A 64,422-nucleotide genomic window follows, 5' to 3' on the forward strand; every position below is an offset into this window, starting at 1 on the left:
AAAGTTTAACCTAGTAAAGACAAATGGCTAAAATTATATTATTTAACATTGAAATGTTGCAATAAAATTTCTTTTAAAATAATACAGAAAGAGAGGCATTCAAATAACATTGTATGCTTTTCAATTTTTGTGCTTCTAAATCACTGAGTGTGTACTCAAGTCACAAGTTGTTATTGTTTATTATTTATTCCCTTTTAATTACATTATTTAATGAAAAACTGTGCATAAACAGTTTTTTACATCACAATATATGTTATAACAAAAACAATATTCAAAAGATGTGACCAAGTATATAGCCAATGTTTTCTATTTCTGGCATAATGATAGTACTTTCACTACAGATTGTTTTATAGTTTAAAATATTAAGAGATATGCAAGCTAATGTCTCCAGATCTGCAGTTTTGACTCTGTTCTAATTTATACAGAAATAAACACAGAAAAAAAGAACAAACAGTGCAATCCACTTGTCTCAGTGCTTATCTGGATAAGCATAAGGAGACTGCATTTTTAATAGATAATTTGAATACATGTCACATTGACCTTGACCTTTGACTTAACAGACTGAGCATACATTTCATAACTGCAGTTTTTGACCTTAAAAATCTTAATGAAAATATCATCAAAGGTCACAGTGACCCGTCACCATGTCCTTTTGAGCCAAAATGAGTATTATGGCAGTTAAAACTAATTATAGTTATATCTGTCACATACAAAGTTTGAAATTTCTCAATAAATGCAGATTTAATGGCTAGTTTTTTTGTTTGGTTAATTAGTCACAAGTCCCAGTGACTTTGACCTTTTTTGAAATTGGGGTAGGGGGCGGTGTAGGTTGAACTCATAAAGGTATGTTTCAATGTTATAGATTTGTAAGTATTGGAAGTTTATGTCATTAATTAAAATTAACAACACCAACAGGTCAGTCATGGGAATAGCATTTCTTTTTCTTCCATGAAAAGAAATCATTTATTTCGGTCCTGCCCATTCAGTACCGTACTGTCCCGTCCCATCTCAGGAAAGGTAGAGATATTAAACTGAACCTTGGAACGTGGCAATATCACAACGCAACCGTCTGTGTTTAATTTCATAACTCTGTATATACGGAATGGCTCTCCTGTCCTTGAAAATGACCTAAGATTTTGATTACAAGATCAAGTGATCCTGGTTTTAATTTCATGACTATTTTACTAAAATGTAATGGTACACAAAGAAAAGAAAAAAATACTGATTTGCATAGAAACAATCCTATTATAGGATAAAGTAACGAATAACAAAACAAATACTAAAATAATCACGTTATTTAAAAAATAGTACAGATTGTTTCAAAACAGGTGCAAAACATATTGAACAAAACAATCATAGCTTTAATTACCATACTGAAAATATAAATAAGAAAAAAAACATGGTCTTTTTACACGATATAATGGAATAAACTTAGTCAAAATACCGCAACGATATCTGTTCCGTTTTAATATATACAAGTTTACTACTGTATTCGAGGTCATTTATCCGAAGACTACGGGTCGATAATTGCACAATACGTATGTTTTTTTTTCTCATGTTTTTCTATATTTAAATCCCACGCCATTTCTGGTATTATTTGGTAATTAAGAAATAACATTTCGTTTTTACGAATTAATATTTCGTTATTACGAATAAATATTACTTAATTACGAAATAACATTGCGTAAAAACGAATTAATATTTCTAAAAAACGAATTAATATTTCGTAAAAACGAATTAAATGTTTCGTAAAAACTAATTAATTTTTCGTAAAAACGAATTAATATTTCGTAATAACGAATTAATATCTCGTAATTACGAAATAATATTTCGTAAAAACGAATTACGAATTAAATGCCGGGAAAAAAGTGTCGAAAATGTCACCTTAGGAGCTCCGTACAGTTGTAACTAAATACTAATAAACATTTTGTACTTTCGGAGCTATTTATAGGTATCTGATCTAATACGTATTAACAGTGTTTTGTTTGTTTACATTTTTCTATATAAATCCGTTGATTAAAACATAACGTTTCCTTTCACGGGCTGATCAACAACCCATTTACACGTAATTGAAAAGAAATATATAAGATTTGATTGACTAAGAGAAGTATATGATAGATTTTTGTTTGGAAAATCACAGATATTAACAAAGTAAGTTTTTTATTAAATTTTATTCTAGTTTCGTATGTACGTTACGCGTTATCTATATATCTCTGTATAACAAAATATTTAAGAAAGGACAACAAACTCCATAATTTCAATATTGTTGGTACCACTTTCAATGGCTTGTGCATATTAAATGAATATTCTTAATTACAAAATTTTCTTTCGTTGCCATTTTCACTTAAAACAGTTTCGAGAGAAATAATATTTTGTTACATCACTCTCCTGGAACCTCACTTTTCCATTTAAACTTTTATAAGCATCTTGTTTGTTTTACGCCAATTTAACATATTTTTTTTTATCACATCTCTGGGGACGGTCCACCTAGTTGGCTTTCCTGGTGAACTATCTAGTAAGTTAATACTAACATCTCTGTAAATGGCGACTATTAATCCATCAAAGTTTAACGAATGTTATGCTTTTTATCCCTTTTAATCTATATGTAAATCAATGTATATTTTGTCTATATGTATGATTATGCTATTCGATGTTACGAAAGTATCAATCTTTCACAAGCGTTTTGCGACGCATAATATCCTAAAACGCAAATCTTATGAAAAGCGCTATTGATCGTTGGTATAGACTTTTGAAATTTAGGCCAACAAAGTTATTTAAGCATCTTGTTTGTTTTACGCCAATTTAACATATTTTTTTTTATCACATCTCTGGGGACGGTCCACCTAGTTGGCTTTCCTGGTGAACTATCTAGTAAGTTAATACTAACATCTCTGTAAATGGCGACTATTAATCCATCAAAGTTTAACGAATGTTACGCTTTTTATCCCTTTTAATCTATATGTAAATCAATGTATATTTTGTCTATATGTATGATTATGCTATTCGATGTTACGAAAGTATCAATCTTTCACAAGCGTTTTGCGACGCATAATATCCTAAAACGCAAATCTTATGAAAAGCGCTATTGATCGTTGGTATAGACTTTTGAAATTTAGGCCAACAAAGTTATTTAATATAACTTATTGTACCGACACATTTGATATAGCTTCATTTTTGGCAAGACTACAGAAAAAAATAATCATTACCTCCTTTAGCACGGTTTGCAATTGACAATGCGCACGATTGTTTTTTTATTTGAACAGTGTGTACATGTTAATTTATAGTTTTTTTTTCATATATTCAAATATAGATTATTATATGACAAATCTTATAAATTTATATATAACATGATAAACAATTTCACTTGAAGGTTATTGTATCATGAGTATCATTACAAACTATATGGTTCAAAACATTTCAGGGGCCGTATACACAACTGCTCTTAAGTTATTTCTTAAGTTAAAACATAAGTTGAAATAAATCTTACCTACGGATTTTTTTTATCTTCAGCTAAAGTCATATTCAGAAACTGACTTAAGCTAATTTAAGCCAAGGTTTTTTCTTAAGTTTAAGAAATATCTTTAGCAGTACATATTTCACTTGAATTGACTTGCAAAGATCATGGATTTAAATTTGTAGAAATAAATCTATGAAGCTTAAAGTTTAACCTAGTACAGACAAATGGCTAAAATTTTATTATTTAACATTGAAATGTTGCAATAAAACTTCTTTTAAAATAATACAGAAAGAGAGGCATTCAAATAATATTGTATGCTTTTCAATTTTTGTGCTTCTAAATCACTGAGTGTGTACTCAAGTCACAAGTTGTTATTGTTTATTGTTCATTCCCTTTTAACTACATTATTTAATGAAAAACTGTGCATAAACAGTTTTTTACATCACAATATATGTTAGAACAAAAAAAATATTCAAACGATGTGACCAAGTATATAGCCAATGTTTTCTATTTCTGGCATAATGATAGTACTTTCACTACAGATTGTTTTATAGTTTAAAATATTAAGAGATATACAAGCTAATGTCTCCAGATCTGCAGTTTTGACTCTGTTCTAATTTATACAGAAAAAACACAGAAAAAAAAAGAACAAACAGTGCAATCCACTTGTCTCAGTGCTTATCTGGATAAGCATAAGTAAACTGCATTTTTAATAGATAATTTGAATACATGTCACATTGACCTTGACCTTTGACTTAACAGACTGAGTACTCATTTCATACTGCAGTTTTTGACCTTAAAAATCTTAATGAAAATATCAACAAAGGTCACAGTGACCCGTCACCATGTCCTTTTGAGCCAAAATGAGTATTATGGCGGTTATAACTAATCATGGTTATATCTGTCACATACAAAGTTTGAAATTTCTCAATAAATGCAGATTGAATGGCTAGTTTTTTTGTTTGGTTAATTTGTCACAAGTCCCAGTGACTTTGACCTTTTGAAAATTGGGGTAGGGGGCGGTGCAGGTTGAACTCATAAAGGTATGTTTTGATGTTATAGATTTGTCAGTATTGGAAGTTTATGTCATTAATTAAAATTAAAAACACCAACAGGTCAGTCATGAGAATAGCATTTCTTTTTCTTCCATGAAAAGAAGTCATTTATTTCGGTCCTGTCCATTCAGTACCGTACTGTCCCGTCCCATCTCAGGAAAGGTAGAGATATCAAACTGAACACTGGAACGTAGCAATATCACAAATCAACCGTCTGTGTTTAGTTTCATAACTCTGTATATACGGAATGGCTCTCCTATCCTTGAAAATGACCTAAGATTTTGATTACAAGATTAAGTGATCCTGGTTTTAATTTCATGACTATTTTACTAAAATGTAATGGTACGCAAACAAAAAGAAAAATACCGATTTGCATAGAAACAATCCTATTATAGGATAAAGTAACGAATAACAAAACAAATACTAAAATAATTACGTTATTTAAAAAATAGTACAGATTGTTTCAAAACAGGTGCAAAACATATTGAACAAAACAATCATAGCTTTAATTATCATACTGAAAATATAAATAAGAAAAAACATGGTCTTTTTACACGATATAATGGAATAAACTTAGTCAAAATACCGCAACGATATCTGTTCTGTTTTAATATATACAAGTTTACTACTGTATTCGAGGTCATTTATCCGAAGACTGGCGGTACGGGTCGATAATTGCACAATACGTATGTTTTTTGTTTTTTTTTTCTCGTGTTTTTGTATATTTAAATCCAACGCCATTTCTGCTATTTATAATCAATCAATTTACAAGTCATTGAAAAGAACTATAAAGGACTGTGACTGTCCTTTTTGGAAGGACGTTAAATCGCAATATAAACAAAATAACGGATGTCCAAATAATATATCTATTGACGATTTTTATATGCATTTTAATAATTTATATGGAACGCAACCTGTGTCAGATTATAACTTGAATGATCAACAAGAACAGATTGTCCAAAATGATTGTTTAGATGCGTTATTCACTATCTCGGAATTGAAATATGCTGTTTACAGTCAAAATAATTCAAAAAGTCCGGGTGAAGATCACTTGATAGCCGAAGTATTTAAACACTCTTTTGATATTATTTCCCCTTTCTTACTTCAATTATATAACAAATTATTCACCGAAGGTATCTTCCCTGAAACTTGAAAACAAGGCATTATAGTTCCGATTTTCAAAGGCGGAACAGCTGAAGCAAAAAACTTTCGAGGAATCACATTGAATAATATTTTATCTAAAATTTATTCTAAAATGCTAATAACTAGACTTACTAAATGGGCAGACGAAAAGTCAATATTAATAGATAACCAATATGGTTTTCAAAAATCAAAATCAACCCATGATTGTGTATTCATTCTTCATGCTATTATATTGAAAACATTATCAATGAAAAAGAAACTATATGTAGCATTTTTAGACTGGGAAAAAATGTTTGATCGAATAGATCGAGTAATGTTGTGGCAAAAATTAATTACTGCAAACGTAAGCACTAAACTTATGACAGCTTTTAAATCCATGTACTTAGTTGTAAAATCAGTAATTCGATATGAATCTAAGAATTCAGATCCCATAACATCCTTTATTGGAGTAAAGCAGGGAGACCCAGCTAGTAGCATACTCTGTCTTTTTTTCCTAAATGATATTGTAGAAAATATAAATAGTAACTTAAATGGTATTTTAAGTATTGATGACGTAAAAATATTTTTATTATTGTTCGCTGACGACGGTGCATTATTTGCTTATGACCCTCAATCTTTACAGTCAATGTTAAATGATGTACAAACTTACTGTAATACATGGAGACTTCGATTGAACGTCAGTAAGACAAAAATAATGATATTTGAAAACGGTCGTCATACATCATATGATTTTTATATATGTAACTCGCGTATTGACATCGTTCAGTCATTTAAATATCTTGGTGTTCATTTGTTTAAAAACGGGAATTGGAATCGCACGCAACAGAGAATCGCTCAACATGCTCAGTTTTCACTTCACAATTTATTTATTGTTTACAACCAATTAGAACTACCTGTATCCCAAAAAATATATCTTTTTGATTCTCTTGTAATGTCTACTCTTAATTACTGTGCGGAGGTATGGGGTCATCACGCTGGACCAGATATTGAGATTGTACATACGAAATTTTGTAGGAAAGTTCTATGCGTAAAACGCTCAACAAACGTAGATGCTCTATACGGCGAATTAGGGAGGACACCAATGAATGTGTATCGAAAAATTATATTGATAAAATACTGGGTTAAACTAATTACTTTGGATAATCAATCACTACTATTTAAAACTTATTATATGTTAATGAGGGATGCTGAATTAGGAAATACATATAATGGTAATAATTGGGCTAGTCAGATTAAAGAAATACTTTATAATCACGGTTTAATGTACTTATGGCAAAATCAATTTAACATTCAAATTAACGTAAATATGATTAAACAACGGATATTGGATGTGTATTATCAACAGTGGTACTCATCAATAAATAACTCTCCTCGTCTCGAAACATATTGTTTATTCAAACATGAATGTAAATTAGAAAGTTATCTCGACTTTATTCAGGAAACAAAGTTCAGAATATATTTAACGAAATTTCGTACATCCTCACATGATTTGGCAATAGAACGCGGACGCTACATAAATATTCCTAGGACGGAGAGAATCTGATGTTCGTGAAGTTGGCAGCCTAGCAGCCTAGCAGCCCAGCAGCCTGAAGTTAGCAGCCTAGCAGCCTAGCAGCCTAGCAGCTTGGCAGCCTAGCAGCCTGGCGGCCTAGCAGCCTAAAGAAAACTAAGAATAGTACAAACATGAAATCGTCGGATATGAATCGGAAGCACATACTTAGACCATTGCACGTCGTATTTCAGTATCGCGATCTTTATTTTTTTAAATATTGAACTTTGTTTTTGTTTTATTTTGACGCTTCGAAATTTGTGAAGTTAGCAGCCAAGCAGCCTAGCAGCCTAAAGAAAACTAAGGAAAATACAAACATGTAAACCGTCGGAAATTAGTCGGTAGCACATACATAGACCATTCCACGTCTTTTTTCAGAATCGCGAACTTTATCTTTTAAAATATTGAACTTTGTTTGGGTTTTTTTTTTGGTTTTTTTTTGACACTTCGAAATTTGTGAAGTCAGCAGCCTAGCAGCCAAGCAGCCTGGCAGCCTAGCAGCCTAAAGAAAACTAAGGACAATACAAACATGTTAACCGTCGGAAATGAGTCGGTAGCACATACATAGACTATTCCACGTCTTTTTTCAGTATCGCGAACTTTATTTTTTTTTAATATTGAACTTTGTTTTTTTTTACTCTTTGAAATTTGTGAAGTTAGCAGCCTAGCAGCCTGGCAGCCTAGCAACCTAAAGAAAACTAAGGATAATACAAACAAAATGAGTCGGTAGCTCCTACTTAGACCATTCCACGTTTTATTTCAGTATTGCGATCTTTACTTTTTTAAATATTGAATTTTATTTTATTTTTCATTCTGACGCATCGAAATTTGCGGGATTAAACATGTTTTCGAATAACGCAGGAAGTAGTCTTAATCTTAACATTTTCGCGGCTAATAATGTCGCTGTCTATGGACAAAAAGCGACGTCATGTGACTTATTTATGATATGCTATTTTGTATGTATATGTTTATAATGAAGTTGACGATGTTCAACGCATATTTATTTTAGGTCTGTAAAGATAAATCGGTTGAAATGTAAAGAGATAAACAATGCATATGTTTAAACGAACACATTAATGAACATAAAGATTATCTGAACTTAAGGACAATACCCATTTGATCAATAGCCGCGATACTGAAAAAAGACGTGGAATAGTCTAAGTATGTGCTACCGACTCATTTCCGACGGTTCATGTTTGTATTATCCTTTGTTTTCTTTAGGCTGATAGGCTGCTAGGCTGCTAGGCTGTCATGCTGCTAGGCTGCTAGGCTGCTAGGCTGCTAACTTCACAAATTTCGAAATTTCAAAAAAAAAGTTCAATATTTAAAAAAATAAAGTTCGCAATTCTAAAATAAGACGTGGAATAGTCTAAGTATGTGCTACCGACTAATTTCCGACGGTTTTCATGTTTGTATTATCTTTTGTTTTCTTTAGGCTGCCAGGCTGCTAGGCTGCTAGGCTGCTTACTTCACAAATTTCGAAGTGTCAAAAAAAACAAAAACAAAAAAAAACAAAAAACAAAAAAAAAACAGAAAAAAAAAACAAAGTTCAATATTTAAAAAAATAAAGTTCGTGATACTGACAAAAGACGTGGAATAGTCTTAGTACATGTGCTACCGACTCATTTCCGTTTTATTTCAGTATCGCGATCTTTTATTTTTTTGAATATTGAATTTTATTTTATTTTTCATTCTGACTATTTCGGACGGTTTTCATTTTTGTATTATCCTTTGTTTTCTTTAGGCTGCTAGGCTGCCAGGCTAAACTTTTGTTATACTTTTTTCTATAAACATAGGTAAAACCCATACATTTCCATTGTATTTTATATATTTTGTTTGCTATAAATATGTCACATGTTTTATGCAATAAATATATTGAATTGAATAAATTAAGATATTATAGCGTATATGATATTTTTTGTTTGTAAATTCACCGATATAAACCAAATAAGTTTATTTCATTTTATTTATTTATTACCTGTTTCGCATGTACGTTACGCAGTATCTATAAATGTTTTATAACAAAATATTTAAGAAAGGACAACTAACTCCATAATAAAAATAATTATGGTACCGCTTTCGATTGATTATGCATATTTAAATGAAATTTCTTAAATATAAAGTTTATTTCTTCTATTTTCACTTAAACACCGGTTCGAGAATCAATTAGAATTTGTTTCATAACTACTATGGAACCTCGCCTTTCCATAATTGTAATGACAATTTTAAATTATTTTGATAAGCATCTTGTTTGTTTGCATTTCTGGTTTTACGTAAATTTTAACATATTATTTTGGTATGAAAATGAATATGTCTCAATCATATAGGATGATTTGTGCAATGTCGTATTTTCGCTCTGCGGAGCGTCAATGAAAACACAAAAATAAGAAAAAGTGAGCATTTTGTCGAACTTTTGCTCCGCGGGGCACAATTCGAAAACACGATCACTCGACATATCAAAGGCGAAGTTACGACACATTTTAGCTTCGTGTCCTTCGACTTTATATTATAACAATATCAATAATAAACCCTACTTTTTTATTTTATCTATATCATGTATATGATTTAAGGACACATATAACAACTAAGAACAAGAGCTCTGCAAATTTGTTTGACCCATTGACAAAATTTCACCAAAAAATCATAAAGAATTTTTAGCTCGACTTTTTTCGAAGATCATATTTTTTTTTTAAATTTCATGATTCATTCTAAACCACATCAACCCTTTAAACAAGACCTACAAGTATTACATAACAAACCTTGACCTTCATTCAATAATGGGCTTGACATTCAAACTTAAACTAAACAGTATTTTTGGATAAACAGACCTTGTTCTTCACTCATAAATGACCTTGACCTTGATAGTTAAATTATTGATTTTTCCCCGCTGTAACTGTTCTTTGTTATTAATAAATTGGTTTACCTACCTACCTACCTATACCTACCCACCTACCCACTTACCTACCTTTCTATCACAAGCACAAATAATAATACCATTGCTGATTTACAACAGTTGTACTGATGTCATGATATGAAATGTGCCATTCAGAAAAATAACTTTTTTTTCTTTTTCATTTTATTTCAAACGCATATAAGAAGCTATGTTATTGATTGTATGATTGATAATGCTTAAATGATGATGGTATGGTGATGCTAAGCTGAAGTTTTTTGATTTAGATGATGATGATAATATTTGTTATGGTAATGAAGTACATCAGCAGAAGTACATTGATTGTGACGATGATGATTAAGCTATATGTGGCCATGGAATTCAAAGTGTAATAATGCTGAAATATTTTATTCTTAATTAAAGGGACCTTGAAGTTATCTTTAGCGTGCCAGTTCAAGCTTGAAATAAATAAATAATGATGAGAACCTATCCTCGGTTGATATATTTCATACAATCCTGCGATGCTTTTGATTTTTTTCAAGTGACTTATATTATAATAATTTCAAGGATAAAAAAGAGAATATTAAATCTGAATATCTTTACATGTACTTATATCTTATGTACTTATATGTAATGTGAGCATCGATGAAGATAGCAGACAATATTTTTTTTTGTTCAGATTTACATGTATAAGGTTAAATTCTATACACCATGTAATATCTCAATTTGTTAGTTAATAAGAAAATAGTTGAGTACAAGGATTCAGTTGTCAGAAACATAAAACAGCCAATTCCAAACCTCCATGCCCAAGTAGACACCCTTTTTTTCGTCCGGGAAAAGAATAAAAAAGATTCTGCAAATGATAAAATTATCAAATTATTTTTGAACACATTACAAAACCAACAAAACTAACAGTAACACATTTTTAAGATAATCAGCGGAAACCATGTGGTCTACCGACGGACAGACCGACGGACCGACAAACATTTTGAATTCTGTTCCAAATTTGACAATTTGGGAATTACACAAAGACAGGTTGCAAGGTTTGGCTAAAATAGCTACAATGGTAGCTTTACTGAACCTTTATTTATAAGAACTAAGACCTAAGTTCTTAGATATAAGTCTTAAAATCTAACATCTAAGTTTAAATTGTTACCTTCTCACTCGAAACGGCCTCAATGGGCTTCCGTTTATAGCGTGCAATAAGGCATTGTGTACTTTCAAATAGTGTTGAACGATAGGTTCTGTTGAATTTTTCAATTATATAAGATGCTAATATATCCTCACCTGAACCCCCATTTCTTTCTTTAAAACATTAAAAATGTCTTTTGCTATTTTATCTCTGTCTAATGATAACTAAATGTCTATAAATAGTGCATTTTCTTTTCTGGACTTTACAACCAGAACATTTATATTGTCAACTATTATTTTGTTGAACTCTTATGTATTTTATTGAAACCTTAGTGAATAAAGATATTTGAATTTGATATAGAAATATCTTATGTTTTTTTTTATAAGAATCATTTCAAGAAAAATAAAGTAGAACTTTTTTATGTAGTAATAATAAATCCACCTTTTTGCAACAATTATGAAAAGGTTTTTACATCAGACGTAGTCGCAAAGGGGTTTTTCTTGGCAATCTTGGCAACAAAGCTATAGAGGCATGTTTTTGTTTGTTCAAATCTATTTAATGTTGTTTTTTTAACTTCTTTACCGTCAACAAGCCTAGAATTTTCTATAATTAACTTCAACTACATTTCTATGTAGTGCGATGATCTTTTGTTGCCCTACGTAGATTGTGCATGCGCATGAAAATGCTACATCCAATCGAATATTCAAACCAACGTACCGAGTTGTTAAAAGGTCCAAAGAGTCTACAAATATCAAAAACAAACAATAAATTCCTACTCTCACAGAACACTATTCAAGATTTAAATTTTAAAATGGAGTGATATACAGAGTCCCTAAAGAACGCAAAAAACGACATAATTGAAAATGTTGCAGGCACGGTTTAATTGAGTGTTTGTGTTGACGTTAATAGAAAGTACAAGTAACCGTCCACGCCCTAACAAATTTTTATGCGAGTTTGTTTCCAGATTTTTAGTTAAAGCAAGATGATTTGATTACTTTCAGCAATGTTCATATTAAAAAAAAATATTATTCTTTTTATCTAATTTTGTTACATAGTTTGGACAATCGTGATTTTATATTTTTTCATTACCAACATTGCACGATGGTACGATGGTGAAAACGCGATGGTACGACGGCACGATGATGAAAACACGATGGTACGATGGTGAAAACACGATAGTACGATCGCAATGTCGCGATGGTACGATGGTGAAATCGCGATTTTATATCGCGTTTTCGCCATCGTACGATCTCGTTTTCACCATAGTACCATCGCGCCATCGTGTTTTCACCATCGTGCCATCGCGTTTTCACCATCGTACCATAGCGCTTTCACTGTCGTGCCATCGTGTTTTCACCATCGTACCATCGTGCATTCACCATAGTACCATCGCGTTTTCACTATTGTACCATCGCGTTTTCACCATCGTACAATCGCGCTTTCACCATCGTACCATCACGTTTTCACCATCGTGCCATCGCGTTTTCATCATCGTACAATCGCAATTTCACCATCGTGCCACTGTTTTTTCACAATCTTACCATCGCGTCATCGTGTTTTCATCATCGTACCATCGCGTTTTTACCATCGTGCCATGGCGTTTTCACCATCGTGCCATTGCAATTTCATCATCGCACTTTAGCGTTTTCATCATCATACCATCGCGTTTTCACCATCGTATCATCGTGCCATCGCGTTTTCACCATCGTGACATCGTGCATCGAGGGTACAAACTTAATAAAAAAATCACGAATGTCCAAACGGAACACCGTACATATGTGTGCAAATAAGTATGCTTTCGGAAACCTGTACATTTACCATCGTGTCATTGCGCTTTCACCGTTGCGCCATCGTGTTTTCATCATCGTGCCATCACGTTTTCACCATAGTACCATCGCGCTTTCACTGCTGTGCCATCGTGTTTTCACCATCGTACCATCGTGTTTTCACTATCGTACCATCGTGCATTCACCAAAGTACCATCGCGTTTTCACTATTGTACCATCGCGTTTTCACCATCGTACAATCGCGCTTTCACCATCGTAACCATCACGTTTTCACCATCGTGCCATCGCGTTTTCATCATCGTACAATCGCGATTTCATCATCGTACCATTGCTTTTTCACAATCTTACCATCGCGTCATCGTGTTTTCATCATCGTACCATCGCGTTTTTACCATCGTGCCATGGCGTTTTCACCATCGTGCCATTGCAATTTCATCATCGCACTTTAGCGTTTTCATCATCATACCATCGCGTTTTCACCATCGTATCATCGTGCCATCGCGTTTTCACCATCGTGACATCGTGCATCGAGGGTACAGACTTAATAAAAAAATCACGAATGTCCAAACGGAACACCGTACATATGTGTGCAAATAAGTATGCTTTCGGAAACCTGTACATTTACCATCGTGTCATTGCGCTTTCACCGTTGCGCCATCGTGTTTTCATCATCGTGCCATCACGTTTTCACCATAGTACCATCGCGCTTTCACTGCTGTGCCATCGTGTTTTCACCATCGTACCATCGTGTTTTCACTATCGTACCATCGTGCATTCACCAAAGTACCATCGCGTTTTCACTATTGTACCATCGCGTCTTCACCATCGTACCATCGCGCCTTCACCATCGTACCATCACGTTTTCACCATCGTGCCATCGCGTTTTCACCATCGTACAATCGCGATTTCACCATCGTACCATTGCTTTTTCACCATCGTACCATCGCGCCATCGTGTTTTCATCATCGTACATCGCGTTTTCACCATAGTGCCATCGCGTTTTCAGCATCGTGTCATCGCCCTTTCACCGTCGCGCCATCGTGTTTTCACCATCGTACCATCGTGCATTCACCATAGTACCATCGCGTTTTCACTATTGTACCATCGCGTCTTCACCATCATACCATCGCGCTTTCACCATCGTGCCATCACGTTTTCACCATCGTGCCATCGCGTTTTCACCAGCGTACAATTGCGATTTCACCATCGTACCATTGCTTTTTCACCATCGTACCATCGCGACATCGTGTTTTCATCATCGTACCATCGCGTTTTTACCATCGTGCCATGGCGTTTTCACCATCGTGCCATCGCGTTTTAACCATCGTGCCATTGCGATTTCACCATCGCACTATAGCGTTTTCATCATCATACCATCGCGTTTTCACCATTGTATCATCGTGCCATCGCGTTTTCACCATCGTGACATCGTGCATCGAGGGTACAGACTAAATAAAAAATCACGAATGTCCAAACGGAACACCGTACATATGTGTGCAAATAAGTATGCTTTCGGAAACCTGTACATTTTACTTCAAATATTTGTATAGACAGATACATGTATGTCATGAGAAGACTGTGTAAGAGGCAACTTAAATAGAAATCGTTAATTACTGTTAAATACTCTAGGTTGATCAACTGCTAAGATATGTTACCACAATATTCGCAGAAAAACAAGAAAAAGCAGAACAAAATAAAATATTCTTATTTCCATTGATTTCGAATATATTCTTTTATATGCATTCAAAATAAAGCTTTGTTAATATTGGTTTGACAGTTCTGTAGAACTTGTTTTTATCTACTAAAAAGAATGAAATTCAGTTACTCTCTCGTTATTTCTTTTGATTCTGTAATATAGTACTCAGTTCAGTCTCTATTTTAGAAGTTCAATTACAAAGAAATATATAGCATTTAACATATCTTATTATAAGGTGTTTTCATTCCAGGTTTTATGAGGGTAAAAAGTCTGTTTGGCAATGGCAGCAAAATTAATTAAGGAACACAACACCAATGTTTTACAGAGCCTCGAAAAAGGAGATATGGTGGAGATCAAAAGGAGTTTTTCATACTCACACTGGGCGGTGTATGTAGGTATTGAATTATGTCTTTCCTTTTATCTTTTTTGTAAAGTTTCATTTGTTTTTTGGAGCTGAAAATTAGCGCTGAATACATGTCTTTGTCCAAAATGTCTTACCAAAACTGATACAATAATATTCACCTTATTGAATTTATTGTACAACCAGGCCACCAGCAAAAACACAAATAACAAACATTATTCATATTACCATCATGTGAGGGTAAAACATAGTATGTATATGTATTGTCCGCTATTACAAAAAACAATTACAAAATTTAAGACATAGACCAGAATAAATTAAATTAAATTTAGATTTAGATTATTTTCTTCTATACTCAAATAAGAAAATAGCATGTTTTATGTTTGTTTTCAGACAAAGGTTTGAAATGCAAAGCGGCAAAGAGGTGATGTTTGCAGTATCTTTTTTCTTGAGGTCACAACATAATTATTATCTTTAGGCTTTACATATAATATTAAGGCTACAACCTATTGTTTTAAAGCCTTAAGATATAATCGTGTAACCACAACTTATCATCTTGTGGCCACAACTTATTATCTTGTGGCCTAGACTTATTTTCTTGTTGCCTCCTCTTATTATTAATTTGCTGCCTTAAGATATTGTCTTGTGGCCTAAAGACATTATCCTTAGGCCATATCTGATTACCTTGAGGCATCAATATATTACATTGCGGCCACGACTTATCATCTTGTTTTTTTTTCTCGACTTATTATGTTGTGATGTAGAGGCAACGTTTCAGTATATTGTGGCCGCAAATTATTATCCCCATGTCAATACTTATTTTAACCAATAAATATTTCGTTTCATCTTCAGCGGACGCATCAACGTAAACAAAGTTATATATATATAAATATATTATTTTTTCTTTATACCAAATTTTTATCAAAATAAATTATAATAGTCATAAAATAAACATGGCAAAGACATAAAGGTATGTATGGCAGGTTTGTCTTAGACTTTATTAAGAGAAAAATATTTTGATTTTCCTTTTAAGAACACAAAATGATGGAAACAGTTATTGCGTATGTTCAATGACAACGTAAACAGTTGTGATTTAATGGTATATTCAGCGAAGCATGGCAGTTATGGTTTACATATTTGCGGTCGTTTGTTTGAAATTATGTATTCATGTAAGATATCAGATCAGATGTATAATCTGCTTAAAAATCATTATTATCATTGAATTTAAATTAATCACACGCACACGCACACACACACACACACACACACACACACACACACACGCGCGCGCGCGTGTATTGTTGTTCATAAATATTGTCGTCCGATATCAATATATCATTGGTATGCCTTGCACTGAATCCATAAGAGCTGTTTAATATTATGTTTTTTTTCCATTTCAGGTGACGAAAAGGTCATTAACTTGACAGGGGATGACAATAATTGGTCTTCTGCATTTAACACCGTTGTCAAATTGGAAGACTTTTGGAAAGTTGTAGATGGCTGCAAATGCTATCAACGTTATTCCAAAAATAAGAAAATGAGGTAGGCTTTCGACCTTTAGTAGAATTTATTATAATTGATTTATGATACCAAATCATGGTTGCGTGACTGCAAAAAAAACAGATAATTACTTTGAAATTTAATGATAACGGAAGACAGTCTTGACAAAGTGCAGTCATCTGACCTCTTCCTCTATCAATAAAGCTGGCAAGTTGACATGTGAATTAAAGATGCCGATGTTACTAAAATTTAGTATAACCTGAAAATGCTTAAGCATGGACTTTCTTAATATAACACAATAATTACTATACACTTAACACCTTCATAGCGTATTAAAGAATTACACAGAATAAATTCATTCATTAAAAAAAAGAAAGGACCAATTCGATTTTACGAAAAAAAAGATAATAACAAAATAAAAAGCCCCTTATTCCATTCTGTTAAACATCATGAGGTACATTTGGTACATCCAGTAATTATTTGGTTGCAAAGTAGCTTGTAGGGTTAAAAGGCAGTTTGTAGGGTAGAAAAAGAATATGATCAAAGGAACAAAACAATAATGTCTATACCCTAAGTGAGTCCATAGACTCACAGTTATAACAGGTTTTTTAATATTTGGCCTCTAATTATGTGCTTTTAAAACACAGGTTAATACTGATAGAGATATGACTTTCATTCAGAAAATGTTTTATGAAATTATAAATATTGGTGTCAGTAGAGTAATTTTGAAGGATTACTGTAATTGTGTTGATATTTGAAACGTTGATTTTCTATAACAAAGTTGATATGATTAATTTTTTTAGTCATAATGGAATTAAATCAATTCATTTATCTTTAATTATTAATGTGTTTCCTCAGTAAAAGTTTCTTCTTTATTTCATTTCATTTGTTTCATTTTAAAGGACCGTATGTTCCATTTTAAAGACTTTGACGGAATTTATGTTTCTGTGTATTTATCGTACATTTTTCAAACATGTCGCTTAAACTTTAAAAAAAACGAACTATCCCTATACTAGTGAGAATTTATTACACTTCCTATGCATTTGGATAAATCTTAAATTAGCAAATTCTTAACGCTACTTGTATTTTTGGCGGACGATAGATTTTGCTTTAATATTTACTAACATCTGTTGTTTTTTTTTCTATTTATAATTATACTGAATGCATGAAACACTCATTTAAATATTCGATCCCACGTTGGTTTTTTATGGTGGCAGAGAGGTGCTTATGTGTATTTTTACTTATATCGTGCGCACGAGAGACAATGTTGTAATGAGCACGAGATAAATAAAAGCACATGTACATGTCACCTCTATGCCGCCGTAGTTCTGTCTGTATTGATTATGAGAATTAGTATTGAGATTATGACAAATGTTTTAAAATGTCAGACCAGAAAATCCTATTATTTAAGAATAAGAGTATAGACTTTACCAAAATGTTAAACCTGTAGTTTACGCTATTTCGTATAATCCCGTATACATGTAATCAGTATGTTATTGACAGGTTAATAGCTCTAAATGAAACTAACCATGGGAAAATTTAGAAAATGGGGTTTAAGACACATATTTGTTTGTCAATAATTTGTGCCCCGCCATCTTGGCCATTTACGGATTGATTAAGTAACAACTTTGCATAAATCGAGGGGTCAACGCAAAACTAGTCTATGTGGCATTTTTTCATAAAAAGTCTTTTTTACAGATTCGGAAAAGTCCTCATATTATGTTAATTTTTTTCTTTTCTTGTGCATAATTATGGACATAAAATTTATTTGCCATACTATTCTATCTGAAAAGGCTATATTTGTTCAATGCGAAACTAGTCTGTCTGCAAAAAATTGCACATAGACTAGTTTCGCATAAATATTCACAAATTATATCAAATTTTCTATACAATTGCATTCTTTATAGTAGTTAAATTTATAAACCATTCAAAAAAATCAAAACAACCATTAAAAACTGTTCGTAGTTAGTAATGGCTTGCTTGAACTATTTTTAAATATTTTTTTAAAATTTTGTTTGATGCAGGTATTATTTTTAAATTTTTGTATTTATTAGTTTGATTATTCTATTGATTTTAAATAAAAAGATTTCAAAGGCAAACTTCAAACTAGTGGAAAAAACTTTGGAAGCAACACATTAATTTATTTAGCTATGTTTTTTGAAGACTCAGTCAGTCAGTCCACATACCGGAAACCAACAATCAGTAATATCCAATACTTTTTGTAAATGACCAACTACGTATCTTATCCACATGATTTCTATGTAACTTATAAGCAAAAAGAGAAAAATGAACATTTAGACTTAATATCTGAGATTTATCAGTCCCACAGAAATTTCACCTAGCCTGAGAAAAGAACGTTTTTTACACCCCTCCATAACAAATCCAATGCTTAACTGAAATTGCCTTTTGATTTATATTCAATATATTTCTCATCTGATTAACCTTGAAATAACTAGACATGTGTGCATAGGACATAACTGTCCCCCATATTCCACTGTTTTGTCAGTGTAAAGATGTCTGACATGACAGCGGGACAGCATAACGAACAAGGGCATATCAGAATGGCCCATTCCTGCCGAACCCAGACTGCCCGGTTTACAGTCAAACAACTTACTAGGATATAGTTTGAGTGTCATACAAATATTACCTAACTAAGGAAATTCGAAATATTTGGTCGCAAAAGAAAATTGACAAACAATATAAAACTAGTAAATTGCCTGTATTTATGCACTCTACTAGGAACCAGAACTTTGTGTGGAACCATTTAAATGCAGAACTACTCTGATTGGTCAATGACTCGTAGCCAATCAGAGCTCATTAGGGATTTCATAACTATCCTTAAAATAGATTATGTTTTATGGAAAAAATTTGCAACGGTATCAATTGACCATGATTATAAAAATAATAATGTTTTGCAAATTATTTGTAACAATAAAAGTATTAACTAATATCAACTTAACTTATTTACAAACATATATAAATCATGCAAATGCTAAATGAACAATATGTATCTCACTAAGTTTAAAGGCAAGTGTTATTGAAAGAAGAACCATTCTCTATACATTGTATATAAAGATCGAGTCTTATGCCATGCTATGTTACTGTGTTACTATCAATATGTCCTTCAATGTTACTCAATTCAATTATAATCAACATTAAACTAGTGCATGATAAGAATGAAATGTCTATAAAACAATACATGTTCAATATGATTAAACTTTAAAATAAACTTAAATCTTAAAACTTAAGTTTAAACCCAAAATATTTATTAAAAATATATATGTGAAGATGATACATGTTGTACTTCTTGAGTAATATTATACATCATTATGTAATGATTATGTAGCTGTTGTAAGTGGAATCCAACTTACCAACATATATATTTTTCATTATATAAAACTACTTTTTTGTTTAAACAATATAATTCTGTAACATGAAGCTTGAAATATTGTACACAATAGCATGAATTGTTAACTGATATTATTTTATATGATTTTTGTTATGTTTTATATCAACAAGTAATTTGTTTTTATTTTTCTTCATCAATGCAGCCACTTTGTGGAATTAAATTGGGAAGCCGTCAATTTTATGGTTTTTAATGGTAATCATTTAAGGATTATAAATTTGTTATACTGTTGTTTATTTTATAAAAAGAAAACATTTTGTAACTGACATTTGATACATATGGGTTTTTTAGTTTAGTTAATTCAGTATGGTATTTTATTTGTTGTTAATTGTATAGGTGAATATTTTGTACCATTTTAAACCTGTTTCATCTGCCATTTTTCTATAATTAGTAATGGATAGCTTACTATGGGAAAATTAACTTACATTAAGATATTCATGTTGTCATCTTAGTGCGGTAAAAGGTTAAGTCCTTCTAAATTATAAGTTCCTTTAACGTCTAAGAACTATGGTGGTTAACAATGTATATTTGAATATACTTCTTTCTATCATTAATCAAAAATGCACACGTAAAGAAATATTGTGGATAAAACACATTTATCTCCTTCAGTCAAATTTTCCAAATTTCAGCTAAACTAAACTTAACTATTATGTACGTATATTGTGAATGACAAAATAAGCGTTATTATTTTTGTTATGATTTTCGGATGTCTGAAGTAACTATTTAAACATAGGATATCGTTTGTCAAGCATGATAAGTATTCATTAGTAATTAATTATTGGTAAAACATGTTGTTTTCTTTTTATATGCCCAAAAGGGCATATTATGTTATACCCCCTGGCGTCTGTCTGTCTGTCCGTCCGTCTGTTAGCAATTTGGTTTCCGGAGAATAACTAAAATTCTATCTGGCCTACAAACTTCATAGGATGATTGTCGATATTGGGTAGAAGACCCCTATTGATTTTGAGGTCAAAAGGTCAAAGTCACTATTACCTAAAAACTGAAAACTGTTTCCGCCCGTAAACAATTTTCCGTCCGTTAGCAATTTGGTTTCCGGAGCATAACTTAAGTTTCATTTGACCCACAATGTTCAAACTTCATAGGATGATTGACCATATTAGGTAGAAGACCCCTGTTGATTTTGAGATCACTAGGTCAAAGGTCAAAGTCACTATTACTTTAAAACTGAAAACAATTTATGTGCGTTAGCAATTTGGGTTCCGGAGCATAACTTAAGTTCCATTTGGCCCACAATGTTCAAACTTCATAGGATGATGGTCCGTATTAGGTAGAAGACCCCTATTGATTTTGGAGTCAAAAGGTCAAAGGTCAAGGTCACTTTTACCTAAAAACTGAAAACAGTTTCCGTCCATAAGCGATTTTCCGTCCGTTAGCAATTTGGTTTCCGGAGCATACCTTAAGTTTCATTTGACCCACAATGTTCAAACTTCATAGGATGATTGTCCATATTGAGTAGAAGACCCCTATTGATTTTGGGATCACAACGTTAAAGGTCAAGGTCACTATTACCTTGATACTGAAAACAGTTTCCGGAACATAACTTAAGTTCCATTTGGCCCACAATATTAAAACTTCATAGGATGATTGTCCATATTGGGTAGAAGACCCCTATTGATTTTGGGGTCACCTGGTCAAAGGTCAAGGTCACTATTAGCTTAATACTGAAAACAGTTTCCGAAGCATGTGTATGTGTGTTTCTTCTTTATAGATTATATAGTGAATGTCTTTTCTCTAAACTTTCAAACTTACTTAAGGGCTACGGACTTTCAATGACGTTTAGCAACTAAGATAAATAATTGGACAAAAGTTATAAAATCTTCTTCTCAAGAACCACAGTGCTTAGAGCTTTGTGATTGTACATGCAGCATTACCTAGGTTTACTAAATCACAGCCCCTGTGGTCACAATTGACTATTAAAAAAATCATCTTCAGGACTGGTCTATAGCTAGTGCTTTGGTATTAGGTATTGTCTTGTAAAACTCAAAGACTGTTTAAAACATGGACCCTGGGGCCAAACAGTCCTCATATTTTCTGCTCATTGTGCATGTATATGATGAGATACCTCTATTTTATAAGGGAACTTTTGCTTTTACATTTTGCATGTAGCACTACCTAGTACAAAGTTTGTTCAGATCAAAACCTTGAGAGTCAAGTTTGCAATGCCCTGATGTTAAAAGGACAAAGTAATAAACCTTTTTGTCTTGATAATAAAGATATAGCCTTCATAACACAACATATGATACATCTGAACAACGTTTTTCATTTTATGATGATATTTGACTTTGGACCCAATATGAACGTTGTAGTCAAAGGGCAAATTTATTCATACTTAAAAATGATGTACATGTACTTGGTTATGAAGGCCTGATATTCATTTGACATGCTTTATAGGAGCCTGGCTTATATTCAGTATTGACCATTACTGGTCAATGTTTAAATGTTTAAGTCTTCATAACTTATTTGTTTATACAATGAAATTTGTATTTTGTTTATAGATACATATGATAACCAATTATTTTGTTTCACATGCTGAAATATTTGTGTTGAGTTCTATGATAACACACACTAACAAGCCAATGATTCTAAGTAATGGCATTTATTTTCGTTAGCAGTCTTGTTATCATTATTTAATGACTTCTCTGTTATACACAGATAAATGTTGTAGTCGTTGTTTTATGACATTAATATTAAGGTTGTGGTGTTTATTTTATTACAGTTTCCTCTATTTATTTTATAATAGTTTGCTCTATTTTTAAATGTGTTGTTAATTTTATTTTGAATGGATGGAATGGGTTGTTTTATGCATTAAACCAATGTAGTGGTGCTATTTTGCTTTCTTTTTATACCCCTGAACCAATTTCAACATAAATATTGTTATACATCTGACCATCCATCTGTTAGTCATTTCGTATCTTTTAAATTAAAACTACTTGGCAGCAATGTTAACCATAATGGGAGCACCTCATGCCAATGTCACACTTTGTCATTTTGTATGAATTTCAAAATTTTGAAAGAAAGAACTTGATACATTTGCTCAGAAATATGACTCATAATCAGCCGATATACAAAACACAGGTTTGGGTTTCCCGAGATCGAAATTGCCCCCAACCCTAGGAGTACTTGATTTATAGAGACATGCACAGGAGAATACATTTAAGTATAAATGTATGAAAATTCAGTGTCTAGAGTTCAGATATTAAGCATAATGCATTGCCTCATTGACCTTTACAAAACTGTAATGAAACATGCCAATGGGTGTTCCAGAAGTCACTTGGTGTGTGTAGACATGGTATGAATCACATTTGCATTTGAGTGAAACTTCAATGCCCAGAACTTATAAATTTGGCATGTAACCTCATTACACATGATCCTCAAGTCAAAGTTAGCCCTGCCCTGAGACTCACTTTCTTTATGTAGACTTATGTTTAGGAAAACACACATCTTATCTTTGTGTAGACAGCTACTTTATCCAGTGTTTCTATGTTTGACACAAAGCATTGCCTAGTTGACGTCCATAAAAGTTCTATGAAATGAATCATCCACCTAGGTTAAAAATGCCCCCACTTGGAGTTCGGGATTGACCAGAGTAGTTGTACACTTGTGTAGATTTAAAATGTAAAAAGTTACTTGTGCGTTTTCCTTTCCCGTAAAATACGACACTTTTAAAGTGTCACTCTTGTGAAATTGACTTAAGATTTAACTTACACGATCAAGTGATCATGTTTTTTTTACACGATCAAGTGATCATGGTTTTAATTTCATTAATTATATCAAATTTACTGGAACGAAAATTAATGGTACACAAACAAATAGTTAAAAATTTGCTTAGAGACAACCATATTCTACGATCAAATAACAAAACAAATACAAAAAAAATCACGTTATTTAAAAAAAAAATTAGTATAGATTGTTCCAAAACATATTAAAACAAAACATAAAAAAACAATCATTGCTTTTACTATGCTGAAAATACAAATAAGAAAAAAACATAGACAGGAATTCAGAAAAAAATTAAACCGTAGTCTACCTTATTACGCTGTAACGCGTTGTACAACTGTTTCATAGATAATCACATCTTACTGCCTACATCTTACATAGTTTGAAGATTAACTAATGCATTGTGTGCATTGACCCTATACTCTGCATGCGATTGGCAGGTTAATAAAACCAAACAATATATGTCGTGGTTGAAAAGTGACAATAAATAGTTTTGGATAGGTTTATCAAAAGCAAAAACGAGTTAAAACAGCTGGCAAATTCATCCTATTTTTAATGAAAGCTCTAAAAAAAGTATTTAAAATTTTAAATGTGAAATATTGTGAAGTGAACAATTTTTTTTACAAAATTAGCTTGCAATCCACATAAATTACCAAAAAGGAGATCAAAATAAGCAAAAATAGCCCTAGGACCTTGCACTGTGTTAGTAAAACAGTAAGAGATATGGTGGTAAACACTGACATTACTGCAAAATTCAGTCCTTAATCATAACATGAAAATTATCATTTGTATATGTACTTGAATTTAAAACATTTTTTTTCTTTTCTACATTTTTATCAAGTTTAATTTTCTTGAATATTTTGGTTCATCTGGAGGCATGCCGCTTTTAGAGCCAATACCTTTATTAAAAAATAGTGGGCCTGATATTTATCTGGCTCGACTAAACCGACATAACAAGGGATGCATGCTGGTGAATTCAAAATTTATTTTTAGCTTGAGTATATGTAGAGCAGTGCTACTCACTCATGCATTGGCATCTGTACTATTCAGTTTTAGTGCAGCAATATAATTTTACTGTGATATTTCCTTTTTTTAACTTTTAACTTCAAATATTTTATATGTTCCTTATCATCACTCAGTCACATAATATGGGACCCAAGTTATTTTTCTCACTAAATATTGTAAACGGGGAACAGTCTTTCGGTTCGATATCACAGGACCGTTTGTGTAAATTAAACACAAGAAATGATAATAAAGGCAAATGTAAGTTTTATGAATTGTATTAAATATTTAAGTCATCATATTTCATAATTAACATACATATAAATAAATAAGGTAGGAGAAATAAAAGAAAATCGGAAAACTTCCGAGAAATGAAAACAACGGCTTACCGCAATGGTGGTCAGAGCGCTTCTGGTCTTTTATGACGTCAAACATTCACGCCCAAGTGTTCGTTCAAGTTTGACGTCATAAAGTGACGTCATAAACGTGTTAATTTACAGGACACTTGTTAATAACAATTAACATACAGAATGGGATAAATTTAAGTTGGCAAAAAGTGCCAAATGATTCCAAATACTTATTGTTCAGAAGCGTAATAATATTGCCTAACTTTAAACAAGAAAAGTGATCGTATAGTGTTTCAAAAGTGATTGTATAGTGTTTCAAAAGTGATTGTAAAGTATCAGTACTAGCATAATGGAATTTAAGATATCAGAAAATAAATAGAAATATAGTACTTATATAAAGTAAATTTGGTCATCTATTACACCCCCCCACCTTAGATTAATGTACATTGGTCAAAATGACCAAATAATGTGTAAGTTAAATAAATAACAGTTATGCAACACACCTCATTAGAGACTGCCTAACAATTAACAATAAATCCAAGTACACAAATAAAATTCAACAAGCATACAAGTTAACATTCATAAAATATTGCAGCTTAATACATTAACGTTTCACGACATCTAAAACGTCTATATTAACAACATCTCATATATACAAGATTAATTAAAATTTAAGTTAAGTAAATGTTCGAGTTCTTGCCTGTAGTTTAAATCACTTTGGGTTTATTAAATAATTTACTCTTCACAAAAGAGGAACAGTTCCATGTGACGCGATAAACAAATGTTTATATATAAAGTTTTAAGCCGTCTTTTTCTCTGTGGGCAGGGGTTTACTTAAGGTTTTGTCTTTCACTTGCCAAAATGGCAAGTAACTTTGAAGATCTACTTGCCCCCAGGAAAAGCAGGTTGCCCGATCCTAAATGTGAAGATTGTTAATAATCAAAGCAGAAATTATGGGTGAAAATAAGATTTATTGCAGAGCCTATCAACATATGCCTCATATAGAATGGATTTTATGATTGAATAGAAAATCAAGTCATCAACTATTTTATTTTGACAAAAACCCTAAAAAACTACAACAATAAGTTTTACTCAGGTAGATTAACAAATCATTCAATTAATTTAATTGTAAAATAGTCATAAATTCTCTATATGCTTTTTTTGCTAATTCACAACGGTCTTTATAGTCTAAACTTTTTTCAAACAGACTTTCATCATATTCATTATCATAAAAGTCACAGTCACTATTATATAGTAACTTTCTTCTACTTCTTCATCCATAACTATATCAATATTTGATTCTGTCTGAGTGGCTTTAGAAGAGAACACTGGAATAGGTGTGTCACTACCAACTTTCTTCTCTTGCTTCTCATAAATTTGAAAATTTGATTCATTGTTGTTCATATCAGAATTATTGTTAACTTCTTTGGTGCGATCAGATTCACCCTCTATTAAATCAGAACTTTTATTATCAACTTTGTTTTTTTATACTTATAATTTGTTTATCAGGTACATCTAGTTCTTCAGAAACACTACTATTCTCAAAGAATATTGATTCTTGTTCACATGTCAGATTGTCAACAACTGAACTCATCTGCTCTTCATTTTCACTTTCTAAGGTCACAACCATAAGTCCATCTTATTCCTCAGTGGCCGTTATAACACCTGATTTGACCGCTTCTCCAGTTCTGTCCTCTAGCTGTAAAGGATATAATTTGCTTTTGTTTCTTGTCTTGGCCTACGCAATACTGCTGCATTCCACAGATGAACTGCTTCAGTTGGATCATATTCATTTTCTGGCGCAGTCTCAAGAACTACCATCAGCTGGTTACTAAGGTTTGTGTCCAGTAGTTTATTTCTGGAGGCTGATTTTGTGTTTTTAAGGTAACTGAAAAAAAAAACACACACAAAAAAGACTATTAATAAAATTACATTTTAAACAGGTGACTTCAATCAAAGAATTATATCTATGATCCTATGGCATATACAGTTCTTTATGGTAAATTCAATTGCTTATTTCTATTTGTACAATGATGTAATGCAAAAATGAAAACTTACCTGAAACCTCTTTCAGCGTCTGCCGATGATGCTGGTATGGTATGAACTAAGTCTACAAGAGCTAGAACATTAGGACAACATTTTCCAAGTTTGGAGTTGACATCTACCCATGTTATGTTGTTTATTGGGCTTGTGAACCTACAAAAGCAAAAAATATCTAGAATTAAACACGCTCTTTCAAACCCTTTGTATGTCAATTTAAATTTCGATTTGCTTAAAAACTCTTTCTCATGATAATACAGTGCTAAATAAATGATTTGTTATTTATACAGTGCATATTATATATAAAAGATTTGTTATTGAATGTCATAGTATAAATTCACCAAATTAAATATGTACTAGGCTCATTTTAATAGTTAAAACATTTGATGCTGAATCTAACCAATTATATGTAATTCAAACTGAATATGTCTAATTTTAATACGAGAACACACAAAATGTGTATTGAAAAGCTGCATTACATTTTACGGGTCAAGATAAGTAGGTTATTTCTTTAAAAAACTGACAGTTTTTTTAACGATACTATGTATTCATACTGTATTTACCAATGGTGTGAAGAGTTAAAAACTTAACACATGTGTTCTGTGTAATATCTTTAAAAAGCCCTGTGTAGGAATTTACCATTTTTTAATATGAAATTTGAATCTTTAAGTACCTTGCTGGCATAAGCTGCTTTAATTTTGTACATTCATGTGCAATCTGATTAACATCTACACCACCATCTTCCAAAGCTGTACTAAAATGGTCAACAAGCTGATCTACTTCATCATCACCATAGTCTGAAAGAATAAAACACAAGTACTTAGTAGTAAATTTTAAAGTATAAGTAATGACTTAAAGTAAACTAAACCAGCCTGCCTAATCTCAGCAATATGATTAACAAATTTTATTTGCATACTTACAACTTTAAAAATACTTTAACACTTATTATCAGTTTTACAAATTCAAGCATTTACAAATATAAACTCAGCTGCAAACTTGTTAATCAAATATATTTTTTGTTGGAAATAAATGAAGTTTATTGTCAACACATATCTTTGATAGACTTAAATCATTCAATCTACTTCTAGATTTAGGGATTTCCTACCTATAAGATCTTTAGCATCACTAGGAAACAAGGATAGGTTAAATGTAGATACTGAGGCTAATATTCCTGGGTTGTCTGTGAATCGACGATGGAGAGATTCTACAATTGATGTCAGCAATTTGTGTCGAGCAGAAATAAAAGACCTATCATCTCCTGTAAGATCACAAGGTAGTAATTCCATAGCTTGTCGAAGTTTCAAACCATTTCTGAAAAAAATTCACATTAAAATAGTTTTTTAATCAATCTATTTTCAGTATAAACATGGCAATGAATTGCATGATAAATGACAGTATTAATTTTATAGATCAACAGTCTTTGTAAGTGAGATTTATCTTAAGTATCATGTTTACCTTTTTTTCATTTTTTCAAGACTAACTACAGCCATCTCAATTTCTGTTAACACCTCGGAAACACATGCTGCTTGTGACTGGAACATCTTGCTGACGGAAGAAAGTACTTCCAGTACATCAAGAAGGAAATGAAGCATCAACCATACAGATTTCGTCTTTGCGCAAGCATAGAAACCCTTTGCCTTGTTTCCCTTTTCTGTTCTACTCACAGATACATCTCTGTTCTGCAGCTAGAATAAAAAATAAATGTTGATGTAATTCTTATTATTAAGAATTATTAAAATATTACGTGTGAAACTGTTTATTTAATGTGTATGAAGTTTTTATATTTTAATTATTTGTACATTTAAGCCACTTTATGTAATTAAATGTTCATCACACACACACAATTTTTTTTTTAAATTATGTGGTATTTATATGCAAATCTTGTATCTTAATTAATAAAGCAATGAAAAAATTAATACTTTTGTATGATTTCAAATAAAGTTTGCTTAACTGTCTTTAGATTAATCTTTAATAAATTAATGATTGAATGCAAAATATAAAGTCACATAAAATTTTTATATGCACCTGTCCTAGATGGGTGACAAACATGTCATATCCCTTGAGAAGGTTCTCAACAGCTATTTTTAAATGACCAACCCATCTATTGCCGGAAACTCTAGTTGGATAAACCGTCTTTTTTCCAACTGCTTTGCTTGATTCTTTCAGTCCCGATCTTGAAACATTACTATTGCGATAGAAGTAGTATAAGTTTGTAAGAAACAACTCAACTTTGTTATACAAAGGGATTTGTGTTTTTATAGAGTCTTTAAATGAAAGTTCTAACTTATGACCATTACAGTGCACACCCACAATGAAAGGTCTGTTGACTGCTTCCCTCAAGCGCTGCACTGCTCCAGTTTTTGCTCCTAACATGGTGCTAGCACCATCGGTGCCAGTACCAACTAACTTGTCTTTATAGTTTACACTTTAATTTTTAAGTCCATTCTGCATCACCCCTAGACACATTTTTTATCAAAGAGAAATAGACCTCAACCTTTCCTTTATTACAAGTTCTAACATACACAATTTCTGCTTCCTGGTATGATGCATCAGTAGAGCCATCTGAAATGACCGATATAAATTTACTTTCAACAATATTTTTTCTAATTCTCTCCCGTGCTGCTTCTGCAATGTAACCCATGAATTCAGTAGCAGACCTGTTACTAAGGTAAGTTGTACCAATGTCTAAATTGTGAGCTTTGTTCAAATGACAAAGCTCAACATAGTCGGTGAATGGTCTACACTTTTTTGACAAATAATGAACGTTTCTGAATTTTATTTTCAACTGAGATATAGTTTTTTCATTCAATTTTGATAGTGCTTTAACTGCTTCCGAATTTTCCGGATCAAGTTTACTTTTTTCTTTTTTACATTCATACAATGAGAATTTGAGTCCTCGTGCGCTTTAATGGAATCTTTTCGAAAGAAATTTGTGCCTGTCACAAACGAACCGACTGTTTCAAATTTGTTACAAATTTTGCATCGCATTGTGCACGGCTTATAGTCATAAACCAACCATTCAAATTCCTTTAACCATGTTGCTTGGAACTTTCTCTGTCGTGCATCTTGTTCATATTTTCTTTTTCGTTCAATTTCTGATTGTTTCTTTGACGAGGGTATTTCTTTAATTGTTGTAGGTTTTTGAAAAATTGCAAAAAACTTTCGGCGTCTGACATTCATTGTTGTCCGCCATTTTGGAAGGAACGCCGATTGGAAAAAGTTTGACATAGTTTCATTGGTTGATAGCAGCCCAACTACCAATCAGAAACAGTTTAACATACGCGTGTTTGTCTATTAAACGAACGCAAAGAAAAGTATTATCGGAAAAGGATATCAGCGAAAAGATGGCACTACGAAAATTCACTTGCCCGCCGGGCAATTTGCTTTCAAATTTCACTTGCCCGCGGCGATTTCTACCCGACACGGGCAAGCGGCCGTCCACTTAAGAAAACCCCTGTGTGGGTGTGTTTGTCTTTCTTTTATCTTGTTCCGAACGTGGTATAGTATGGAAGACTTCCAAAGTTAAACAATTCGCAAGTGTACCAGATAAGAATTGGCAGGATTACGCTCTAAAACACATGAAATATTGTTTAGACATTTGGAGAAGAATACCAATAACAATTATAAACATGCTGGAATTGACGATTATATCCAAGAAGTAACCAGACACCTTGAAATGAATGAAATTTAATTATACATATATGCAAAAAAACGTTATCCAGTGCAGTGTGAAACAACTTTCTTCTGTTAATCTGGTCCTGGTATTTGGACAATTACATACAAAGCTACGGTAACCATGTCAACTCTAAAATAGGCAAACATTATGTAAGTTTCTAATAATTAGATTGTAACCACATCTCCTTAAAAGAGAGTAACATAAACATTAAAACAATTAACGTTGTTACAATCAATTAATGAATAATCAATTTATTTTAAATTTAAATTACATGTACACTTTCAAATAAAAGATCTTTACTGTACTAAATGTAACTTTCTGTATAATGATCAAAGCAAATAGCAAAAATTCATCGAGGCCCGAGCATAGAACTATTTATTTTTAATAATCCATTTGATAATATGTAAATATACAAATAGAAGTTATGTAGTTTATTTACACAAAATAAATAAACTATATACATTACAATTGACTGCAGTGTTCCAACCTGATAATGAAAATAAACAACATGGTATGGTAACACATAAAATACAGTTGTTAAAAGAACAACTTGTTTTACTTGTTTGACTGATTCTTTTTTTTCATCCAGTGCTTTAAGTTTTAATTTATCTTCTTCTGATAAAGATTCCAGTTTGTGCATTGCTTTCCCAAGGGGGCACTGTACTCAACAATAACATCAGTACAAAACGAAGTGAAATTATAGAGCCCTTCAAGTGTATCGGGGATAGCAGGTGCAGACAAAACTGGATATGTTGGTTCGACATGATCAAATGTACATGTGGGACTAGCAGGACCTGATGACTCTTGTAACTTATCAGACGTCAAATTGAGCGAAGTCGTAGGATTACAGACAGATACGGACTCCATGGGTTAATTAGAAGTATCTAGGTCTTCAAGGGCAGTAATTGTCCGTGAAGAAGGTTCCTTCATATTAACATATAAGAATGGCTGGAGACCAGCTCCAAGAGGAGGAAGAACATCTCCAGGAGGAATATACAATGAATTCAATAATTTTGAAGGTTTATTAAGTGACATATGATAAGAAAGGGCAGAACCAGAAAGAAAATGAACTCCCCTGAGATGTTTGACGAAACTATCCCTTCTGAGAAACTGAGGGGAACACCCTACACATAAGTTACACTTGTACTGCGAGCATGTCGGCCTATGCCTCTCCTCATAGTGGCGCTGATATCTTCTTATTGACCTTTGCTGAAAGTTGCATCATTTGACCTCACAGGGTTCGTCTTTATAGAATCCCGCACGTGACATTATCTAAAAAAAAACAAGATAAACAGCAGAAAAGTGTTAAAAAAATTGAAAACTTTAATTAGTATGCGACAATGTTGGAACAATTTCCAAGGCTGTGAAACAACTGGAAAATGACATTCCAAGATACTCGGTGTTCAATATATCTTAAACTTAAAGTGCCTATTAAATTCTTAATTGTTTTATTCATTGTATAACTTTGCTTAATATCATACTTATAACTTTATAACTTAATGTTAAATTACAACTTTTTGTTGTTGTTGTTTTTTGTAAGAGTAACAAGGATAACAGATTATTAAGTCATTAGCATAACATGCAAAATTTTATTAACATTTTTATTTGGTATACCATCTTATGTAAAGATGATGAGATAATGATTCATTTAACATGCAAATCTATTAACATTTTTATTTAGTATACCATCTTACGTCAAGATGATGAGATAATGATTCATTTAACATGCAAAATTCTATTAACATTTTTATTTAGTATACCATCTTATGTAATGATGATGAGATAATGATTCATTTAACATGCAAAATTCTATTAACATTTTTATTTAGTATACCATCTTATGTAAAGATGATGAGATAATGATTCATTTAACATGCAAAGTTCTAGTAACATTTTTATTTAGTATACCATCTTATGTAAAGATGATGAGATAATGATTCATTTAACATGCAAAATTCTATTAACATTTTTATTTAGTATACCATCTTATGTAAAGATCATGAGATAATGATTCATTTAACATGCAAAATTCTATTAACATTTTTATTTAATATACCATCTTATGTAAAGATGATGAGATAATGATTCATTTAACATGCAAAGTTCTAGTAACATTTTTATTTAGTATACCATCTTATGTAAAGATGATGAGATAATGATTCATTTAACATGCAAAATTCTATTAACATTTTTATTTAGTATACCATCTTATGTAAAGATGATGAGATAATGATTCATTTAACATGCAAAATTCTATTAACATTTTTATTTAATATACCATCTTATGTAAAGATGATGAGATAATGATTCATTTAACATGCACAATTCTATTAACATTTTTATTTAGTATATCATCTTATGTAAAGATGATGAGATAATGATTGATTTAATTAAATGCATGAACTAATTAGGTACATATTTCTCTACATAACAATTATTACAATTTATGCAATTAAATTTAGAAAAAACGACAGCTCTTAGATTTCTTCCAATAAACGTATTGGTGGTTTTGTCACACGTCCAGTTTTGGTTAATTTAATGTTTTGATGATCATGCATAATTTTTAAGAAGTTATCTGTTAGATCTTCATAATTTTCATTGAATCTGGTTGGACTTTCGGTTACATCGTTATCTAAATTTGATAACACAATTTGCCTTGGTATGGTTAACAATTCCCTATTTGGGTCATCTTGTTGTATCCAAGATGTAAGTCTGGAAGTATCTCCAAGGTATGGTTTAAGGTCATGAATGTGTACAATAATCATTGGGGCATCAAGAGCCTTTTGTATTTTTACTGTCACATCACATGGTTTACCTATAACCAAGTATGGTCCGGTCCAGCCTAAACCTAATTTGACATTTGCATTAGGCGGATACCATCTCCATACCCATGAGTTTACATCAATACTTTTAGTTTTCATATTTTGGTCATGATAATACTTTTGTCTCTTGAAAGAGCCAGTCAAGTTTTGTTGTGCAAATTCAAAAGCATGCTCACTGGCAGCTTGAACCCACTGTACATATTCTATAGGACACATACCATTATGATTTGGATCTCCGACCAAAATATCAATTGGTGCATTTATTTCTCTACCAAACAAATAAAGAAGGTGTACATTTTGTGCTATCCTGCACTTTAGTTCTGTATGCAAAAATAACATAGGGAAGATGGTAATCCCAGTCATTTCGGTTTGAATTGGCAAACATTGCCAACATTTGTTGCAATGTACGATTAAAACGTTCAATCATTCCATCAGACTGAGGATGGTAGGGGGTAGTGCGGGTCTTGTCTATATCTAATAATTTGCATAAGGCTTTGAAAAAATTTGATTCGAATTCTCGACCTTGATCCGTATGTATGCAATATAGGACACCATAACGACATATAAACTCGGTCACTAAAGTATCTGCAACAGTTTGTGCTGTATGATCTGCAATAGCATATGATTCTGTCCATTTTGTGAAATAGTCTCCTACAACCATTATATATGAATGACCACGGTCAGAAGTTGGTAAAGGGACAAGAATATCTATGGCAAAACGTTCCAATGGCAAACCGGATTGCACATTTTTCATTGGGGCCTTTCCTCGACCTGGGCCAGGTTTTCGCCTAGAACATAGATCACATTAATTGCACCACCTAGATACATCACTAGTAAGACTAGGCCAGTAAAACCTTGATTTAATGGCGTTCACAGTCTTGTCTCTACCAAAGTGTCCTGCAACTCTATTACTATATAATTGGTCAAAAATATATCTGCGGATATTGCTAGGGGTAACCAAAAGATTGACTTTACCTCCGATATCCTTATCAGAAATTTCATATAAAACCTCATTTACCAGGGTCAATTCATGCCATATATTGAGTAAAACTTTAGTACCATGGCTATATTTCGAAATAGATTGTAAGGATGGCTTTTCCTTGTCCGATTGCATTGCATGTATCAATGGACGTAACGTAGGGTCTTTTAATTGGAAATCTCTAAGCTGATCATTTTACCAAGTGTCAATCGATGTACTTACAAACTTTTCTGGTGAAATAAAACTAATTTTAGTTTGATTGTCTTTATTTGCTTTTTCGTGGCCTTTACTTGATTTTGATTTAGAATTAATATAAGAAGTCACGGGTTCGAATTCCGCACTTGGAACGATTTCAGTTGATAATGTACTTTTCTTTGCTTGGTTTCTAGTAAAAACAGAAATATTATTCTCTTCAATCGGGGTAACAGTCAGTACAATTTTCGCGCTTGCATTTTCAGTGTGCAATTCTACTAAGGGAATCAGCATTCCCGTGCAAACTTCCTTTTCTGTGCTCAATTTCAAAATCATATGTGTCTAAAATAGCTAGCCAGCGCGCAACAATACCCTCTGGCTCTTTGAAATTCTTTAACCATTTCAGTGAACTATGATCTGTACGTACTAGAAAAGGACTACCCCATAAATAATGTTTGAAATGACGGACGGAATGAACAACGGCTAGCAATTCCTTATAAGTAGTACAGTATTTGCGCTGAGACTTATTTAAGCTCTTACTTCCGTACGCAATTACCTTTTCCTCCCCATTTTGAACTTGTGATAAGATGGCACCCATACAGAAATTAGAACAATCTGTATCCAGAATAAAGCGTCCTGTTGTTGTAGGATACGCTAAAATTGGCGCCTCAATTAACTTTGACTTCAATGTTGTAAATGAATTTTCACATGCCTCAAACCAATGGAAACGGCTATTTTTATGCGTAAGTTGTGTAAGGGGTTATGCAATTGTGCTTAAATTTTCTACATAATTCTTGTAATAATTTGCAAGTCCAAGAAAACTTTTAACATAAGAAACAGACATCGGTTTTGGCCAATTTTTAACAGCATCTATTTTAGCTGGATCACAAGCCACCCCATCCCCAGATACTACATGGCCTAGATAAGCGACCTCCCTCTGAAATAATACACATTTCTTTGGTTTCAATTTTAAATTTGCTGACTTTTATCTGTCGCAGACAAGCGTTAAGTTTTCTAATGCTTTTTCAAATGTGTCGCCATACACAATTATGTCGTCCAAATATACCAGACAGCGTTCGAATCTCAGGCCACTTAGTGCAAGTTCCATTAGACGTTCGAATATGGCTGGACTGTTTGCTAGCCCAAATGGCATAAAATCAAAATGAAACAAGCCTCTGTGCGTCGCAAATGCAGTTTTATGTTTATCATCAGTATCCATGGCAACTTGCCAAAACCCACTAGCTAGGTCAAGAGTTCTAAACCAAGAAGAACCCGCCAATTGGTCAAGAGAATCAGAAATATTAGGCAAAGGATAGACATCTTTACGCGTAATATCATCTAACTTTCTATAATCTACACAGAATCTAACTGAATTATCTTTCTTTCGTACTAAGACAATAGGACTAGCAAAAGCAGAATTGCTTTCGGAATTTATACCATTTTCTAACATGTCATTTTTTCTTTATCAGCAATTTCACGTTGCGCAATAGGCAAACGTCTTGGAGGAAGCTTAATTGGACGGTTATCACCGGTGTCTATTGTATGTTTTTCTACATCAGTACAACCAAGTTTCCCATCAGGCCCTACAAAAATATCTTGGTAATTTATCAGAAAATTTCGCAATTGTTCAGATTGTGATTTCGAAAGATTTTCGCAAAACTTTTCATACATGGGCATTAAATGCCCCGGAAGTACATCATTTTCCATAGAAACGTTGAAACTTGTACCGTGTGAAACTACTTGCGCTGAAGAAATTTGAGATAAATTTGCTATTTCATAACCTTGTTTCAGTTTTACAGGCTCTGAATTTAAATTTAAAATAGAGAACACAACTTCTTTGTTGTTGCTTTCTACAAGAGACTTGGCTACAAATAGATCTTTACATTTACATTTACACGAAACTGAAACGCGAGTGCATACATTTGTATTTTCTCTTTTCAACTGCACTTTAAAATTTCTTATTTTAAGAATACCCTTGCCCCAACTAGTAGTAACATCAAATTTTTCTAGAAAGTCCTGGCCCAATAAACCATCAATTTTATCTAACTGGGCAACAACCGAATTGTGTTCAAACATACGACAGTTAATTTTAAGCTTGAGTTTACATTGTCCGAAGATATTCAATGGAGTACCGTCAGCACCTTTAAGCACAACATTGATTTTATTAAGCGTTGGCAAACTAGCGAAGAATTTATAACAGTCATAAGTCAAAATACTACAAGACGCACCAGAATCAATTAATAAATCCTTTTCACTACCATCTATAACACAGGTTAGAAACCAACAACCTTGTGAAATAGCTCTAACATTAACAGAAGGCCTTATGTTTGAATCACAATTAAAATTTTGCAAAAGGACTGGGATTTCGGCCTCAAACTCAGCCCGTTCTAGTTTAACGAATTTTGATTTGAGGTATTTTTTATTTCATTAGGAAGCGTACATGTAGACTGCGCTGGCGCATTGCCAAGGTTGTAATTATCTTGGTTGTAAACAGATCTATTCTGTTTTAACGGACAGTAGGTACTAATGTGACCCTCTTCGTGACAATTATAACATACTCTTTGACGGCGAGCGGATCTATTGTCTTTTATTACTAGTATTACCTGACATTTTATTGACAGAAAGGGAATCAATTTTATCACTTAGAGTAGAGACAAGTTTCTCTAGCGATGTTTGAGTATTTACATCTTGATTTTGTACGGGACGGATATATTCTTCATTACTAATCTTACAAGTAGTAAACGAGTCAAATGCCTCAAATTCTGTTGCAAGAGAAATGGCACTATCTAATGAAGACGGATGTCCGAATTGCACGTGGCGCCTGAGTTCTGACCTATTTAATCCCTCAATAAATTGATCTACACTTAAGGTTTCTAATGTTTTGTGCGGCATGTCGGGGAAAGCTTTTATACCGAGACGCTTTAAATTATAACTATATTCAGCAGGGGATTCTTGCTTATTTCGTCTCTTATTTCTAAATTCAAACTTATAACTGGAGGTTCTTTCACTTGGGTGGAAACGTTTATTGAGAGCTTCTCTCAGACAAGAGTAATGGCTCAACTCTGTTTGAGACAATTCTTCCAAAACAAATTGTGCACGGCCTCTGAGGCAAATTGCCAAGTTTTGGGCTTTGTCAAGTTCAGACCACCTGTTGTAATTTGCGACCTGTTCAAAATGGCTAATAAACAAGCCAAAGTCAGATTCGCCATTGAATTTATCTGTCTTTCTTTCTCTACGACGAGGCAAGTTCTCATATTGGCGATAGCCAAGATTTAGTGGCGTTATACCTTCATTAAAATCTATCGATTGATTTTGGTTTATTACGTCACAATGATGACGTGTACTGTTTACATTAGTGTCGTAGCCATTTTGACAGCTAGATGTACTATTCATTGACATTGCTGTTTGTGGGATTGTAGAGGCATCGTGCCAAATATCCGGCAAGGTTTGCTCTGTTCCATTAAAATCAAATTTTCTTTTTGGAGTAAGCAATACGGATTAACTGGAGTTACCTTTCCATGGCGTGAGAAAGTCAAGCAAACTTTTGAACATAATTATTGAAGTACAAACTAGTAAAATAAATACGGAAAAATACTGATGGTAAATTTATATGAACAGTACACTACTATGATAATAATATATAAATGCACAAACGATCCTGGTCAATGTGCACCAAAGAAAACGGGGAACAGTCTTTCGGTTCGATATCACAGGACCGTTTGTGTAAATTAAACACAAGAAATGATAATAAAGGCAAATGTAAGTTTTATGAATTGTATTAAATATTTAAGTCATCATATTTCATAATTAACATACATATAAAATAAATAAGGCAGGGGAAATAAAATAAAATCGGAAAACTTCCGAGAAATGAAAACAACGGCTTACCGCAATGGTGGTCAGAGCGCTTCTGGTCTTTTATGACGTCAAACTTCACGCCCAAGTGTTCGTTCAAGTTTGACGTCATAAAGTGACGTCATAAACGTGTTAATTAACAGGACACTTGTTAATAGCAATTAACATACAGAATGGGATAAATTTAAGTTGGCAAAAAGTGCCATTCCAAATACTTATTGTTTAGAAGCGTAATAATATTGCCTAACATTAAACAAGAAAAGTGATCGTATAGTGTTTCAAAAGTGATCGTATAGTGTTTCAAAAGTGATTGTAAAGTATCAGTACTATGTTACGAGCCAGGCGTAACGAGAAAGAAAAGCCAGCAACAAACCTGTAACAATAACAAATATATTACAGAAAAATTATTAAAGAAAAATAAAATAACAAATATGTTTACAAATACCTGAAGTCCAAATAAAAATGTAAATTACAAATGTCTAGTCTGATCCTGGAATGATCCTTTTTGAATAGCACAGTTAAATCCAAGTTAAATCCAAGAACACTTTAGAATAAATTCCCACAATAAAATCCACAAGAATAATTAATAATCCAAGCTCCAATAAATCACTTAATTTCCAAGTTGAATAATACTCCAAATATATTGATGACTTAAAAGATTACTGATGACTAAAAAGGTGAAGGTAATGAAAAATGTCAATTTATATATATTAACTAAGAAAATTCCAGAAAGGTCTATTATGTTCTCAAGTAATCATAATCTAGCAACTTCAACAATAAAGAACATTCCAGAAGTTTCTATCTAAATATAATGCATGAGTTTTCTACAACAGTTAAGAAAGTTCTAGTACATACATGTAGTTAATGTTCTAAAAATAGAACAATGATAATATTGGAAATACCAACTGGTCATATATAAAATATATACATGTTATAAGTTGCATACATAACACTTCCCCTCTTCAAGAAAAAGAAATATTAATGAAATGAATATTTCTTTTACATAAGTTCAAACAATGTAACTTACAAATAACATAGGAGAAATGTTAAACAATTTTATACATTCATATATATGTGTATTACAAACAATAGCAGACAACAACAAAAAAATAACCAATCATATCATATAAATGCTATTACAAACAATAGCAAACAACAACAACAAAAAATAACCAATCATATCATATACATGTAAATGTTAAATTTAAAATACTGCAAATAACAGTTTTAGACACGTGAAAGTGCATCAAGGATCAAATTATCTTTCCCTTTAATGTGTCTAATGTCAAGACTATATTCTTGCAAAAATAAGCTCCACCTAAACAACCTTTGATTTTTGTTTTTAAGTTTATGCAAGAAAGTGAGGGGATTGTGATCACTACAGACAACAACAGGCAACTTTGAAGAAGTTAGATAAACTTCAAAATGCTAAATAGCAAGAATAAGAGCAAGACAGTCTTTCTCTATTGTAGAGTAATTTTTCTGATGTTCATTAAACTTTTTAGAAAAGTAACAAACGGGATGGTCAACACCATTGTTGTCTTCTTGGATCAACACACTTCCAGCACCTATGTCACTAGCATCTACAGCTAACTTAAAGTTTTTATTTAAAAATGGTGCCAGAGAACTGGTGCACTCTTAAGTATGGCTTTAAGGCTGTCAAATGCCATTTGACACTTGTCATTCCAAATGAATTTGTTTCTTTTCTTCAGCAAATTTGTCAATGGTTCTGCAATAACCGAAAAATTATTACAAAATTTACGATAATACCCTGCCATACCAAGAAATCGCATCAGTTGTCTTTTACAAGTAGGCACAGGAAATTCAGAGATAGCTTTGACCTAAGCTTCTATTGCTTTTACTTTACCCTGTCCCACTACATGTCCTAAAAATGTTAAAATTGCATGACAAAAATCACTTTTTGCAAGAATAACTGTCAATTTAGCATCACTAAGTCGGTCGAAGAATGCTCTTATAGTTTTGAGATGTTCCTCCCATTCATCAGAGTAGATGATTGCGTCATCAATGTATGCGTCACATCCGTGTAGCCCAGATATTACCATGTTTATAAGTCTCTGAAAAGTTGCTGGTGAGTTTTTCATACCAAAGGGCATAACTTTATATTGATATAAGCCGTCTGGTGTTACAAAGGCTGATATTTCTTTAGCTCTATCAGTAAGTGGAACTTGCCAAGAATCCTTTTAGAAGATCAAACTTTGTTACATACTTTGCTTTTCCAATTTGTCAATACAGTCATCAATTCTTGGTATAGGAAATGAATCAGTTTTTGTTACAGAGTTCACTTTACGATAATCTGTACACATTCTATATGTTCCATTTGGTTTTGGTACCAGAATACATGGAGAGCTGTAACTGCTTTGACTTGGTTCAATAAAGTCATTATCCAATAAATACTGAACTTCTTGTCTTAGGTACTTTTGTTTTACAGGATTTGTTCTATATGGATGTTGTTTTATTGGTTCAGAGTTTTCAAGAATGACGTCATGATGTTATTTTGTCAGTCCGTGTGGGAATATCAGGAAATAAGTGTTCATATTCATAAATAAGCTGTTTCAGTTCATCTCGTTTCGACGGTTCTAAAGTGAGCAAGTTTTTTCATCCAGATTTTTCAGAATATCAGAGTTTTCAAGCTTTGCTGAACCAGGATCAGACTTTTCAAAATTTTCGTAACTATTTGATTCAACTGAACATTGATTTTGTGGAACAGAGTTTACAACAGATATAGGTTTATTAATTGTGCTATCTCTGTCAAAATATTCTTTTAACATATTTATGTGACACATTTGTTTTTGCTTTCGCCTCCCAGGAGTATTAATAATATAATTAAGGTCACTGACTGTCTTTTCAATAGTATAAGGACCAAAGTATCTTGCTTGTAATGGTTTTCCAGGTATAGGTAAAAGAGCAAGTACTCTATCACCAGGGTTAAAACTTCTTTCTTGAGCATTCTCATCATACCTTGATTTCATTTTACTTTGTGTTGATTTTAAATTAATCCTAGCTAACTCACATGCATTAGTCAACCTATTTCAAAAATCTGATACATACTGAAGCAAATTTAAAGATATGTCATCTTCAGACAGGAATTTCTCTTTTAGAAGTTTTAAGGGTCCTCGGACAGTGTGACCAAATACTAATTCAAAAAGGGCTGAAAGCCAAGAGATTCCTGAACAGATTCTCTTTACAGCAAGTAACAATAAATGGATGCCTTCGTCCCAGTCTTTTTCAGTGTCAAAACAATATGACCTTAACATATTTTTCAGAGTCTGGGTGAAATCTTTCTAATGCACCTTGACTTTCAGGGTGATAGGCTGAAGACCTATATTGAGTAATTCCTAACTCATGCATGACCTGCTGGAAAATACCAGACATAAAATTTGACCCCCTTGATCAGACTGTATTGATTTAGGTTAACCAACAAATGTGAAAAATTTCACAAGAGCTTTGACAATAGTTTTGGCTTTAATATTTCGTAAAGGAATAGCTTCAGGGAAGCGCGTAGAAGCACACATAATAGTTAATAAGTACTGAGAACCTGATTTAGTTTTTGGTAATGGACCTACGCAGTCAATAATAACTCTACTAAAAGGTTCATCAAATGCAGGAATAGGCTGTAAATGAGCTTTAGGTATTATCTGGTTAGGTTTTCCAATCATCTGACAAGTATGACAAGATTTACAGTACCTAGAAACATCTGCTTTAAGGCCAGGTCAATAAAAATGATTGAGAATTTTATGGTAGGTTTTATTAACACCTAAATGACCTGCCATGGGTGTTTCATGAGCCAATATTAATATTTCCTGGCGATATGATTTAGGGACCACAATTTGGTGATTAACAGTCCACTCCTCTTCAGCAGGGACATTGGGTGGTCGCCATTTTCTCATTAAAATCCCATTCTTTTCATAATAACAAACAGGGACTTGTAAAAATGGGTATGCAGTGCGTTTTTTTATTTTTTGTTGTGTGTGCTGCACTTGCACCTTCCTTACAGACTAGTTAGGACGTGTGTTTAAATGTGCGGGCCAACAGGTATAACAATGCTGTGCAGACAAAATTGAAGTATAACCAAGCAGAGACATTGTCTTGATCTTTCAAAATAAAAGGCTTCAAAGGTGGTTAAAAGGGGGCCATGGCAGTGAATGACCTACAAAGTGGCGTAAACATGGTCCAACTATCTTAGAAGATAGTTATTAAAACTTTGACGTTAGACTTTAGACATTAGAACTTAGACATAAGAACTTAGTTATTGCGAATTAGTTATTTACTTCTTCGGAGTTAGCTTTTATGTCTTGGGAAATTCAAAATTACTAAGACAAAAAGCCCTTATGGAATTCCGTAGTTTCGTGATTGCATTCATAATTATCAATTATAAATTATGTTATTGGTTAATTATTAATTACATTAATTTTATTGATAAAATTACTGCACGAATGATTGATAGTGTGACCTGCTCTTTGCTTCAAATTGGGACCATCAAGGAATGTAAAGACACAATATATTCTTACAACGTCAAATTGGCAGGGTACCGAATGATAATTATCAAGCAAATGTTTGCAATACTGCTATACAACTAGATGTAAAGCATGCAAAAAATGGATGAATCTATAATGATTTCATAACAGCCGCATGTCATAATTGTTATAAATCAAATCCCAGATAGCAGAAGAATTTTAATTATGCCGTAAGTTTTTTTCTTCTATTATTCTGTCTGCCTTTTGGTCAGAAGAACGATATCAACAGAATATTACACCAATCATTTGCACTTGCGCCTGTCTTTCAGACTAATGTTTAAATGTGCGGGTTAACGGGTATAACAATGCAGTCAAACAAAATAAGGCGAAGACCTTGTCTCGATCGACCGAAATAAAGGGCTTGTAATAGGTGGTCCAAAGGGGGCCTAGGCAGTGAAAGACCTACTAAATTGCCCAAACGTGGCCCGACTATCTTAGAACTTAGACATTAAAACTAAGACATAAGAACATAGACATTATAACTTAGCTATTACAGCTTAGACATTAGAACTTATACATTAGAACTTAGCCATTTCACCTTAGACATCAGAACTTAGACAGTAGAACTTAGACATAAGAACTTAGACAAAAGAACTTAGACATTAAAACTTAGTTTTAGTTATTATATTACTTAAAAAATTAGTTTTGAAAGACCTCAAGGAATGAAACATAAATCCATTCTCATACATAAAACTTTATTCAAGTAACTACAAAATATGATACAAAACGCTTATCTCATTAATCACTAAATTGATAATCACAAATTCGACAGAACTTGTCGATGTTATAACCAATTTCTGGATTCAAAAAAATAGTTAATACTTCATTTCTATTAGAATTATATTAATGGTAAAGATCAATGTTATCTGAAGGTCAACATCAACTTTTCATAGACAAAAAAGAAGTGCGTATGATCTCAGGGATACCATGAGCCAAAAAAGGTCACGAAAAGCTAAAGTTATTGTAAAATTTAATGAAATCAATGGCCAGTTCATGTGAATATAAGCCAAAACAGTTCAAGAAATACTCAATTTTACAAACCGTAGTAATTTAGAATTTCAACTATGTACTTACTTATTTAATTTATTTTGATATATTTTCTTTCAATGAAGAAAAGATTTGTCTGTTTCAATTTCAGTCTATATTGTTTGTCTGGTGTGTATTTTTGAGGTTTTGTAAAGTTCGTTCGACATGACGATGTGTGAAGATTTAGTAAGAACCCAACCATTACAGAAGTATTTGGTGGCTCTGTAATTCTTAGCATATCATTTGTCTTTTCTAACTCCATTTCGTTTGTGTTCAATCTATAACAGTTAACAATTTAGACATGAATTACATAACTTACCATGAGATATTGTGATTTGCATTTTCCTTTTTATAACAAGCAGCATTTTATGATATTAAATATTTAACATAAGCTTATGTTACATTTATTAATTTACCATTTTGCTCAAATTCACACATAACCATCCTAGTGGTAAGAAATTCCTTTTGACCTTTTTAACTTGAGAATGACAAGCTTTTGACCTTTTTAGTTTGGATCCACACGTAACAATTCTTGACCACTTTAACTGTGAATATACGACCTTAACCACCTGTAGATGACCATGATCTTAGACATTATTATTTTATTACCAACATTATTTATAAAACAAGAAACTGGTTGAACCGGGTGATCCTCCTGAATTGGTTTTGAACACAGGAAAGTATACCTGTTGTAGTGTCTGAGTTATGTCACAAAGTTCAAAGAGTAAAAATGAACAAAGGGCAATAACTCCAAAATTAGACAAGGCAGAGTTCCGTTTTTTCTTGCGCTGCACCTCTACCCAGTTACAAAGTTTCATGTCATGTTGATGTCTCTTAAAGGTTTAGAGATATGTCCCAGACGAAGTTCAAAGTGTAAAAATAAACAAATGGCAATAACTCGAATATTATGGCAGTACAGAGTTATGTTTTTTGCAGTGAACCTCTATCCAATGAGATCTATCTACCTACAAAGTTTCATGTTGATATATCTTATAGTTTTAAAGTAATGACCCGGACAAGGTTCAAAGTGTAGAAATGAACAAAGGGCAATAACTCCAATATTAGGCAAGATAGAGTTTTCTTTGCACTGAACTTCTACTTAATGAGATCTATTTTTCTACAAAGTTTCATGTTGATATCTCTTATAGTTTTAGAGGTATGTCCCGGACAATGTTCAAAATGTAAAAATGAACAAAGGGCAATTACTCCATCATTAGGCCAGATAGAGTTATGGTTCTTTTGGACTGCACTTCTACCCAATGAGATCTATCTACATACAAAGTTTTATGTTGTTACCTATTATAGTTTTAGAGGTATGTCTCGGACAATTTTAAAAGTGTAAAAAAATGAACAAAGGGCAATAACTCCAAAATTATGCAAGACAGAGTGATGACTTTTTTTAATATTGCACTTCTACTGAATGAGATATATCTACCTACAAAGTTTCATGTTGATATCTCATGTACTTTTAGAGTTATGTCCCAGTCAAAGTTCAAAATGTAAAAATGAACAAAGGGCAACAATTCGACAATTAGGCAGGCAGACTTACGGTTCTTTGGCATTGCAAACCTACTGAATGAGATCTGCAAAGTTTCATGTTGATAACTCTTATAGTTTTAGAGTTATGTTCCGGACATAGTTCAAAGTGTAAAAATAAACAAAGGCCAATAATTCAAGTATTAGGCAGGCAGAGTTACGGTTCTTGTGCACTGCACATCTACTCAATGAGATATTTCTACCTACAAAGTTTTATGTTGATATCTCTCATAGTTTTAGAGTTATGTCCCGGACAATGTTTAAAGTGTACTCAATGAGATCTATCTACCTACAAAGTTTCATGTTGATACCTCTTGTTGATTCAAAGTTATGTCCCGGACAGGAAAAGCTGACGGACGGAAGGAGTGACGGACAAAGCGGCAACTATATGCTCACACTTCGAGGAGCATAAAAAATTGAAACAGCTAACAGAAGGAAACATAACTCCGTTCTCATACATAAAACTCTATTCAAGTTACAGTAAACTGCAAAAAATGATACAAGACACTTATCCCATTTATTACAAAAAAAAGGATATCACAATCTAAGTTCTGTTACAATAATACTAATGGTAAAGATCAATGATATCTGTAAGTCAACATAAACTATTCTTAGAAAAAAAAGAAATGTGTTTGATCTCAGGGATTTCTATCGTGAACTAAATAGGTCAAGAAACGATAAAGTTATGGTGGAATTCAATAAAAACTATGATGAGTATAAGTGAATATGAACCATAACAGTTCATGGAGAATACTCAATTTTTGTAAATGTGATAAATAAATATTATTGAAGATCATGTTCATCTTTAGCTCAAGGCTATATGTTCATTGTTAAGGTATTAGCACCCTAATGCATTACCTCCGCTTTGAAGAGTATTCAAATAGGCTAGAACTACTGTTAACTACATTGAAAATGAGGGCCATGGGTTCAATCCCCATAAGGGTCAACTTTTTTTTTCTTTCTTTTTTTTTTTAACATTATTTATGTATCTCTCATGTTCAATTTGGAAAGAAAAAAGTGTTTAATTTTGATTTTTTAATTTATATAGGTATTTATTGGCTAAATTGTGCTAAATTTAGTAATAAATATGGTACCTGATATTTTCAAAGTGTAATATAATCAAAACTAGACGGTAAAAGTATTTCATATTTTACAAGATCAACCAATATACTATTTTAAAATTTTAGAGACACTTTGAAAACAGGCACCCATTTGGGTAAATTTTAAGAATTTTTTAAATTAGGCTCCCTAAGTAGAAAATTGGTCAGACACGTGGTAAAAATGGGCGGTGTAGGGTAACATTTTTATACAGATTTCATAAATTTTAAGTAGAACCCCTAATTTTGCTTATTTGGATTGTTAGCTGAATGGTACTATTTGTTTCTTACCAAAAATTAATGGGAAAACATTTTTCATTAGAATGTTATTGCAGATTATTTAAAGGTTCCTACTTTCTAAAAAAGGGCCCTCATAACATCCTAGCTTGAGTTCAGAATAGTGGCCATAACTTTATTTCCGTACGGTAAACTTTGTTTAAATTTTGCATACAGGTGTACTTTAAGGTAAACATCTGACTTATGATGTCAATCTTTTAGTTCCTGATAGTGCCTATTAGGGTCCTAATACCTTAAAGTAAATATTTAGAGTAGTCAAAAATTTTACGTGTGAATTCAGACTAAAAGCTTGTTTTTCTCAAGAAATGTTGAGTTTAATCAAATTAATGGCAAAAGCCTAAAAATGAAAAGTTCGAAAGGAAATCCTTACCATTAGGATGGTTATGTGTGCATATTAATCAAATGATAATGTAACATAAGCTTATGTTTAAATACTTATAATAAAGTGGTGCAAAAAGTTGAATTGAAAATGCAACTCACAATACATCATGCTAAGATACGCTATTCACGGATGATATGCTAAGAATTATTCTGAAGAAATAAAATGGAAATATAGAGCCCCCTTGTACTTTTGTAATGGCATCTTAATTTATGAAGCTTTTTCATGTCTTCATGTCGAAAGAACTTTTCAAAACCTAAAAAATACACACCAAACGATATAAAGTAAAACTGAAACAGGTAAATCTTATCTACATTGAAAAAAGATATCAAATGAATAATCATATCATGTTTTTTAAAAAAACACATCATACACAGTTTGTAAACCTGTAAAATAAAGTCATTCTTAATATGAAAATCTAACAAAATTAATAGTTAAACATTAAGTGCATTTCTAACAAATTTCCCTTCTATACAAGAAATACCAAGCCAAGGCTGATAAATGTACGATTGATGTTCTTGTAAGATGAAATAAAACATCAAAAAAAAAAAGTTAACATAATAATTATTTTTAAATGTTTTGATAAATTTGAAGAAAATATCATATCGTTTCTTTATCCGTCAGTTATAGCCAAAACATACATGCACATTAACTTGAAATTAAGACCAGAACAATGAACTTAGAACTAAGATATACATTCATGCAAAATGCCTTTTTCGTTTAATGTGCCACGGTAGTATGACGCTATCGATGCGGGCGCGTCGTTGCTCCTTGATACCCGTTGATCGCTCCGTTGATGCAGAATCCATATGTCTTTAACATTTCGTAACCATTTATATGCCACACAAAGTAGAACCTATCGATAGATATCTTCGCCGAGATAAACGGTGTACTTTGTGTTCATTAGTTCCTTCGGAATAACTGTTTGTGGCATAAGCCTAAACACAGAATCTTTAGACATTGCAACCTGTTGTCAGTTTCCAATTTGTGTTATATATTGACCAAAACCTACACACTTGGCACTCCTCTGGATTTCTACAATAATGTACCTCGTCCTTAGGTGTACATGTTTTCCGTTGGACAAGATTGTAATTTTTCAGTATAAGTTTAATATCATTGGAAAGTAATTTTAATCAGTTCTAGTCCTGTTAAATGCGCCCGTCTAGAAACTAAATCTCCATGTTATTGTAGACACCACCTTTTTCGCCAGGAAAAGTATGCAGTTGATAAAATAATCAAATTACTTTTGTATACATTACAAAACCAACAAAACTTGCAGTTATACAATTTTAAAAACTGTTCCAAATTTGACAGTTGGGGAATTACACAAAGACAGGTATCATATGCCAGTTTTCCTCATCATAGGTCCTTTTTGTTGTAAGGTTTGGCCAAAATTGCTACAATGGTAGCTTTACGGAACCTCTAGTTATCAGAACTTAGACCTTAGTTCTAATTCTAAGATCTAACATCTACGTTTGAATTGTTACCTTCTAACTTCCAACTCAAAACGGCCTCAATGGGTTTCCTTTTAAGGATTGCAATAAGGCATTGTGTACTTTCAAATAGTGTTGATCGATTAGTTATGTTGAAGTTTTAAATTATATAAGGTGCTAATATATCCTCACCTGAACCCCCATTTCTTTCTTTAAAACATTAAAAATGTCTTTTGCTATTTTATCTCTGTCAAATAATTAGTATAACTAAATGTCTGTTAATAGTGCATTTTCTTTTCAGGACTTTACAACCGGAACATTTATATTGTCCAGTATTATTTTGTTGACCCCTTATGTATTTTATTGAAACCTGAGTGAATGAAGATATTTAAATTTGAATTTGATACAGAAATCTTTTAAGTAGTTTTTTATATGAACCATTTCAAGTCAAATAATTATAAATTCACTTTTTTAAAACAATTATGTAAAGGATTTTTAAGGCCGATGTTGTCGCAAAGGAGTTCTTAAAATCATCTTTATTGGAATCTTGGCCATATCTATAGAGGCATGTTTTGTTTTTTGTTCAAAGCTATTTATTGTTTTTTTTAATTCTTTAGCGTCAGCAAACCTAGAATTTTCTATTAACTTCATTTCTATATGGTGCGATGACATTTTGCTCTACGCAGATTGCGCATGCGCATGAAAATGCTATATCAGGTCGAATTTTCAAAGCAACGGACCGCATTGTAAAAAGGTCTATAGAGTATTAAAAATATCAAATACAAACAATAAATTCCTACTCTCACAGAAAACTATCCAACAGATTTAAATTTTAAAAATGGAGAGAAATATTGAATCCATACGCACAAAACGACAAAATTGAAAATGTTGCAGGCACGGTTTGATAAAGTCTGTTCGTGGACGGTAATGGAAACATGATTGTATTGAAATTGTTCTATTTTCCTTTTTTGTTACATATGTCTGCAAATTAGTATGCTTTCAGAAACCTGTACATTTTACTTAACACAGTTGTATATACACATATATCATGAGAAGACTGCCTAAGAGGCAACTTGAATAGAAATCGTTAATTACTGTTAAATACTCTAGGTATATCAAAGGCTTAGTTATGTTACCGAAATATTCGCAGAAATAATAAGAAAAATATAACAAAATAAAATATTCCTATTTCCATTAATAAAGAATATATTCTTTTATCTGCATTCAAAATATAGTTTTGTTAATATTTGTTTGACAGTTCTCCAGAATTTGATTTTATTAGACGCTGCGTGCACGCGGCGTCTAATAGATATTCATTCGTTCAGTCAGCAATGGGGAAAATTTTAGTATTGTTTTTGTTTATTTTTTTTGTTCTAACAAAATTAAACAGTTTTCAGAATTTCGGATAAAAATAGCTTTTCTGATGATCAACATATACCCGAGCGTCATGGAATTAAATAAAGTTTAACAAAAGTAATACTTACATGTTTAAATATAACATTCTTTTGTATCATTTACCAATAAAATAACGTGCCAATGAGCCAGTCTATATTCTAAAGCAGAAAAGTACCGTGTGGAATATCCTCGGCTTTTATCAATATCAACAGAAAGGGCCGAAAGTTGCGGTTGAGGAAATTAGGGTATAATCAGCGTAATTCGTTTATTTACCGTAATGCATTTTCAATCGAGTGATGCCTCCTTATATTTAGGAGTCATTGTATCAACGATATATAGAACATGTTGTACAACAAACACGGGTAATTGTAACTTGCATTTTAAAAATAATAAAAAGATGTTGAAAAGAAAATTTTAAATATAGTGTACAAACATTTAATTATGCGTCGGTCAGTCGGGGAGTATTTCTTGACAATGTAGACTAGGTGGATTTTGGTAATTATTTTAACCTTATGGATTATTTTGTGGCGTCTTTGATGTGCAGCATCAACATTTAACTTGTTATCTACCAAAAGGCATGAAATGCAGTTACTCATGATTTTCTATTGATTCTGTAAGATAATACTCTTTACAGTCTTTATAGAAGTTTAATCAGTAAGCAATATATACCATATAACATATTTTATAATAAGGAGTTTTGATTCTAGGTTTCATTTGATAGAAAAAGTCTGTTTGACAAAGGCAGCAATATCAATAGAGGAACACAACACCAGAGTTTTACAGAGCCTTGGTGAAGGAGATTTAGTGGAGATCGATAGGGGATTTTACTCACACTGGGCGGTGTATGCTGGTATTGAATTATGTCTTTCATTTTATTTCTTTGTACATTCATTTTGTTTCTGGAGCTGAAAATGAGCGCTTAAATATATGTCTTCGTTCAAAATGTCTTACCAGAAATGAAACGGTTGCATTCACATTATTGAATGTATTATACAACCAGGCCGCAAGCCAATACACAAATTGCAAAATATTATTAATATTACCATCATGCGAAGGGATAACATGATATGTATATTTAGTGTCAACTTATACTAATAAAAATAACAAAATTTAAGACAAAGACCATAATTCATCAAATTAGAAATTAAATTTAGATTGTTTTTTTATTCTCAAATAAGATAATAACATGCTATTTTGAAATACATTGCAAGGTTTGTAATGTAAGATGACAAAGAGGTGACACTTGCATTATTCATTATCTTGAGGTCAAATAAATAGAGAAAATAAGAATCCCTCAGACTTATTATCTTGAGATTTTAGATATAATATTACGGGTAAAACTTATTTTCTTAAAGCCTCAAGATATTATCGTTTGGCCACAACTTATTATCTTGTGGCCTAGACTTATTGACTTGTAGCCTCAGCTTATTATCTTGATTCCTCAAGATATTATCTTGTGACCTCAAGATATTACCCTGAGGCCACAACTAATTACATTTGTGTACCTTGAGGCATCAACATATTATTTTGCAGTCACGAACAACATATGGTGTCGTAACACACGACTTACTATTTTGTGCCCACAATTTACGATCTAGAGGCAACGTTTCAGTATTTTGTGGCCACGAATTATTTCCTTCAGACCACGACTTATTTTAACCAATAACAAATTTTCGTTTCATCTTCAACGTTAAGAAAGTTATATACATATATGTTATTTTTTTCTGTATACCGAATAATTATCAAAATAAATAACATTATTCATATCATAAACGTGACAAAGAGATACATTTATATATGACATATTTGTCTAGTCTTTATTAAGAAAAAAAGAAGATTTCTCTTAATGAACACCAATTTATGACAAAAATTATTGCGTTCGTTCTTTTTTTTTTGGCAATTATTTCAGTGACATACGTTTATGACAAAGAATTTCACATTCATCGCTTCATTCTTCAAATATGATTTTAACCATTATTTTAACATTATAAAATTTAAAAAAAAAAGGAAAAAATATTTGAGACATGATGTGCCTTTAATTAGATACTTAAACATGTTAAATAATAATGAAAGAAACACCTGATCGTACAAGAAAGAATAAAAAAGTACAATGATAGAAATGTAACACTAACTGTGTGACGACTGCTTAACCCCCACAGCATGTGACCTAGCGCTTCTGTTAAAGCAATGGCCAGTGTAATATTAAATGTCGTTGAAAATAAAACGACCATTTACTTTGGCTAATATAAGTATTGGCCCCAAGATAATAAGTTATGGCCACACGATTATTAGTTGTGACAACAAGTTGATAAGTTGATAAGTTTTGGCCACAAAATATAATATGACATTGAGGCCACAGGATAATAAGTTTGTAGCAACAAGATGATATGTTTGGCCACAAGATAATAAGCTGTAGCTACTGGTAGGAGACCTGCAAAACCAGACAACCACCAAACCCGGACAAACCCCAAAAAAACATATTTTTTGTGTATAGTGGTTGTTGATATATCAGTCGCTTTTATATCCACAAAAACTGCATGTTTGCTCTACGAGTATAAATAAGTAATTCAATTTAATTCAATTATCGTAAACGGTAATATTTTAATGTCATTTTCAAGAATGTTGACATTGAAATTTTGGACGTCAAGAGTGCAATACCTGACCTTTTATACTAGCTATGATCATTTGAAGAGTGAATAATAGAATATCCAAAACTTCAGCATTTGTTGCTGAAATATTTTATATCATGTTAAAAAACAACATCAAAGATTTTATTGAAGTAAATCAGCATCGTGAACAATTTAGGTAATTTCGATACCCTGCTTCACAGGCCTAAGATATATGTGTCAACACCATCAGACATAAACAACCTAGTCTCTTACCTTGCTGTACTGTGTCAAATTTTCAGATCTCTAGCTTTAACATTATGAAATCTGTATGGAAAAATGTTCAAAAAGCTCCCGGTTGGTGGTCCCCGTCCAGTAAATATTTTATCTTGAGAAAAAAATATAAGATGCAGTCACAAAATATTAAGTCGTGGAAACAAGATTATATACTGAGGCATCAAGATAATGTATTTAGACCACAAGATAAAAGAAATGTGCAAAAAGTCACAATATGTCACCTTACTAATGATTTATACATTTACACACTACATTTAATTATAAATAAAGTGATTGACCTCTGAACCTCATGAACTTCAGACTTTGTATAAAGATGCATTGTAAATTTGATGAGTCCTACCCATTATACTCATTTTCTAGGTGAAAACTTGGTCAGAGTTACAATTACCTTGCTAGCTTTACGATCTTTTACGGTCAACAAATTCGATTGGAAAATTGTACATGTTTATATGCCTGTCTTGCCAATTTTAGATCAAAAGTTCATAGGTCAATATATCATGATCAAGATTATCTATAAATCAAATAGTATTTTTATCTAGAAAATGTTTTGTGATTAACTATCTAGAACTGAGATTAGTTGAACCTGCTTTCCTCGGACAACTCATGACATATTCTTCAGCCTCATAATATTGTACTAAAGAATGTTTTTTTCCACTATTTCGTGCTGCTGTCATCGATAGATTCGTATTTTCTGTTGATCAATAATCGGAAAACATTTAAAGTACAAACAATCAATAAGTTTTACTTATTAGTTAGATGTCAAGAAATTATTGAAATTCACTAAACATTTACAGAAACAGGTATTCTTGTCTTAAACTATGCTGTCGTTACATAATGGAAATATTTAATAGCTGTGATGATACAAATGGTCAGGGAAAAATCATGCAAAACAATAGGCATTATTAAACAAGATCATCATAATTGTATGCAAAGAAAATTATTTTATTGAAATCATGTGTACACATATGAAAATGAATAAATAAATAATTGTCGATACATCCACCGTGCATATCAAGTAAGGCAGGAATGTGCAATTATCTTTAAAGTAACGCAGACTCTGTGCAAACCTATTCACCGTGTATATTTAGTAACGTCGGAATGTTGAAATAACGATTCTTGCAATAAGTAACGCAGAATTGTGCATTAAATTGGGGATACCTGACAGGATTCCCAACGCGGTAAGTTAACTTGCCAATATATATTTTATTTAACCGACTGCGAAGGCATTAATGTTTATCCCTCATGAATATTACGTCCAGGAAATTGTTTCCTTTTCAAGATCATTTGTGAAAATGATGGCTTGACTACCGTTTTAAGCGAGATTTCAGCTTTTAGTCGGCTCTTATAAGTACAAGTATGCATATTATTCCGTATAATTTCGATTTTCGGTAGGCAAGTTACATAAACTTAACTTCTTGTTATACATAAAATTAAAAATAAACTGAAAATTTTTAATTCAAGCCGTTTTTATGAGGTAACGCCGATACGTGAATTGTGCTTCGCGGTAACGTCGGAAAATGTGTAAAATCATTTTTCACGAGTGAAAATGAAAAGTAAACAATTTTGGGGAAATTATCTTGATGAATGATCAAAAGTAATGTCTTTGCAGCCGTATGCAGCTATTCATTTTTTTTCAGTTCGGTTAAATAAAAATATATTGGCCAGTTTACTTACTGCGTTGTAGATCCTGTCAGATATTCGCTATTTATAGCACAATTCTGCGTTACTTATTGCACGAGTTGAGCGTTTTTTTCACATTCCGGCGTTACTGGATATACACGGTGTTATTGCTAAAACGTAAAACACAGTAAGAAAACAAACAAAATATTTTATTCTAAATCAAATTTAAAGAATTGAATTAGCGCATACGGCTGCTACTAGATTACAATTTAAAGCATTACAATATTTTTCAGGAATTTGTTAATTTTCTTACATCATTTGTGGGAAAGACAACCAGAATACTATTTTGAAGTGTCTTTTGTCTTTCGCCAAATAAATATGTATATTCAACATATTTAAAACTTTATGTATTCATATTCTGTATACCAAAGACTTTTGTCAAACTACAAGTGTCGTATACCAATAGAAGGAAGCTGTTAAAATAGGATTTAGCTTCTTTTAATGAGATAACCGCCGTTGCATCAGTGCTTCATTCACGACTTCGTCGTTACCTCGTAAAAATTGTCCCAGTTACTGCTAGATTTAATGTAATATGACACGATTAGATCGGAAAATGTCTTAAGTACACGGTATATAAAAAACCCATAAAGTTTTATGTATGTTATTATATTTAAAGATATCAACGAAACAATACGCTAGTCAGGTCGTCATTTTCACGAATGATCTTGAAAAATAAACATTACCATGGAAATATTGTTGATGAGGTTTAAAGTATAATGTATCAGCAACCGTATGCGTTAACTCATTTCTTCCAATCTGGTACAAATGTATACAATAAAAAATATTGGTCCATTTACTTTTCGAGGTGCTCGTTTTAGCCACTAAATTGCACAATTATGCGACACTTATGCACTATTTCTGTGTTATTTGCACATTCCTACGTTACTGGATAAACACGGTGATATCGTTGTATTGTTCATCCGATATCAATATATCATTAGTGTTTGAATTTGTATTTTTCGTTCAACAATAGGATTGCAGTATTTAAAATGAATCGTAACACATTTACTTTTGTAAATCGGCAAACTGTGAACCAGTCTAGTAAATCGACTGTTTATAAAAAATAATTTAAAACACTACGCCGGTAAAAAATTATCAGTACGTATTTACAAAAATAAATTGGTCGCGCATACTTGGTATGCCTTGCACTGAATCTATGATAGCTGTTTAATATCGTGTGTTTTGCTTCCTTTTCAGGTGGTGAAATGGTCATTCACTTGACAAGTGATTACAATAATGAGTCTTCTGCATTTAGCAATTATGGTAGTGTGTTAACCACCTGTGGTGATCCATTTGACAAGGCGTATGTCAAATTGGAAGAATTTTCGAAGGTTGTAAAGGGCGACAAAAGCTTCAAAAATAATTCCAAAGATACAAAAATGCGGTAGGCCTTCGACATTTAATAGAATTTATTTTAATTGATTTATAATATCAAATCACGGTTCATTGTGCATGAAACAGATATTTACTTTAAATTTTAATGATAAAAGGAAGTCTTGCCATAGTGCACTCAGCTGACGTCTTCCTCTATCAATAAAACTGAGAAATTGACCGTTAGTACAACATGAAACAAAGAAAAAAAGATTTGTTGTATAAATCGCTTAACCAAAGGACTTTCTTTATATATTACAATAATAACTATTCACCTCAATACCTTCATAACGTATTTAGAATTTACGCAGCATAAAGTTCATTAAAAATAAAGGACCAACTCTCCTCTACTTAACAAAAGAAAATTACAAAATTAAAATCCCCTTATTCCATTTCGTTAAACATTATGAGTTTCATAAGGTACAGCCAGTAGTGATCTTGTTGAAAAAGTAGCTTGTAGGCTTGCTTCTATTTCATCATTTTATTGTCGGACATACAAAAACGAGCCTACAAAGAAAATACAAAGGAATTACAAATAATTGATTTACAAAATAATAAAATTATACATTTCATCCAATTCATCAATGGAAAAGAATAAATATGACATTAGAAATATATAAATTCTTACCAGGATCAGCATACAAGAACTTTCCATAAATGATGTTCAAGTTTACTAATAAGTAACTACTTTTATCAACAACTATACTGTAAAGTAAGTTATCAGTTACTCGTATAATGTGGAACTGGCGGAGGGAAATATTTTACTTAAGTAAGAAAATGTTTCGCAGGGATTTTAGGGTCATGCACGTGAAATATTAGTGAACACATTCATACAACCTTTCAACTTACAGTGACCTCTTATACGAAACAGACTATACAAAACTTTACCACAGTTAGGCAAACAAACGACGACACAACAGTTAGGCGAATACCAACCAAATACAACATGACACGGAGGATATAATATACCAGTGATAAACAGAAAACGATACATAGGTTACACATTCACTCCCTTTAAGGAAATGGCTCCTGACATTTCCATAACTCAGTTATATTATAGTTTCAAATAAAAACATCAGGACATAATTATCTTCAATAAATCATATGTGTATAATAATACACAACAATTATGTCTATTTCTTGTCTTTACGAAATGACAAATTTAATAAATTAATTTCTTTAATTGAAATAAGTTCATATATATGATTCAGCTCTATATTCAAATAAATCTATTTACATCTATTACAAAAGATAGACAAAGTTGCATCACATTACACTTGTACTAGTATGCAATAATAAATCCGTCATCCTCTCTAATACTTCAAGATCAACTTCTCCACATACAAACAACAACTTGTTCACATAAGGCAGATGTGGAGACAATTTTTTTTTTTTTTATAAAACTGTATAAACACATGAAAACATATTGATTTGTTCAGACATAGTTCCTAGTAATTTCTAAAATAGAAACATTGATAAATCAGGTTTACTGACCTTAATTTCTGTGAAGAAATAAATTAAGTAAATTCAAAGTTTTACATTATATAATAATATATGATAATCATACAAATACTTCCAAATCTTGGCTAGGATTTGTTACAATAGGGGTAACCCATTCACCGTATCTTTTCGGCGGGACTCTGCGCCTTACAGGACGAGGACTTGGAGGTTAAGGGTCAGGTACTGGAGTGGAGCCAACTTCCTGATCACTTACCAAATTAGTCTCAGTCTCTGATTGCGGTGATAAACCATCAATTCTTGAAAAATGTCAGACAGAATAATGGTCTGCAGAGGGGTCACTCTGAAACGATTCCAGAGCCTTTGAAGATTCTGGGGTCACAGACACAGTATGTTTAGACCTACTTGACTGTTCTTTAGGACGTTTCTGGGGTCTTAGTGGTGGAGTTAGGTATAATGTTTCGGTATTATCTGAATCGGAATCAGTGGAATCCTCGATTTCAGTGGACAGAATATCGGCTATCGACCTGAACTTATTAGGAGTTCTCTTGCGAGAGCTGCTTTCTGGTCTAGGTTTGATACTCTCATGTGCCACAAGTTGAGTGAAAGGACAGGGAAGTAACATATTCCGGTGTAGAGTCTTAATTGGGCCCTTCTTGTTTTCTTGCTGAACTCTATACACGGGAATGTCAGGATTGGGTATAGAAAGGACTATATAAATTTCCTCATCCAACGATCTGACAACTTGTTAGTCCCTTTCACACCAACTTTCGAATCAGTACCTTATCTCCAACATCAAGTCGAGTATGCCTCACTTTCTGATCATATATGGTCTTGTTTTTTGGCAGCCATCCTACCAGCTTTCTTCTGCAGCCCTGCGGTATGCTATCTGCAATCTCCGATGGAGTTTTGATGCATAAGAGGACTGATTCCCTGTGTGCTCTTCTGAAGGATCTGTGCCTAGATAAGCATCTACAGGAAGCCGTGAGTGCCAACCAAACATCAAGAAAGTGAGGGGCATATCCGGTTGCATCATTTTTGGTGGCATTGTATGCCTGAACCAATGGACCTATGTATGCCTTCCAGTCATTCTTCTGAAGGTGTTCAAGGGTTCCAAGCATTTTCAGGAGTGTTTGGTTCCAACGTTCAGCACCTCCATTTCCCATCAAGGGGTTTGTTTTGGGCTTCTTAAAAGCCCGCAAAATTTGAAAAACTCCCTAATTTGGGGCCCAATTTAAAAAATTGCCCACCCTTTGGGCCCTATGCATAATTTCTCCGGGGAAACCCCTTAAATGATTGAAAAAACCCTTCAATTTTGAGTGGGCCCCCTTTGGGACTGCAGCTGGTTTGGGATGGAAAGCCCGTGCGAAACGTGTAAAATGGGCCCCAAAACAAGGATATTTTTAAAACCCTTTTCTGGGCTCCCAAACCCTTTTAAAAGTCTAAAGAAACCCTTCCCTTGGGTTTTGGGAGTATTTGGGTAAAGGTTTTAGTTTTGGGGGAAAGGGTTGAAATGGAAGTCTTAGTTTTTTAAAAATTTTGGCCAAGGTTTTGCATCTCTCACCCCAACTTTAAAAAGTCCTTTTTCCATACCGGCCAGTTTAAAAACCCTTGGTTTTACCAAGCCCCAAAAGTTTTTTTTTTGGACCTGATGCCCGGCATCATTATGAATACCTGTCATGGCGATGTTCCTTTGTGATTCAGGAATGACAAGCTGTTTGACTTGTTGGCCATCCAATGTAGCGGTTCTGTACAGAATATTATTTTGTATGAAAAGCCGATTTGCTTCTCTAATGTACTTCTGTACAGCAGGTTGCTTAATACTGGTATATTTCCCTGGACAGGGAACCGCTACGTAGGAAGTTCATTACAAGACTTAAAGTACTATCATTGGACTGCTCATTAAAACCAATCGATGTTTGCAATTGAATCAGCTACATCAGCCTCTTCAGTGACCATCTGAGGGGCTGCTGCACCTGAAGTACAGTTGATGATAGGAGCAGAAATAATAACAGCTTGGTAGATAGCCTTAAGCTCATCCTGAAAAATATGTCGTCTGGATAGGCCATCAGCATCCATGTTTACCACTACGATATTCCAAAGTAAAGTTGTAGTTGGTTAAGTCTGCAAGCCATCTATGTTGTGTGGCATTTAGTTTAGCTGTAGTAGTCACATAGGTTAAAGTATTGTTGTCAGTTTTGACGACAAATTCATTTCCATATAAATAATCATGGAATTTATCTGTAATGCTCCATTTAAGGGCTAGAAATTCTAGTTCATGGGCAGGGTAGTTACGCTCACTTGGTCTGAGGCTACGACTTGCGTATGCAATTACGCGTTCCTTACCATCTTGTTCCTGTTAAAGGACCGAATCAAGACCATGGGTACTTGCATCCGTGTGCATGATAAAAGGCAAGGAGTAATCAGCATAACATTATATTTGGTGGAGAAACTAACTTTTCCTTAATTAACTCAAAGGCATTTTGTTTGTGCTCCACCCCAGACCCACTTAACTGGTGTTTAAGCCTTTTTTCTTAGACCCTTTTGATCGTTTGTTGTCACCATGACCTTGTAAAAGCTCGTTCAAGGGTTGTTACTATTTGGGTATAGTTTGGGACATATTTACGATAGTACCCTGTAAATCCAAGGAATTGTCTAAGAGTTTTTTATATTAAATAGGGACAGGCCAATCTTGTACAGCTGAAAGCTTATTTGGGTCTGTGGCAATACCATTGGCAGAAACAACATGCCCTAAATATGTAATGAAAATTGAAAAATTCACACCCTTGGAAGGCCCTGGAACGCAAAATTATGATCATGAGTCGTTTAAAATCCAGACTCTAAAAAAAAACCTGGAAATATCTTTCCTCAAAAGTGGGAAGAAAATATTAAAAATTCATCTAAAAAAAATTAAACATTCTTTGAGTGCATATCACCCATAAATTTTTCCATGAAAGCCTTGAAAGGTAGCGGGGGCATTTGTTTAACCAAAATCCCATTTTTTCCACTCATAGAAACCTAAGATTTCCTAAACAGAGAAAGCGTTTAAGGCCCTTACTCACACTTCTGCCTTAAACCAATTTGCCAGTTTATTGCAGGAGAATGAAGGTCTATTTTTAGGAAAAATAATTTGAACGAGGATAAGAACATCAATGTGTTTGTCAAAGCGTGTGTGCGGTAACATGTATGCATCTTTGCGTGTTCTGTTGTTTAACTTACGCCAATCAACATAAAAATCTAAGGGCACAAGAACAACATTTGAGGAAAAAGGCGAATTAGATTCCCTTATAATATTGGCATCTAAAATGTCTTTGATGTGCTGCCTGACCTCCTCCATATAAAGCTGGAGGTATTCTGCGATACGGTTCCTTGAAAGGAGTTTCATCTTCCAATACTATAACGATGTTCAATCAAATCAGTGGTTTGGATTTCTTTAGTAGATGTTACAAAAAATACCCTTCCATTTACAAGAACCTGATAAAATTTTAAAGTTTGTTCTGGTGTTAGATTGGAACAATTAACTGAAAAGTATCCTTGATTGGAGGTTCTGAAGGAAATCAGGAGAAATATAAGAAAGAAATATCATCTATCACTTTAGCTTCTGTAATAGTACAGATTTCTGACTTGGGTTTGATAGTCAATATTTTAGCAGTCGCATGGTTACAAACCTTGACTGATATTTTTTTGCAGAACAGCATTATGTGTTTTGATGACACGTGGACAAACTGTATACCTTAAAGTCTTCAGGACTTTCTAGTAACTACAGAACATATAGATTGATCAAGATTCCTAGCAATGCCATTAAGTGTGATACTCTCAAATGGAGGTATTTTTACACTTTTCTTTCCACACACCTTTACATGGTAAGTATGAGAGTCAAATACTATCCATAGCCATTTGCCACTGTTCAGGAATAGATAATTCCTCAGGGGTACTTCCTTCACAAACATTTTACAACGGCGGGAAGTACATTTTGTTCCAATAATTATTTGACAAGAAATATTTTAAAATCATTGTCTGGTATTACCAGAATAGGAATGTCAAGGTTAAAGGAAGATAAAAATGGAACACATATTGTTGCTTCAATATAACCTGACTATTTCAATGAAGAACCATCTGCAATAGAGAGAGTAAGTCCAAGTGAATCTAAAGCTTTTAAAGTAGCCTTAGGATTTATAGTCTCAAGTGCAGACTGACTAATGGTAAAACCATAGAACCTGAATTAAGCAGAAAATTTGAAGGTATTTACATTTACAATAACACTGTGTTCATTTGCAGGTCCAATAAGATTCTCTACAATTGAACTATGTTGAAGTCCTTCTACTTGATTTATTTACAAAATGATTTGGGCTCAGTGACACTAAACATTAACCAACCTCTATTCTGTCTCCCGCAACAGAGGCGGTTATCAGTTTGATTGGTTCGAATCCCGAGGGTTATATCTATCTTACCATGACCTCTGCATTTCTACCTCTAGAATAAGATCTTAGAACTAAAATTTTGTTGTTGTTATTGTTGGTGTTGCTTGTGTTTGTGTGAGAATTACTGTTTTTGTTGTTGTTACTTTTATTGTTGTTGTTGCTGCTGCCTCGCTGTTGCTGTTGTTCTTTGTACCTGCTTTTTGTTATTTGTGTTTGGTTTCCTAAATTATTACCCAGGATTGTGTGGACTTGACCTGAAATTAGAACTTCGATTTTCCAAATTTCTGAAGTATCAAGTTAAATTTTGGAATCTTATATTTGCTTCAATAGTATCTTTAAAAGATTGAAAGTTTAGATTCCATATTGGTGGTATTTTAGAATCCAACTTTTTTCTAAAGCAGACAGTTGTTGCTCAAAAGACGATTCAGCAGACAAATGGTGTAAGTTTGTTTTTATTGTAATGCTTAGCTGGTGGGGACAGGGATGACGTTTGAGTAGGATTAATAGAAGTCTCTTTTTCTACTTTCCTTATCTCTCGAACTAACAAATTGGTAGTCATCAAGAGAGTCATACTTATGCCTAGTCTGAAATTCAGCATATCGGAATATAAACCTGTCCAAAATTTATGACGCAAAATGTCATTCCTTGCTAAGCCTGGGAGTTGACCTTTGTCAATAATTGACTGTAAAAGGGATTTTGTCTACTATTAAAGAATTGAGTCAACATATCTTCCTAAGTTGAAGCCTCTGAAAACATAACATCAAGTTTACCTAATATTTCTTTGCCTGTTGCATTTTGACCTAATGGTACTGTCATGATCCTAGCTGTACCCCTTAATGATCCCCTAATAATTTGGAGAACAGTAGACCTTGTTAAATCCGGATTTGTCAACAGACATTGAACTTCATATCTCCAAACAACATATGGAACTTCACCCTTTGGTAAAGGTTCATCTCCTGAAAAACAAGGAATCTTGGGAATGACTGAATGGGGCATTGTTACCTGATTGGGAACAGACAAAGAGAGACCAAGGCCGTAGAAGCCATAAATCGATTTGCAAATCCAGATTCAGCCATAGATCCAGTTGCTAATGGGTACCAAGACTCAAATTTGGTAAAGAAATAGGTGGAGGAATACTAACCGAAACCTTAGGTTTTGTTCCACCTGTGTTGGCAAATAATGGTGCCCCTGTACCAGAAATATCAATGGCACAGTTGATCAATATGGTAGATGTGGACGAAATAGTATTGTAAGCTAAGTCAAAACTGTTGAAATAATAACTTTTATTGATAACAAAAGTTCCAACATTCTTTTATTCAACTCTGAAGAGCACCAGATATTCAATAACAAATAATAGACAGTTGGTATTAAATAATAGAATTCCCCAATTTTAGGAGTTGTCATAGTTTTCACGACTGTCGAGGAATTGGAGCCAAAATGACAAAAGTGTGAAGACAGCCTGGCAATGGCTATTAATATAGATCTGAAATTCCAGGACTGTCAAAAAATTGGACCAATCAAATAATGTCCCCAATTGTCCTGGCAGACTGGCAGGGGAAAAAATTTCTTTAAACCATCTTGACATGGGGGGGAAGGAAGGGAAGGGGGGAAAAGAGGGAAAATGTTAGAAAATTTAATTTAGTAAAACAAATAACGTAAAATATGCAAGAAACACTTGAATACATGCTTAAGCTCAAATAAAAATCTGGACGGCATAAAAAATAACTTAATAGTTCAAGCTTAGGAAAAATGAACTGTTGATATTATTAAAAAGATTCGTAAGTGCCCCAGGAATTTTGAATTTTCCCTCCTGAAAAATTTAGAGTATACTGGTCAAACAAGATTTTAATTATGAAAAACAGCAATACACTTAAAAAATTTTTGGAAAAATTTATTAAAATCTTAGGAAATAGAGATTACTTTTTGTCCTTACATGTAAAATGGGAAGTTTTGTAATATGTTCATGAAAATTTTAAGCCCTTTAAAAATTTTGAATTTAAGGTAACAAATCTTGTCGGCCATTTTTATTTCCAGGATTTAAAAAAAAAGTAAAATAAATTTAAACATTTCTTAAAAATATAAACCCCCCTTAAATTGGGGTTTCCCAATATTAAGTCCTTTTTAAACTCAAAATTTTCCTATATAGGTTTTATTAATATTATTTTAAAAGAAAAATTAATTTATAATACTTGAAATCATAACAAAAACATGAATGGGGTTTGAGGAACAGGTCAGGAAAATCCCTGACAGGTTTAATGTAAAAA

The 64,422-nt window shown here is 32.7% G+C and overlaps 2 protein-coding genes across 3 annotated transcripts; one reads left to right on the forward strand and one right to left on the reverse strand.

Annotated features, from left to right (window-relative positions):
• The first annotated feature begins 14,961 nt into the window (after window positions 1-14,961).
• On the forward strand, window positions 14,962-56,296 carry LOC132720726 (uncharacterized). The gene is made up of 4 exons (XM_060704913.1): window positions 14,962-15,104; window positions 16,471-16,612; window positions 51,033-51,175; window positions 56,106-56,296. Exons 1-4 carry the CDS (start codon window positions 14,990-14,992, stop codon window positions 56,294-56,296), a joined length of 591 nt encoding a protein of 196 aa, XP_060560896.1. The 5' UTR covers window positions 14,962-14,989.
• On the reverse strand, window positions 26,555-38,684 carry LOC132720730 (zinc finger protein 862-like). Of its 2 annotated transcripts, XM_060704926.1 has the most exons (7): window positions 38,661-38,684; window positions 29,129-32,051; window positions 28,559-28,788; window positions 28,209-28,414; window positions 27,777-27,900; window positions 27,122-27,259; window positions 26,555-26,951 (listed from the first exon to the last, which is right to left on the reverse strand). In XM_060704926.1, the coding sequence occupies exons 2-7, from the start codon at window positions 29,474-29,476 to the stop codon at window positions 26,759-26,761; spliced, it is 1,239 nt and encodes a 412-aa protein (XP_060560909.1). In that variant the 5' UTR covers window positions 29,477-32,051; window positions 38,661-38,684; the 3' UTR covers window positions 26,555-26,758. The 2 variants fall into 2 exon arrangements, with proteins under 2 accessions (XP_060560909.1, XP_060560908.1); XM_060704925.1 differs by lacking the exon at window positions 38,661-38,684 and having other exon boundaries at window positions 29,129-32,415.
• Window positions 56,297-64,422: the final 8,126 nt, after the last annotated feature.

The sequence above is a fragment of the Ruditapes philippinarum genome, unplaced genomic scaffold, assembly GCF_026571515.1.
Source record: "Ruditapes philippinarum isolate M1 unplaced genomic scaffold, ASM2657151v2 ctg3896_1_1_1_1, whole genome shotgun sequence".
NCBI classification, from domain to species: domain Eukaryota; kingdom Metazoa; phylum Mollusca; class Bivalvia; order Venerida; family Veneridae; genus Ruditapes; species Ruditapes philippinarum.

Coding starts and splice junctions, on each gene's coding strand:
- LOC132720730 (XM_060704926.1), bottom strand. CDS start 29,476: ATGTTAGGAGCAAAAACTGGAGCAGTGCAGCGCTTGAGGGAAGCAGTC. Junction 28,789..29,128: donor TTGTCACCCATCTAGGACAG/GTGCATATAAAA, acceptor TTTTTATTCTAG/CTGCAGAACAGAGATGTATC. Junction 26,952..27,121: donor GACGCTGAAAGAGGTTTCAG/GTAAGTTTTCAT, acceptor TTTTTTTTTCAG/TTACCTTAAAAACACAAAAT.
- LOC132720726 (XM_060704913.1), top strand. CDS start 14,990: ATGGCAGCAAAATTAATTAAGGAACACAACACCAATGTTTTACAGAGC. Junction 15,105..16,470: donor ACACTGGGCGGTGTATGTAG/GTATTGAATTAT, acceptor TTTCCATTTCAG/GTGACGAAAAGGTCATTAAC. Junction 16,613..51,032: donor TCCAAAAATAAGAAAATGAG/GTAGGCTTTCGA, acceptor TTTTGATTCTAG/GTTTCATTTGATAGAAAAAG.